Here is a 72,089-nt window from a genome sequence, read left to right as displayed (position 1 = left end):
GCCCGACCCGTTGAGTTACTCCAGCGCTTTGTGTCTATTTTGTGGAGATCCCCTGGTGGTTTAGCAAAATTATTCAATGGGCAAATGCCTTCAGTCTCACTGAGATTCATTGATCGTGGCTGAGGCAGACACAAAGGGCTGTATATCTGGTTTTTGTGTTCCCATATTAGGCAATGAGAGGTCAGTCCTGTTTCCTAACCATGCTGGAAGCATTTACACCCCAGTCAATCCTTCTTCACTCCTCTCCCATCGGGCAGAAACTTGTAAGCACATATCATCAGATTTATGAACAGCTTATTCCCCACTTTGATCAGAATACTGAACAGTCCTCCCATAAGAGAGGGGTGCATTCCAATCTTCCAACCTACCTAATTGCAACCCCTGCACTTTTTTTGTAATCTGCACTTTCTTTTTTACTGTAACGCTGTATCACAGTAATTCTGCACTTTGGTATTTTTCTCTTTGCACTATCTGTTGCACTTGTGTGTGGCTTGATTGTACTCATGTATAGTATGATTTGACTGGATAGCACGCAAACAAAGCTTTTCACTGTATCTCAGTCCATGCGACAATAATAAACCGAAACAAATACCCAATTCAAGGGTGATAATGGACAGATTAGGTCCAGCCTCAGGGCAAGAGATGGGATCAGGATTGGGCTTTGGGATAAAGTCAGAGTCAGAATGCTGATAGGCTCAGTCTCAACTTGAGGATTGAAAGGCACAAGGAACTGCAGGTGCTGGAATCTTGCATAGAACGCAAAGTGCTGGAGTAACTCAGTAGATCAGGTGGCATCTCTGGTGGACATGGATAGGTGGCATTTAGGGTTGGGACTTCTTCAGATCGATTGATTGCTGTAAGGGAGAAAGCTGAAATAGAGATGGGGGCAGGACAAAGCCTGACAAGCGGTAAGTGGATGAGGACTGATGTTGGGCTAAAGATACATAGACATACAAAAGGTGGCACAGTGGTGCAGTGGTAGAGTTGCTGCCTTACAGCGCCAGACACCCAGGTTCGATCCTGACCTTGAATGCTGTCTGTACAGAGTTTGTACGTTCTCCCTGTGGCAGTGTGGGTTATCTCTGGGTGCTCTGGTTTCCTCCCACATTCCTAAGATGTACAGGTTTGTAGGAAAATTGGCTTCTGTAAAAATGACACATTGTCCCCAGTGCTAGTGTACGGGGTGATCACTGGTCAGTGCAGACTTGGTGGGCCAAAGGGCCTGTTTCCACGATGAATCTCTTAAGTTTAAATGCTGGAGTAAGTCAGAGGGTCAGGCAGCATCTCTGGAGAAAGGGAATAGGTGATGTTTCGGGTCGAGACCGTCTTCGGACTCTGATGTCCGAATCAGACGTTGGGCCTACAGATGGACCTGGCCCTAGAAGGGGTTAAAGTTCACAAGTTATAGGAGTAGAATTAGGCCATTCGGCCCATCGAGTCTACTCTGCCAATCAATCATGGCTGATCTCTGCCTCCTAATCCCATTTTCCTGTCTTCTCCCCCAAACCGTTGACATCCATTCTAATCAATAACTTGTCTATCTCTGCCTTAAAAATATCCACTGACTTGGCCTCCACAGCCCTCTATGGCAATGAGTTCCACAGATTAAATGAATCTGTGACTAAAGAAGTTCCTCCTCACCTCCTTCCTAAAAGAGCGCCCTTTAATTCTGAGACTATGACCTCTGGTCCTAGATGCACAGTGGGGATGGGTTGGGCTCAGAGTGACACACACACACACACACACTTGGGGACAATATCAGTCTCAACATCACGAGGTGCATTGTCACATTCCAGAATGGGCTTGGATTTCATTCAGGCGGTAATTGCACCATTCTATCAGGATGCATCACAGCTTGGTTTGGCAACAGCTCTGCCCAAGAGCACAAGAAATTGCATAGTTGTGGATGTGGCCCCATCCATCACATAGACCAGACTTCCTACCATCCACTCCATTTACATTTCACACTGCCTCAGGAAAGCTGCCAACATAATCAAGGACCATGCAAACTCCTGCATCCTTGCATTCTATTCTGCGCCTTCAGCCTTTCACTAGCTTTTCTTTTCCTTGCAACAAAGGAGGCTGAGAGGTGAACGTATAGAAGGCAAATAACATCATAAGAGGCAAAGGTAGGGGAGAGAGGGGGGGGGGAGAGGGGTATAAAGGAGAGAGGGAGACAGGAGAGATAGGGGAGAGAGAGGAGAGGGGGAGAGAGAGGAGAGGGGGAGAGCGGAGAGAGGAAGAGGGAGAGAGGGCAGGAGGGGGAGAGAGAGAAAACTGTTTTACCAAGATAGTAGTACAAAACCAAGGGAGAAACATAGAAACATAGACATAGAAAATAGGTGCAGGAGTAGGCCATTCGGCCCTTCGAGCCTGCACCGCCATTCAATATGATCATGGCTGATCATCCAACTCAGCATCCTGTACCTGCCTTCTCTCCATACCCCCTGATCCCTTTAGCCACAAGTTTAACGTGGAGCACAGGTTTAATGTGGAAAGGAGTTTTAAACGACATTGGAGAATAATCGTTTTAATATACAAAGAGTGGTTGATATCTGCAAGGAGCTGCCAGAAGAGGTGGTGGAACCAGTTCTAATGACTATATGCAAGGTACATTTAGGCAGACACTTCACTAGGCAAGGCATACAAGGATATGTTCCCTTCGCAGTTAAATAGGATGGATGTAGATGAGCAAAAAGATTAGCATGAACATGTTTGGCTGAAGAGCCTGTTTCTGTATTAAACATCTCAATAACACTGAGTAACATAACACTATATCAGTAATCAATACTGCTCAGCTATATTAATCTCTCATGCCCATTCTCTTGATCAGAACTAGCAGTAATTTGGTAAAATACTTGTATCTAAGGTTATAACACAAAAGGCCAACCAAAATGAAAGTACATCAAATATAAGATCAATTGCTGTCAAAAAGTTCAAAATAATTTTTGGATGTTCAACATTACCTGTGTGTTCACCTTGAAATAATGCAGAACATAGAATATGGGCAGTGGTAGAATTGCTGCCTTACATCACCAGAGTCCCGGGTTTGATCCTGACTACGAGTGCTGTCTATACCGAGTTTGTACGTTCTCCCTGTGACCTCCTGGGTTTTCTCTAGGTGCTCCAATTTCCTCCTACACTCCAAAGATGTGCAGGTTTGTAGGTTAATTGGCTTTGGTCAAAATTGTAAATTGTCCCTAGTGAGTAGTATAGTGCTAGTGTACGGGGGGTGATCGCTGGTTGGTGTGGACTCGGTGGGCTGAAGGACTTGTTTCCACGCTTCTTCTTCTTGCGTATGGCGTGCACGGCCTAAAGTTGTAGGACAACTTGTTCTATTTGATCTTGTTTGATTGTGCACGCCAGGTTGATTGCATTCGTTGAAACAGGGCGGACCACGTGAAGGTTGCAATCTCCCACCCCGTGTCCACTCTGTATCTCTAAAACTAAAACTAAAACTAAAATTAACCAATACAGCACAGGAACGGGCACTTCGGCGCACAATGTCCATGCCCAACATGATGCCAAGTTAAACTAATCTCCCCTGCGTGCACGTGATCCATATCCCTCCATTCCCTGCATATCCATGTCACAATTGCCTAATGCTGATGCTGGAAAGTGTTCCAGCTTCTTTTCATTAGTTACAATGACTAACATCTGTCTGTGCTAAAGAGCGAAGTCAGCTGGCTGCATCTCTGCCTCTAAAGTGTTGCCAGAAGCTGACCAAAACAAGGACTCAAACGTGAAATGAACAAGCTATGCAAGAGTCGAGTGACTGTCCGAATGTCCTGCCGCACAACATGTCAATGAAAGCATCCTTCACACCTTGAGCTGAGTCTCTCAAAACTGGGAATGACCCAGACAGAATCCAGATTTCATGCTAATCAGCGTTTGAAGCAGAGTTGGCACAGGTACAGCTAATGCTCTTTTAACACACCCAAAGTCTGAGGAAATATTAATTCCCATTTTCCACGTAGCAATAAAAGATGGGAAGTACTAAGGCAGTGAGGACATTAAAACCAGAACATTTCCTAACTGGGATAAACGTTAAATACAGTCAAAGTGTTATAAATTCTGGGAGACTTCAAGGGTTCGTCAATATAGTTTTCCAGTTTGAACGTTTTTAGTGTTTGGAGTTTAGAGATACAGCGTAGAAACAGGCCCTTCGGCCCACTGGGTCCAGGCCGGCCATTCGATTATCTTTTCACACTCGTTCTATGTTATCCCACTTTCCCATCCACACCTTACACACTAGGGGCAACTTACAGAAGCCAATTATCCGACAAACCCAAACATCTTTGGGATGTGGGAGGAAACCGGAGCACCCGGAGAAACCCCACATGGTCATGGGGACCGCGTGCAAACACCGTACACACAGCAGCCGAGGTCAGGATCGAACCTATGTCCCTGGCCCTGAGAGAAGCCACTCTGCCACTGTGCCACTGTGCCATATTTATTACATTTCACTCCTTGCTCCTTTTCCCAATGCAACTGGTCTTTGATGAATACTTTGTGCCTTAACTACTTCCCTCTGCTTTATTATGCCTGTCATAGAGATATTATAAACATAATAATACTGTAACACAATATTCTGCCCTCTGGTAATTTTATTTTTGCACTACCTGTTGTATAAGTGTGTGGTCTGATTGTACTCAGGTAGACTTTGAATTGACTGAATAGCACACGGACAAAGTTATTCACTAGATCTTACTACACATGTCACTAATAAGCCAATACCAGCAGCAATAAAAAGATGTCATGGGAGGAATATGGATGCTTTGTGTTCTGCTGACATATAAAACCACAAGGGAAATCAGAGGAGAGACACTGTGGAAGAGGAGGGGAGGGGAGAGGAGAGGAGAGGAGCAGTGGAGAGGGGAGGGGACTAGAGGGGTGAGGTGGGGTGGGGAGTGGAGAGGAGGGGTAGGATGGAAGGGGAGTGGGGAAGGGAGGAGAGGGGAGGGAAGATTCAAACGGGAGGACATGATTTGAGAATTAAGGGGCAGAAGTTTAGGGGTAACATGAGGGGGAACTTCTTTACTCAGAGAGTGGTAGCTGTGTGGAATGAGCTTCCAGTGGAAGTGGTGGAGGCAGGTTCCATTTTATCATTTAAAAATAAATTGGATAGGTATATGGACGGGAAAGGGAAATGGAGGGGTTATGGTCTGAGTGCAGGTAGATGGGAATGGGTGGAGAATAAGTGTTCAGGCAAGGACTTGTAATGGGTCCGAGATGTGCCTGTTTCCGTGCTGTAATTGTTATATTGTTATATGGTTATTGGAGGGGAGGGGAGGGGAGGGAAGAGAAGGGAAGGGATGGTTAGCGGAGGTGGGGAGGGGCAGGAAGGTGGATTGAGGGGGGGGGGGGAGGTGTGGTGGTAGGGTGTAGTTGTTTTGGAAGGTAAGTTGATGGGGAATGTTGGTGGTCTCGTTGACGTTGACATTGTTTTGGAATGGAGTGTTTTGTATGTTTGATTCTTCTGTGATCTTGTGGTTTCTTTTATGTTTCTTTTTTTGTTTTTCTTTTATGTTGGTTGGCGCCATTTTACTGCACTACATGGATTGAGAAGTCGCACTCACTTTAGATACATTCACACTGAGATTTAACATCAGATTAAAACATAATTTATGGAAGGGAGGAAACAGGTGCTAATTCTCTGCACAGTTTAGATCTTTATACTAAGGAAAGGAACTCTCGTTTACAGGTGCCTCTGCAACCTAAGCTAATGTGGTCTCAATAAAGTTAATGGATTTTCAGATGTTTGCTCAAGGTTCTCATAGGTTAAAGTACAGGCAAGATTGGTTCAAGGAATATTGTTGCTGTGTTTTGGAAAATATTATTTCCCCATGCCATTCACTCATTAGTAAGATTTGTTACAACAATTTGGAGCAGTATTACAATAGCTCAGACAGGCAAGTCAGATCATGCACTAATTGACATAAGGTCATAAGAAATTGGAGTAGAATTAGGCCATTCAGCCCATCAAGTCTACTCCGCCATTCAATCATGGCTGATCTTTCTCTCCCTCATAACTCCATACTCCTGCCTTCTCTCCATAACCTCTGACACCTGTACTAATCAAGAATCTATCTATCTCTGCCTTAAAAATATTCACTAACTTGGCTTCCGCAGCCTTCTGTGGCAAAGAATTCCACAGATTCACCACCCTCTGACTAAATACATTTCTCCTCATCTCTTTCCTAAACGAACTGGTGGAAACATTCTCTCCACATCCACTCTATCCAAGTCTTTCACTATTTAGTACGTTTCAATGATGTCCCCCTCTCATTTTTCTAAACTCCAGCAAGTACAGGCCCAGTGCTGACAAACAACCATTATAGGTTAACCCACTCATTCCTGGGATCATTCTTGTAAATCTCCTCTGGACCCTCTCCAGAGCCAGCGCATCCTTGCTCAGATATGGGACCCAAAATAGCTCACAATATTCCAAATGCGGCCTTACCAGCGCCTGATAGAACCTCATCATTACATCCCTGTTTTTGTATACATGCCCTTTTGAAATAAATGCTAGCATTAAGTTTGCTTTCTTTACTACTGATTCAACTTACAGATTAACGTTTTGGGAATCCTGCTCCAGCATTCCCAAGTCCCTTTGCACCTCCAATTTTTGGATTCTCCCCCCATTTAGAAAATAATCCACGCCTTTCATCCTACTACCAAAATGCATGACTCCACACTTTGCTACACTATATTCCATCTGCCACTTCCTTGCCCACTCTCCCAATCTGTCCAAGTCCTTCTGCAGACTCCCTGCCTTCTCCACGCTACCTGCCCCTCCACGTGAACCGTCACTTCAGGTTACCATGCACCAGTACCTTGTCCCACATCACTCTCCAGGGCTCTACCATTCACTATGTAAGTCCTGTCCATGTTTGACACATCAAGGTGCAACACCTCACATGAGTTAAATTCCATCTGCCATTCCTTGACCCACCTTCCCAACTGACCTAGATCCTGTTGTAAACTTGTATCCTTCCTCACTGTCCAAAATATCACCAATCCTGGCGTCGATTGTAAATTTACTAACAATGTCAACCACACTGTCATTCAAATTATTAATGTCAAGTAACAAACAATGGTGGACCCAGTACTGATCCACAGTAGAGCTGTCACCTTACAGGGCCATATTCCTTTATTTCACATTAACTATAGAACAGTACAGCACTGAAACAGGCCCTTCAGCCCACCATGATTGTGCCGAACACCATGCCAAGGCCTTCTCTTATCTGCCTGCACATAATCCATATCACTCCATTCCCTACATATCTATGTGCCCATCCAAAAGCCTCTTAAACACTACTATTGTATCTGCCTCCACCACCAACTCCCCCCCCCCCCCCCCCCCCCCCCCCCCCACAAAGAAAACAATCCAAGTCTGTCCAACCTCTCCCTGTGGCTAATATGAAGGGCTGTAGGTAATCGGGGAGCTTCACCTTATATCCTTATGCCTTCCACCAATACTCCCCATTCATAACTGAATTTGAATGAAAATCATTGCAGTTCAAACAAGAAGCAGCAAAAGTGCCAATAATTATGTGGTGAGGAATATTCCAGCATATTAATCAATAATATGCCCATTAGCAAGTAGGTTTAAAGGTGTGTGCATGACTCAAGCACGAATGATAATTGGATTCTACAATTCAAAACTGGCTAGATTATAATTAAATTGGTATTAGTTTCTTACGTCACATGTACCGGGATACAGTGAAAAGCTTAAATATATTCACAGTAAAACTATCTGTTACAAAAGGTTGGTGAAAATATATTTTAGTCGCCTGGATTTTACTGTCTATTCATAGCCTTCAGACTTTCACACACTCAGCCTCAGCACGCGGCTATTATCAACAATATAATGAGCAAGAGAGAGAACATCATCATTTGGAATTTTTCAGATCAAGGCCGATAATTACGTGGACTTTAATGAATCATGTGTAAAGTCTGGAAAACAGAGTAAAGAAAAAGATCTCTTTCATTGCCAACGTAGTATTTCACATGTACATCATGGTGACAACACTAAAATGTAATCAACGTTGCAGTGGACAGCGGTAGAGTTGCTGCCTCACAGCGTCAGAGACCCCGGTTCGATCCTGACTACGGAGTTTGTACGTTCTCTCCATGACCTCCGTGGGTTTTCTCCGGGTGCTCCGGTTTCATCCCACACTCCAAAGACGTACAGGTTTGTAGGCTATTTGGCTTGGTAAAAAAGTACATTGTCCCTAGTGTGTAGGATAGGATAGGGTGATTGCTGGCTGGCGCAGACTCAGTGGGCCAAAGGGCCTATTTCCACGCTATATCTCTAAAGTAAACTAAACTAAACTACACATGGATTAAACATGCAAGCCTTCGATTGGAACAATACCTTCTGATCCAGCTCACTGTCAAATGATACTGTGTTCCAGTTTTATTCTAGTGTATTTCCTTTCTTAAATATATATTTCCTATCTTTATAGACCCTATCAAATCCAAGTTTTTCCCTTTAAAATTTTTTTTAAATATCCATGTTCTGATTCTAGATCAAACTGAATCACTAACTCTGTTTCTCTCGAATGCTGCCTGACCTCAAGAATATCTCCAGAGTTTGTAGATTTTGTTTTTATTTCAGACTTCCAATATCAGCAGTATTATTCAGACACAAGGAACTGCAGATGCTGGTTTACAAAACAAGACACAAAGTACTAGGGTATCCAACAGGTCAAGCAGCACCTCTGGAGAACATGGAGAAGTGACGTTTCACAAAGTGCTGGAGTAACTCAGCAGGTCAGGCAGCTAATGTTCTCCTCCTCTCTCCGATGAGAGTTCTGCAACACCCTCTCTCACTGCTCTCCCTCTGTGATTCCTCCTGCTCTCCGATTCTACGATCACGCTTTAACCAGACTCGCTACCACAGCCACATGTGTTTTCCCAGTGCTTGCCTGAGCCTCCATCGTCTCATCTAACACACAGCTAACAATGGCCCGTTTCCTTTATCATTGTTTCGTTTTTGCATATCTTTCATTCATTTGTTCTACATCTCTCTACGTCCCCGTCTACATCTCTCATTTCCCTTTCACCCGACTCTCAGTCTGAAGAAGGGTCTCGAACCGAAACATCACCTATTCCTTTACTCCAGAGATGCTGTCTGACCCGCTGAGTTACTCCAGCATTTTGTGTCTATCTCTGGAAGACTTCCTGGTTCTGCTTGACCCGCTGAGTTACTCCAGCACTTTGTGCTTTTGTTTTTAAACAAAAATGCTTTTAAAACCAGCATCTGCAGTTCCTCATGTCTGCATGGAAATCAGCAAAGTGGTTCAGCACCTGAAGCAACCTTATGCACCATGCTACAGAGGGTTAGATGAACATGTAACCTGATGGAAACTACCCAACCTCGGTGATGAGAGTTAGGTTTGGCCTGGTGCCAAATTCTGCTAAAATCATTAGCCATTTGTTGCTATAACAGGCATGGTTTTCTAAGATGGAATAAGAAATTGCTTGGGAGCTACAGTTTAAAGCTACAAAGACCTTTCAGGGCACATTTAGTTTACTGCATTCAAGGTAAATAAAATTATTGTAGAGACTCACTCTGGTTGTCTACAATAACAGCAGCCCAGCAAAGATTAGTTTAGCTTGGCATCATGTTCGTGTGAACATTATGGGCTGAAGGGGCTGTTCCTGTGCTGTCCTCTTCTACGTTCTATGTACAGGATCCTGGATGGAGGCAAAGGACGACTTGCAATTGGCACAAATCGGGCAAATGGAACCAGCTCAGCTAGGTCAAGAAGGGCAGCATGGGCAAGTTGGGCCGAAGGGCTCGTTTCTCTGCTGTACAACTCTATTCATTGTTCAATTCCCTGCCATTTTGAAATGCTGAACTAAACGCTCAATACAACAATCTCTACCTTGGCTCAACTAGAGACCTGAAACTATTCTTCAAACTTCTACTGCCTCTCAAGGGCAAAAAGAATCAAGGGATATGGGGAAAAGGTGGGAACGGGGTACTGATTTTAGATGATCAGCCATGATCATATTGAATGGCGGTGCTGGCTGGAAGGGTGGAATGGCCTACTCCTGCACCTATTTTTCTATGTGTCTATGTTTCTATGACCCAGTCACACATCTGTCTCCCAGTACAACCTGAGTCTTGGCCCAGCTCTCACCTTTCTCATTGTGTCGGAAGGAACTGCAGATGCTGTTTTTTTCCAAAGAAATACACAAAATGCTGGAGTAACTCAGCTGGTCAGGCAGCATCTCTGGAGAGAAGGAATTGGTGACGTTTCGGGTGGAGACCCTTCTGCAGGTTGGATAACTGGACTGGACTGGACTGGAGGTTTCTTATTTTCAGTTCTCTCCCACATTTACTACTGACATTCCACGATTCTTAAATATCTCTTATCATATTGTGCACTCTCCCTCATGGATCACTCCTCCCGCTACCTGCCCACCCCCCCCCCCTCCCCCTTCCTGGCACCCCTCCCCCTTCCTGGCACCCCTCCATTGCAGGGCCAATGGTTCAGGCGAACCTCCAAATCCAGAGCAACTATTGAACAAAACTGAACACATCGATTGATCTCAAATCTATTGTATTATGTACATTCAGACAATGACAAGATCAGCCATCAACATCAGTGCATACCTGATCGTATATTGCAAAAAAATTAATGTAAAACAGATTTTTGGAATGGTCAGAATTCATACAAACTCACGTAACTTACATTTGGTACAAAATAAATTCCATTCCTGTTACTGTTTTATAGATGAACTACCATCATTGTTTAGGATATTTGAATATAATCCTAGCACTGCTACACTTTATTAATATATTATAGTCTACAACATGGAAACAGGCCCTTTGGCCCATCACATCCATGCCAACCAAGATGCCCCATCCTTGCTGGTCTCATCTGCCCGCCTTTGATCCATATCCCTCTAGCCATTGTGCAGGAAGGAACTACGGATGCTGGCTTATACCGAAGGTAGAGACAAAGTGCTGGAGTAATTCAGCGGGTCAGGCAGCATCTCTGGAGAAAATGGATGGGTGACATTTGAGGTCGGGTCTGACGAAGGGTTCCGACCCGAAACGTCACACATCGTCATTCAACCTTTTTCTCCAGAGGCGCTGCCTGACTTGCTGAGTTACTCCAGCACTTTGAGCTTATCTCCCTCTAAACCTTCCCTATCCATGTAACTGTTGTTTAAATGTTGTTTAAATGCCTCAACTACCTCCTCTGGCAGCTTGTTCCATACACCCACCTCACACTGTGTGAGATTACAGCTTGCTGCAGTGTGGGGCTGTACCATTTGGCTCTTCAAACCAAAGTGAGTATCAAACTGCAGTAAACCATTTTGAGCTTCAAACGCAACATTCAATTCAACATGATTGATCGTGCAGTATATTCAGAGTTCCCTTTCGTTGGTCCGGATACATTGAAGTTGGCGATGAACATTTTATTGCAACTTATTCATGTTTATTGAGAACTGTGAGACATTAAAAACTGGCAGAAATCAGGCACCAGTTTATCTTTATCCTATACATCATCGTGAATGATCCCAGAGGAAAACTGTGAATCCGCTGCACGCTGTATTATAATTTTACTTTCCGAAGTGGCATTTTGCTTTGTTTTATGAGCATAATAATAGTCAACACATTATGAATAAAATCAGGCAGCTTATAAATATGTCTGCGTCAGACCAATTGCAAGTTCATAGATACGTCTCCCGAACCAGTGGGAACAATGAATTAGACTTTGTGCAAGTGATTTGCATCAGATATCTTCGCAAAAACCAGCGCTCGGTAAATCAAGTTCATTGCTCCACCATTTCGTAGAGCAAAAACTCTGATAGATTCATAGAGTCATACAGCACAAAGTAGACCCTTCGGTCCATCTCATCCGTGCCAGCCAAGATCTAAGCTGAAGGACGGTCTCAACTCGAAACGTCACCTATGCATGTTCTCAAGAAACATAGAAACATAGAAAATAGGTGCAGGAGGAGGCCATTCGGCCCTTCGAGCCAGCACCACCATTCATTGTGATCATGGCTGATTGTCCCCTATCAATAACCCGTGCCTGCCTTCTCCCCATATCCCTTGACTCCACTAGCCCCTAGAGCTCTATCTAACTCTCTCTTAAATCCATCCAGCCTCCACCTGTGGCAGGAAATTCCACAAACTCACAACTCTCTGGGTGAAATGGTTTTTTCTCACCTCAGTCTTAAATGATTCTAAGACTGTGGCCCCTGGTTCTGGACTCGCCCAACATTGGGAACATTCCTCCAGCATCTAGCTTGTCCAGTCCTTTTATAATTTTATATGTTTCTATAAGATATCCCCTCATCCTTCTAAACTCCGGTGAATACAACCCTAGTCTTTTCAATCTTTCCTCATATGACAGTCCCGCCATCCCAGGGATCAATCTCGTGAACCTACGCTGCACTGCCTCAATCACAAGGATGTCCTTCCTCAAATTAGGAGACCAAAACTGTACACAATACTCCAGATGTGGTCTCACCAGAGCCCTATACAACTGGAGAAGAACCTCTTTACTCCTATACTGAAATCTTCTTGTTATGAAGGCCAACATTCCATTAGCTTTCTTCACTGCCTGCTGTACCTGTAAGCCAACTTTCAGTGACTGGTGTACAAGGATGCCCAGGTCTCGCTGCACCTCCCCCTTACCTAACCTAACCCCATTGAGATAGTAGAGATTAAGATTTCCATTAAGAAATGCTGAGTTACTCCTACACTGAGTGTTCTCGTGTGTATTAACCAGCACCTGCAGTTCCTTGTTTCTCCAAGATCTAAGTTGGTCCTAATTGCCTGCATTTGGCCCATATCCCTCTAAATCTTTCCTATCGATGTACCTGTCCAATGGTCTTTTAAATGGTGTTATAGTACCTGCCTCAGCAACCTCCTCCGGTAGCTCGTTCCATACACCCACCACCATGTAAAAATGTTCCCCCACAGGTTCCTATTAAATCTTTCCCCTCTCACCTTAAACTTATGCCCTCTGGTTCATTATTCCCCTAATCTGGGTAACAGACGATGTATTCACCATATCTATTCCCCTCCCCTTCCCCTGCCCCTTCCCTGCCCCATTCACCCAATCTAACCTGTCCTCCCCTTCTCCGTCCTCGTATACACATCCCAACACTGGGCTGGGATATAAGCATGCATGTGCACGGGAACAGGTCATGTAGCGAACATGTAACTGTAACCTGCGAACATGAAACTGTAACCTGCATCACACTTTTAAAGCAAAGATATAACTTGGAATTGTTTGTAACTTGTAACTTGAAGGGCACAAGATGGCGCCGTTAACGCGGCGAGTCTTTTGTACAGTCTTAATGTAATCTACTGACCATGTACTGTTATCATGTATTGTCTTTCCGCTGACTGGTTAGCACGCAACAACAGATTTTCATTGTACCTCGGTACACGTGACAATAAACTCAACTCAAAATTCAATCAGGACACACTTGGATTTTATTTAATCAGACTTCACTGGATTTTATCTTTTACTACACGTTATTCCCTTTATCGTGTATCCATACACTGTGGATGGCATTATTGTATTCATGTGTAGACTTTATAGACTGGATAGTGCACAACAAAACAAGTTTTCCACTGTACTTCGGTACATGTGACAATAACAAAATAAAAACGAAACTTGGAGATGAACACAAAAAGCTGGAGTAACTCAACGGGTCAGGCAGCATCTCCGGAGAAAAAGAATAGGTGATGTTTCGGGTCGAGACCCTTCTTCAGACTGAGAGTCGGGAGAGAGAGAAACAAGAGATATGAAAAGGTACTTCGAAGAAATGAATGAAAGATATGCAATAGGACAACTGAAACAATGATCAAGGAAAAGTGGAGCCTTTCATCAATAATATGAAACAGTAGTCCATTGTTGGCTGTGGTGACGGTGATAATGAGTGATACCAACAGTGAAACTCAGTAGGACTCCAGTGAAACTAGTGCAAAGGCTAGGGTGGGGGTGGGGCGGAGAGAGGTGGGATGCAAAGGTTACTTGAAGTTAGAGTAATCAAGAATCATACCACTGGGTTGTAAGCTGCCCAAGTGAAATATGAGATGCTGTTCCTCCAATTTGTGTTTGGCCCCACTCTGACATGGAGGAGGCCCAGGACAGAAAGGTCAGTGTGGGAATGGGAGGGGGAGCTAAAGTGTTTGGCAACCTGGAGATCGCATAAGCCAAGGCGGACTGTGTAGGAAGGAATAGAATAGAACTAAAGGTGTAGGTGGGAACTGCAGATGCTGGTTTAAACCAAAGATAGACACAAAATGGTGGAGTGACTCAGCAGAACAGGCAGCATCTCTGGAGAGAAGGAATGGGTGACGTTTTGGGTCTGGACCATATTTACTTGAGTATGGTTGTGTAGAATGATTTTACTGGATTGACTGCAAAACAAAGAATTTGACTGTACCTAGGTACATGTGACATTAAAGTACTATTGAACCATGGAACCATTGAATCTATTCTGGAGGTGCCTTTGGTTGCTTGTGCACTTCATTTGAGGTCACATGCCCTGGTTCTAAAATCCGCTAAAGCATTTGGCCACCTATCTTAATAACGTCTGTTTGATCGCAGAACTGCAGATCTCCTCAGAGTCCCCCCATCCCCACATGTTGGGATGAGGGGAATAGATAAAGTGAATGAGCAGACTTTTACCCGGGGAGGGGAAACAAGAACCATACGTTGAAGGTGAGAGGGGAAAGAATTAGTAGGAACCTGAGGGGCAACTTTTTCACTCAGAGGGTGGTGGGTGTATGGAATAAGTTGCCAGAGGAGGTAGTTGTGGCAGGTACTATAACAACATTTAAAAGAGATATGGACAGGTACATGGACAGGAAAGGTTTAGAGGGATATGGGTCAAACAAGGGCAGGTGCGACTAGCATAGATGGGGCATCTTGGTCGGCCTGGGCAAGTTGGGCCGAAGGGCCTGTTTCTGTGCTGCATGACTCTATCATTCTATGAATAAAGAAGCAGTATATTGTTGCACACTTTGGAGAGTGACTCACTTGTGAATGCTATAATTCATTAGTGGATATGGATTAGAGTATTCCTCATGCTGCCTTTCGGCAAGGCCAGCAGCATAATCAAAGATGAGTCGCACCCTGGTCACTCCCTCTTCTCCCCACTCCCATCGGGCAAAAGGTATAGAAGTGTGAAAACACACACCTCCAGATTCAGGGACAGTTTCTTCCCAGCTGTTATCAGGCAACTGAATCATCCTACTACTACTACTACTACCAGAGAGCAGTGCTGAACTACTATCACCTTCTCCAGGGCAGCTCCCAGGCTCTGGAACTCCCTCCCCCAACTGATCCGCAATTCCGTGTCCCTCACCATCTTCCAGTCCCGCCTCAAGACCCATCTCTTCACCACTGCCTATCCTTAGCCCCACGTCCCCGTCCCTTTTCATCTGTGCATTAATTGCCTCATACTGTGTTTTGTATTGAATTCTGTCTTTACTTTGTGTACTAGTCATGTCTCTACTATTTATTTCATTCCCCTTACATGTTTTTCCTCTACATGCTCAATTTTTGTAAGGTGTCCTTGAGACTCTTGAAAGGCGCCCATAAATAAAATGTATTATTATTATTATTATTATCTACCTCCTTCGGACAATCCTTGATCGGACTTTTCTGGCAGTACCTTGCACAAAGCGTTATTCCCTTATCATTGTATCCATACACAGTAAGTGGCTTGACTGTAATCATGTATCGTCTTTCTGCTGACTTGATAGCACTCAACAGAAGCTTTTCACTGTACCTCGGTACACGTGACAATAAACTGAACTGTAAACTGGATATTCTATGTAGAGGCATCAGATGTTCCCCTCTGCCTTTGCACAGGATAATCATGCACGGCGTGTTGCTCTGTGTAAATGAACAGCCACCACACCTGCCACATGTTGACAAATTATCCGTGCAGCCGGAAGCTAATGACACCTCTCTCCTAATCCCTGTGGGCAGAGCCTCACTCTTTTCCCAGCAGGTTTGAGTGCAACCTTGCTCACAGCTGGAGGTCCTGCAGTGAGTTGAACATTGCAAGGAGTCTTTCACTGTTCGTGATCTTTCTTTCTTTGAAACAAAAAGCATGCTCGCATTATCGATGTCTACCAGTGGCGCAGCCGCACAGCGTCAGAGACCCGGGCTCGATCCTGATTTCGGGTCTTCCTGTCCTTTTGGAGTTTGCACGTTCTCCCTGTGACCGCGTGGGTTTCTCCCGGGTGCTCCGGTTTCCTCCCACATCACAAAGACGTGCGGGTTTGTTGATTAATTGGCACTCTTTGAATTGCCCTGAGTGAGTGGGGAGTGGATGAGACATTGGGATAACTGGTTTGAATGGGTGATCGATGGTCAGCATGATGGGCTGAATGGCCTGTTTCAATGCTGCATCTCTAAACTCTAAACTTTCCTTCAGAAACTTCAAAGCCTCCCAGAGTTTTAGCACTTTTATTCCAATGCGGAATTATTCCAAAGTTTATTCCAATGAGGAAATATCCACTTTGTATTTCCCATCTTTTGTAGCTATTGTACGTGGAAATATGGGAATTAATCTTTCCACAGACTTTGAGTGTGTTAAGAGAGCATTGGCTGTACCTGTGCAAACTCTGCTTCAAGCTCCCAGAAGCAGGTTCGGTGAGATATAATAACCATATAACCATATAACAATTACAGCACGGAAACAGGCCATCTCGACCCCTCTAGTCCGTGCCGAACACATAATCTCCCCTAGTCCCATATACCTGCGCTCAGACCATAACCCTCCATTCCTTTCCCATCCATATAACTATCCAATTTATTTTTAAATGATAAAAACGAACCTGCCTCCACCACCTTCACTGGAAGCTCATTCCACACAGCTACCACTCTCTGAGTAAAGAAGTTCCCCCTCATGTTACCCCTAAACTTCAGTCCCTTAATTCTCAAGTCATTATTTAAATATCATCCTTGAGATAACACAGAACTTGTGTGAACAGGTGATGGATGGTCTGCGTGGACTCGATGGGCTGAAGGGCCTGTTTCCATGTTGTGCTTTTCAATCAATCAATCAATCAATCAGGGACAGTGAGTGGAACTGGTGGATGGGGAAAGTGTTCTACGTAGGAAGGAGCTGCAGATGCTGGTTTAAACCAAAGATAGACACAAATAGCTGGAGTAACTCAGCGGGACAGGCAGCATCTCTAGATAGAAGGAATGGGTGGTGTTTTGGGTCGAGACCCTTCTCAGAAAGTGTTCTACCTGGTCAGACATGTCTGTCCCACCAGGTGTGTGGGGAGTGTAGAAAACATCGTTCCATTGTTTACATCCGTTGCTATTTCCAGCTGGGATTTAATCTCTTGCGATCTTGTAAATGTATGCACAAACCTCCAGAATAAATCCCGCGACTCTTTGGGCCACACGTTGGCAGCTATTGTAACATTCATCAGCGTTTTGCTTGCCAAACTAGAAATGGCGTTATTCACTCAATACCATCACATCGTGAACTTTAGGCCTGGGAGCTGTTGGAAATTCCTTCCCGAGCTGCAAGAGTGCTTTCAATTCCGCAGAAATTAAAGAATGCGTTAAATCTAATAGTTCCCAAACTGGCAAAACAATACTGTAATATGTACATTTTTAAAAATTAACAAGTCTCAAAATCTTTTTAAGATGCAAGAAAGATTATAATGTTGTCGGCCCAGGTGGGTTTCCGAATGATTTAGTTTTATTACCACGTTCAAGCTAAATTGGGTTATATTTCAAAGTGAACAAACTGGACATAAATCAGTGAATTACACTAATGGGTTGGATCGGTTTGGACAGAGGCATGCTCGGCACTGGGAGAGACACATTTCGGAAGTGTGGTTTCCTGAATAGTAATCAATGCCACTTGTTGCTGCCTCACCCTCCACTTACACTCTGCAGCCGAGAGGGAGACTGCCAGGGAAATGGGCTTCAATCCCACTTTAAGCCCAAAGTGTGAAGAATCTTCAAATGTAGAACGGTGACACGATGTGCCCTTTACCATCACGTATGCAGTGAGAGGGAATCAATCTTGGTTAACATTCTCTTCCCTGTGTCGTTAAGACCAAAACGTTAAAGGAAACGGAAATGCTTCAGTTCTGTGTTTTATGTCTGAATTGGGCCGGGGGGGGGGAGATCCAGCCAGAAATCCCTCACTGACAATCACCTTGTGCAACTGATATATCCACAAACTGGAGGGTTAACGCTGGAAGCTAAGTATGCTTATGTTGCTCAACGATGCAAGTCGTCTTGAGCACCACTGTGTACTGTAATGTGAGTTTTGGATGGTTTACACAAACATGGCCTTAGAACATCTCTGCAGTGAAAAGCATTTCAAGGAACTGTCCCCAGTATACCATGAGTCATAATCATAGATTAACACAGCACAGAAACAGGCCCTTCGACCCAAGGTCCATGTTGACCAGGATCCCCCATCTTTAAGAAGAGTCTCGACCCGAAATGTCGCCAATTCCTTCTCTCCAGAGATGCTGCCTGTCCCGCTAAGTTACTCCAGCATTTTGTGTCTACCTTCGATGTAAACCAGCATCTGCAGTTCTTTCCTATATATTTTGTCCCCCATCTTTACTGTGTTTAAGAAGCCTGAACATGAGCTCGTTGATGGCTATTGAATGGTAATGGAGCAAGGATAGTCATGACATGAGGAGACTATTGAACTTTTCCTTGAGACACTATGTTCACAGATAGACACAAAGTGCTGGAGTAACTCAGTGGGTCAGGCAGCATCTCTGGAGAAAAAGGATGACTGAAGAAGGGTCCCGACCCAAAATGTCACCCATCCTTTTTTGCCAGAGATGCTGCCTGATCCACTGAGTTACTCCAGCACTCTGTGTCTACCATTGGTATAAACCAGCAACTTCAGTTCCTTGTTCTCCAGTCTCTGTAAATTGTCCCTCGTGTGTAGGATAGAATTAGTGCACGGGCGATCGCTGGGCGACGCGTTCTCAGTGGGCTGAAGGGAATGTTTCCATGCTGTATCCCTAAAACAAACTAAAATTAAATGAGTGCATCGAAGAGAGACCAGTCTGAAGAATGATCCCAGCCCGAAACGTTACCTCTCCAGTCTCCAGTTCCTCACAGATGCTGCCTGACCTGCTGAGTTCCTCTCGGATGCTCAATATTCCAGCATCTGCAGTTTCTCCAAGAACCCACCTTGCACGGAAGACCTCCCGGCATCCACTGGGAGTGCATGGGTTTCCATTGCCCATTGGTGAATACTGCATGACTCTTGCCCATTGGTGAATACTGCATGACTCATCAGTGTGCCACGTCAGTGATTCTTTGTTTTAATTTCCCTCTCTAAGAATGGGGTAGTTTAATAAGAGCTCCCCAAACTACTGGGTTAACTAAATCAGGGCTGACAACATTGGGTGAGGGTTAAGAGTAATTTGAAATTTTCAGCTTGAAATTGTGCAATCAAGCGCGTATTGAAGTGAATCTTTTAACTTACACTTGAATGCAACATTTATGCTTTAAATTGGATTAGGTATGAATAAGGTTAGGCTAAATTACATTCCTAATTACATTCCACAGTAGAGCCAGGCTCTGATAAACAGGTGCTGCACATGAATGACTACATTCATGTATGGACATCAGATTATAATTAATGCTGTTATGCATATATATAGAGAAAAAAAACAAGGCAAGAGTCGGACTTCCATCACTGTTCTGCACAAATAAATCAATCAACCTTACCCTTAGACTGTAAAAACAAGATGAAAATAATGCCACATATTCAATCGTATTTGGTTCAATAAAATGAAGATATACTAGACCAAGTGCAGACCCGTTGGGTCTGCTCCCCCAACGCAGCCGTTCCCTACCCGTAGCCCCCACGGGAGACGTGGTCCTCCAACTCAAGCCGTTCCCGAACATAAGATTCCAGCACTCAGCAGTGCGGCTGTTTTTAAATGGCGTCTTTGAGGCGAGAGGCGGGCGCCAGCAGCTGTTATGGTCGCTGGCCAGCAGGAGGCGACAAAATGAGTGAGTGGGGGGGGGGAGAAGGATTTTATTAAAAATGTGTACATAAACACAACGAAATTTAATGAGGAGTGGATACTTGGAATGAAAAGTGAAATCTCTACCGAAATGGAAAGAATCTCGGCGTTTCTGGGTCTGGTGTTGGCGTAGCAACGAATCAAAGGCTGGCACCCACAAGTCAGGCAGAAACACACACACACACACACAGCCAGCCAGCCACAGAGTTTTAATATTATATAGAAGATAGATATGTTAAACATATATATGGAAACAGGACCTTCAGCCCACCAAGTCCACACTGACCAGCAATCTATCCTACACCAGTTCCATCCTACACGCTAGGGACAATTTACAGAAGCCAATTAACCTACAAACCTGCACTTCGTTTGGATATGGGAGAAACCGGTATATCCAGAGACAACCCATGTGGTAGTAAGGCAGCAACTCTACCGCTGCGCCACCGTGCCACCCCATTATTTTGTTTTTTCTGTAATATATTTATTATGTTGTCACGTCAATAAAGACGAACACATGATTCTGATTTCTGCCCTTAGTTGGATAACATATATCTCCAGTCATTGTATTTTATGGCTGGTTTTCAACCTCTTCAGTCTGAAGGTCTCAACCCGAAACATCACCTATTCTTTCTCTCCAGAGATGCTGCCTGTTCCTAGTTTTTAGTGTCTATCTTCAGTTTAAACCAGCATCTGCAGTTCCTTCCTACACTCTTTGTTAAGCGAAACAGGTCCTATTCTCATAATATTATTCACTTCAACTAAGTGTTTTCACCTCCGTTGCTGCAGAGAATACAATCCCAGTTACAGGGACCACCTATCACCTATCACACCTATCACACCATATGCACGGGAGAAACAAAACTACTTTTTTTCCCCCCAAATCATCATGCGAGCCGGTAGTTTGACAGCCCTGCTTTAAACCAATGCCCTCTAGTTCTTGAATCACATATCCCAGGGAAAAGACTATACATTCACCTGATATATTCCCCTCGTGGTTTTTACTCACATCTAAAACAATTTTTGCTTTATTTTGAACTTCCAGCTCCTGCAGATTTCTTAGCGTGAGAAATTTGTGATCAGCGTGAGAGCGTGATAATTTTGTGAAATGCGTGACTCTCACGCTCAATGCGTGAGGGTTGGCAGCCCTGACTAAATAGTTTATCAACTTAATAAAATGTTGGTGCAACTCCTGATTATTGCCATCCATCTCTTCTGTTGAAGCCTTCTAATTGAGTATCAGTTGTGGCTCTTGCAAACATTATTCCCTTTATCCCTTTCTCTGTACCCTGCGGATGGCTTGATTGTAAACATGTATAATCTTTACGCTGACTGGATAGCACGCAACAAAAAACATTTCACTGTACCTCAGTACACGTGACAACAATAAACCAAACTAAACTAATTCAGCTCCAGTGATCAATTTCAGAATTGATAAAAAGCACATAGGTACATTGAGAGACTCTACACTTTCACCAAAATAAACGTACAATGGCAGGTACACAGTGTGAATAAAGACAATGATTCGGTAAGATTGGAGGCTGCGGTCCCACAGTGCGGTGGCTGGTGTCTGATTACCAGGGGGTTGACGAGCTGCCGCTTGTTTCCTGCTTTGGAGACTGTGCACAGCTGAGAGGTCAGCTGGGGTCTTGCATTCTCGATGAATCCTCAGTCTCAGTAATAAAGGGGCTGTCCCACTGCGGCGAACTAATCCGCGAGTTAAGAAGTGTGTCTTCGACCTTCAAGCTCTAGGGCACTCGCCTGGAAAACCTCGAGCTGGATCGACTGTCAGCGATAAAACCGCGAACTGGATCGACCGACTGCACACACACACACACACACACACACACACACACACACACACACACACACACACACACACACACACACACACACACACACACACACACACACACACACACACACACACACACACACACACACACACAGGGGAGAGAAGGGGAGAGAAGGGGAGAGAAGGGGGAAGAAGGGGAGAGAAGGGGAGAGAAGGGGGAAGAAGGGGAGAGAAGGGGAGAGAAGGGGGAAGAAGGGGAGAGAAGGGGAGAGAAGGGGAGAGAAGGGGAGCGAAGGACAGAGAAGGGGGGGGAGAAGGACAGAGAAGGGGGGGAGAAGGACAGAGAAGGGGGGGGAGAAGGACAGAGAAGGGGGGGGAGAAGGAGTGGAGATACTTTTAAGATGGATAATAAAGTTTAGTGGTCGGTTTTCCTTGGTCCTGAAAACTCCAATGAGCCAATCAAAATGCCCAGTCAGCGAAGGAGATTGCCCATGGCTGCCCTCGACTGCCTGTAACTAAATAGCAACCCCACTCCATTGCACTACGAGTAAAAAAGAACCATGCCGACCAAATTTTACTCACGGAAAATTTTTCAACATGCTGAAAATGTTTCCGCGACCTAGCAGAGGCTGTGAGTATTCGGGAACTTCCCTCGAGCATGAAGGAGAGTTCCAGTGACCTCATAGGACCTCCTAGGACCACGTGTCGACCATGCTGCGAGTTTGAGTCGAGGGCAAACTCGTCTAAACTCGCAGATTAGGTCGCCGCAGTGGGACAGCCCCTTTACTGTGCCGAACACAACGCCAAGTTAAACTCAACTCCTCTGCCTGCATGTGATCCATATCCTTGCATGCCTGTCTAAAAGCCTCTTAAACACCACTATCGTATCTGTCCCCAACACCTCCCCTGGCAGCATGTTCCAGGCACCCACCACCCTCTGTATACAAAACTTGGCACGCACATCTCCTTTCAACTTTGCCCCTCTCATCTCAAACCTGTGGATGTCATCTGCAGAATCGTCTCAAGAAACTGGCGTAATGATGAAAATTTAAGGGATTTAGGAATCACTCCTTTTCTGAAATATCCTGAAATTGTTACACCCACTTGCATAATATGTTAGTGAGTTTTTAATGATGGGCTGCTTATTAACTCTGGTTCCAAAAGACTCATTTTCTCTTTGCAGAACATAATTTCCTCAGATAAATATTTGAAAATGTTGGACAAAAATTAAATATTGGTATGATTATCATAAGCTCATGTGTACGGCCTAGTAATTATTTTACAGTCTTAATAATGAATGTTTAAAATTTCAGTTAATAATGGTTCATTTTACTTTGTGGCTTATAATCCAGGAGGAATTTTCAATGTGCACGGTTGAATTTCATCACAATAGCTGAACACTTGGGATCCCGGTCTTCTTATTGAGTCCACATCACAAGATTAGAAATTGTTCAGCCAGAACTGAACACACTTCTCGGCATCTGCATACAATGGCATCTTGCGCTTCTTGTGCTTCTTGTGCATAGTGGTGGAAAGATTGGTGGGAACTGGGCCAGGATGTGAACGTTCTTTCCTAGTCTCCGGGATCCCGGTAATCTAGTGCGGGAGAAGCAAGATCTTGCTACAGAGATCTCTGGATAAATGTCGGCAGCTTTTCATTTGGGGGCGCAGTGGTAGAGTTGCTGCCTTACAACACTAGAAACCCAGGTTCGATTCTGACTAAGGGTGTTGTCTGTGCAGAGTTTGTATCATGACCATGTGGGTTTTCTCCGGGTACTCCAGTTTCCTCCCACACTCTAAAGACAAACGGGTTTGTAGGTTAATTGGCTTCGGTAAAATTGTAAATTGTCCCTAGTGTGTAGGATAGTGCTAGTGTATGGGGATCAGTGGTCAGCACAGACTCGGTGGGCCGAAGGGCCCGTTTCCGTGTTGTATCTCAAATGTCTTCTCCAATGTCTGAAGCTGCCATCACTATCGGGTGATAGGCGGTGGGGAAACTTGAGAATGTATGACTGAGATTTTCTTGGTATCCTGTCAACATACAGAGTTCCTAACCAGGAAAAGAGGGCGTAAAGAAGCTGTTCCTGAACTTGGATGTTACTTACAGTTTTCACACTCTTGTACCTTCTTAAATTGAGAGCATGGCCAGGGCAGTGTCGGACTTTGATGATGCTTGTGAAGATTTAAGATTTATTGGGCAGATATTCAGTACGCCCACTGAATACCTGTTCAAGGCCAGAGGTACGAAGCCTGAAATTCCACACTGTCAGGTTGACTTTCCTACAACCATCAGGTTCTTGAACCGACCTGCACAACCTTAATCTTCCCTCGATAACAGAACCCCATCAACTACCTCTTGCATCATTATGAACTTGTTTTTTTATTCTAATTGTATTTTTATTCTAACATTGCCTTTCTTTCAGGAATTATATGTGTAATTGATGTATAATTTATGTTTTGTGTGTGTGTGTGTGTGTGTGTGTGTGTGTGTGTGTGTGTGTGTGTGTGTGTGTGTGTGTGTGTGTGTGTGTGTGTGTGTGTGTGTCTATGTGCCTCTGATACTGCTGCAAACAAGATTTTCATTGTATCTGTACCTCACCGTATGCATGCTTATGACATGAAACTCGATAAATTAGTTTTGATGACAATCGAGTTGTTCCACCATTACTGAGAGCAGCTATCTTTAATTAAGTTTCAGATTTATTTAATTAGCTGAATTTAAACCCCCTTATCTGTCAAGGTGGGAATTGAGTTTGTCTTCTGATGTTTAGTACTGGCCTCTGGGTTCTTCATTTAGTGATATAATAATAGTTAATGGGCTGTGTACAAATATATATATATATATATATATATATACTAGACTAACTGGGACCCGTTGGGTCCCAGCATCACATGGGAGGGCTGATCCCCCAATTCAATATTCCACCTCTCCACCAATTCCAATATTAGTGGCCAGTGGGCGAGGGTGGAGACTTTCTGGAGCGCTAGTATGGGTGTTGTGGGCTGAAGGAACTGGTTTCCAGAGGGCTAGCATGGACATTGTGGGCCGAATAGATTCTTGGGCTGCCGGCTTAGTCACTCAAGCCTGTTGTGCAGGCAGGTCACGGCTGTTGGGCTGGCAGTTGACTCACGGCTATTCCTTGAAATTCCATTTCAAGCAGGGTGCAAGGCCACCAAATTTAATGTGCAGTTACTTACCACTTCAAGCAGGGTGCAAGGCCACCGAATTCAAGTGCAGTTTCATACCATTTCAAGCAGGGTGCAAGACAGCGAGTCGTGACCTCTCCCTCCTCCATCTTGCAGAGACTGATCCACACCCACACTTCTGGGTTTTATAGTCCCCCCCCCCCCCCCCCCCCCACCACCAGAAGGGGCGTGGCCTTCATGGCCTGATTGACAGGAGAGAGAATCTCAACATTTTTTAAACACTAATAACTCTTTTATTTTTCATCGATGGGAAAAATCCTCTTGTCCTGCACAGCGGAGGGGGACTCCGAGTAAGATGGCTAAAAATCATAGCCATAAGTGGCAGCGTTTTTTCTAAAATCAACATACAGAACAACAGGAAGCGGTCAAGATCAGACTTTTAGTAATATAGATATATATATATATATATATAAGTATGTTTACCATGCTGAGATATAGAAAGCACGAGAGATATTTTATGAGCAAATAAATTAATATTAGCAGTTAGCAAAATGATTACAAATCAATAAAGACTCGAACTAAAGTAAGGACCATTTCAGCTCATATTTGGAATTGGATTCTTCCTTTCATTTAAATCTGACTTCATTTTCATGCATCACCTCTCCCTAACCTGGCATAACTTCTAACAACTGCATTCTATATTCTAACCTTACGCCAATTTCTTTTCCACTGCCAATTTTCACTCTTAATCTTCATAAGTGTGAGATTTAACTGCTTGCCTTTCATGAGGAACTTTGTCAGTTCACAAGTTATAGGAGTAGAATTTGGCCATTCGGCCCATCGAGCCTACTCCGCCATTCAATCATGGCTGCTTCCCAATCCCATTTTCCTGCCTTCTCCCCATAACCTTTGACACGTTCTAACCAAGAATTTGTCTATCTCTGCCTTAAAAATATCCACTGACTTGGCCTCCACATCCCTCTGTGGCAACGAGTTCCACAGATTAACTACCCTCTGACTAAAGAAGTTCCTCCTCACCTCCTCCTTTGTAAAAGATTTGATTTCCAGGCGCCCTATTTTAGAAGTTCCCTCAGTTCTTTTACTATGCCACTAAACCGGCATCTTCAGCTGCCCAATAGGATTGACTCTGAAATGACCCCTGAATCTAATATTGCCTTCGAAGGGGAGGGCAATCAACGGCTTTACCGGAGATTCCAACGACAGATCCCATTTGAAAAAAAGATACAGATAACACACTTGCAACTCTCTGCTTTTATTGAGACAGCATAGAAACAGGCCCTTCAACCCATTGAGTCCATAGTCACAATCGATCACCCGTTCACACTAGTTCTTTGGAGAAACAAGGAACTGCAGATAGACACAAAAATGCTGGAGCAACTCAGCGAGTCAGGCAGCATCTATGGAGAAAAAGGATGGGTGACATTTTGGATTGGGATTTCAGACTGCAGGTGCTAATGTATAAAGGACACAAAGTGCTGAAGTAACTCAACAGGTCAGGTAGCATCTCTGGAGAACATGAATAGGGGACGTTTCAGGTAGAGACTCTTTTTAGGATCCGAAACGTCATCTATCCACGTTCTCCAGAGATGCTGCCTGACCGCTGAGTTACTTGAGCATTTGATGTCTTTTTTTTTACACTAGTTCTATGTTATCCCACGTTCACATCCACTCCCTACACAAGGGTCAATTCAGAGAGACCAATTAACCCACAAACCCGCACGTCTTTGGGACGTTGGCTGAAACCGGAGTGTCCGGTGGAAGGCCACGCGGTCACAGGTAGAACGTGCAAACTCCGTACATATAGCACCCGAGGTCAGGATCGAACCCGGGTCTCTGGCGTTGTGAGGTAGCAGCTCTACCAGCTGTCCCACCGAGTCACCCTATTAAAGTTAAAATTATTCTACTTTAGAATTCAATACGCGGAGTAAATGCTATTGCTTTTTGCATCAATGAAGTACAACGAATAGGTGCGATGTTCAACCTTTAAAAAATGCCATCACCTTAACTTGTTTCTGAGCCACTGAATTCTCCCCAGTATCCATCAACTTACTCATAAACTGCCGAGGCTTTCTAAATCTCTAGATAGCAGTATCTGGAGATGCACACACGAGATTCATTGTCGTTAGTTCATAAAGAACATCATTAACGAGGCATTATGATCGACATTAGCAATATGGATGATCTTAGCATTTGTTGAATTGTGAGTTTGGGATTAAAGGAATAAGGAACAAGCACAGCAAGGTTGTCCTACCCGTTGCCCGGATATCAATATTAATCTTAGCTTTAAGTGATCTTAAAATAACACCGCCTAATAAATAATGTATGCAGAAAAAGTTGCTCCCTGCTGTGTCTTGGGGAGGATTTCATAAAGAGTAGAGATGATGAAGACAGAGCAACCAAATGCCTTCTGCAGTTGAGCGCTCCTCATTTCTACAGTCTGCGTTTGTGCAGCACCTTTGACCCAATGGAATATTACAACATGTTCGCAGGAAACCTAGAAACCCAAATTTGTCTGGAAGCCACAAAACTTGCACAGAGAGGAGTGGGTCTTTAGGGAGTGTCGTCACAGAGGGGAGGAAAGTGGAGAGATGAGGAGGTTCAGGCAGGAATTTCTCGAGCTTCGGACAATGGCGGCCACCAACAGCACCACCTATTGTAGTCATTAAATTCAGGAAGGGTAATTATGGAGCCATCATTAGAAAGAGCAAAAAAAAACAACGTCCTGGAGGAACTCAGCAGGTCAGAGGGCATCGGTGGAGGGAGTGGACAGATGGCATTTCAACCCAGGTCCCTTCTTCAGAATGATCGGAGAAGGGAGAGAAAGCTGGAAAAGAGAGATGGGGATAGTCCAAGATGCTGATGCAACTCAGCGAGACAGGCAGCATCTTTGGAGAGAAGGAATGGGTGACGTTTCGGTTCAAGACCCTCTTCAGACTCGATCTGAAACATCACCCATTCCTTCTCTTCAGAGATGCTGCCTGACCCGCTGAGTTACTCCAACGTTTTGTGTCTATCATTGGTGTATAACCAGCATCTGCAAGTTCCTTCCAACTTAAGAGAGATGTGGGCAGGACAAAACAAAGTTGGATTCCGAGAGGAGAGTTCAGTGGATTAGAAAGCTAGGATTTTCAAGTTAACCTATCTCTGGATTGGAGCTTTTGTCAACCATTAAACAATGGATGGATTATGGGTGCCTGATGCAAGTTGAGCTACACAGAGCAAGCATTTAGAAGAACACATTTCTTCAGGTGGGCCATGGATGCTTTGTCAGTAGAACATTTGAAAATTAAAATCTAAAGTTACAAAGGCATGCGTCAGTAGTTTAGTAGCACTTGGGCTGAGGCCATGGTGGAGTTGGTTCATGTTAAAGATATTGGAAATGGGTGACCTCAGTAAGGAGATGATATGTGCCTGGAAGATAAATAAATGCCCAAGGCTTGGTGATCTGCTCCAGCCCAGAATATTGCCGGGGAGCGTAATGCCCCTGTCCCACTTAGGAAACCTGAACGCAAACCTCTGGAGACTTTGCGCCCCACCCAAGGTTTCCGTGCGGTTCCCGGAGGTTCCTGGAGGTTTTTGTCAGTCTCCTTACCTGCTCCCACTACCTGCAACCTCCGGCAACCACCTGCAACCTCCGGGAACCGCACAGAAACCTTGGGTGGGGCGCAAAGTCTCCGGAGGTTTCCGTTCAGGTTTCCTAAGTGGGACAGGGGCATAATGGAACCTGTCATCAGCTAATGGAGAAACAGGAAACAGCAGATGCTGGTTTACAAAGTTAAGACACACTGTGGTGTTCCGGTACAATTGCTGCCTTACAGCGCCAGAGACCCGGGTTCGATCCAGACCACGGCTGCTATCTGTACACAGTTTGTTTGTTCTCCCTGTGCTCTGCTTTCCTCCCACATTCCAAAGATGTGCAGGTTTGTACGTTAATTGGCTCCTGTAAATTGTCCCTAGTATGTATGATTGAACTAGTGTACTGGTGATCAGTGGGCTGAAGGACCTGTTTCTACGCTGTATCTCTAAATGAAACTAAACTAAACTAAATGTCGGAGTAATTCAACGGGTCAGGCAGCATCTCCGGAGAACATGGATAGGTGATGTTTCAGGTCGAGACCCTTCTTCACACTTCTTCAGGCAATGGAGTTTGCATTAATTCATTCTGGAGTTCAGATAAGTAACTTTAGTATTCTCAATATTGAGTCGCACACATTATTAGAAATTAGACCAGCAGTCTGAGAAATTGGAGACAGTAAATAAAAAACTGAAGGTGAGGTGGAGACACAATGAACTACAGATGCTGGAATCTTGAGCAAATCAGAAAGTGCTGGAGGAACTCAGTGGGTCAGCCAGCATCTGTGGCGGGAATGGGCAGATGATGTTTTGGGTCAGAACCCTTCTCCAGACTGAGCTGGTAGTGAGGTAGCGCTGAGTGTCATCAACGTACATATAGTATCGTTGATTATGAAGGACAGCTTTAGATGTGGAGGATAATATAAAGCATAGACCCTTGGTGGTATCGGAAATGTTCTAGTCAGTAAGCAGGAGACAAGGCCATTTATTTCCTCAATTTCCAGAAGGTGGTACCGCCTTTTACAAAGCATCTTGCAAACTGCTAAAGGAACGAAGTGGGTCAGCTGGCATCAGTGGAGGGAATGGACAGGTGTGCTTTCAGGTCGGGAACCTTCTTAAGTCTGAGTTTTGCGCAAGATTCCTGCATCTGCAATTTCATGTGTCACCACCCTTTATAAACCTTCTCTTTGTCACATTGAGTTTGCATTGCTCCAACTTAATAATAATGTTTGATTGTGCTAGATTGCAGACTGAAGAACATTTGGCATGTCAGTCTAGGTGACATCATTAAAGGGATCAATAGGAAGCGCTGTCTCCAAATGGCAGCCAATATCATCAAAGATCCACCACGCCACGCTCCCATCTCACTGTTGCCATTGGGATGAAGGTACAGGAGCCTGAGTAACGTGACCACCAGGTTCATGAACAGCTTCTTCCCAACAACCATCAGGCTCTTGAACACTGTACAACACTAACCTCAGCAAGTGTGTTGTTGTGTTAATGGGCCTGCTAAGCTGCAGCAAGTAAGAATTTCATTGTTCCATTGGTGATACTTATGACAATTAAATACTCTTATCTCGTGCATTGGAAATGTCATTGTTCTGGCGAATCTGTCACACCAAGAAGTGCTTAAAATTCAACTGATGTCATAGAAGCAAAAACATAGGCAGCAGGATACTAGAAGCACAATTACCAATTTACACTACATATATAAATTGATTTAACATTAGTATTCATTGTTCTTCCATCTTCTTGCCAAATTCATGTGAAGCCATAGGCACAATGGTGCAAAGAATGAGAAGTGGTGAAAATTAAAATGTCTGGCATTGAGAATTCACTTTGATGTCGATGCAACTTCTTTGAAGAATGTCTTCAACAAACAGAAACGAAGTAGATTAACATTTTTGCAAAAGATGGGATGACGCTTTTGGTATTGTGTCTCTTCTCAGTGTTGTTCACACATTTTAAATCAGTTGCTTTCGATACACTACAACAGTTGGCAGTTGCATTTTAAACTGTAATTACCGGAATGAATTAATGCAAAATCCCCCTGCATCATGCATTCAATGAAAATAATGGACTAGGTTTTGTACACAAAGCACAGCTATGGATCAACAACAAAACCATTTTAGACAACATCCATATTACGTAAGTTGGCAAGATGAGTTCCACTCTCTCCATTCCATGAATCAGTTGTTTTTACGTGGCTTCCCCGCTGCTGTCATAGATTACATAGATGTCATCGTGTCCCGTGGTTCTGCATTCTCTCCTCCTTCCTCCAGACAGAACAAGGAAGGAGTTCCCCTGGTCCTCACCTTTCGCCCCACCAGGCTTCCCATCCAACACATCATCCACCGACATTTCCTTCGCCTCCAACATGATCCCACCACCAGTCACATCGTCCCATCCCCAACCCTCTCCACCTTCCATGGAGACCACTCCCTCCGCAACTCCCTGGGTCACTCATCCCTTCCCACCCAAACCTTTTGGGTACTTTCCCATGCAACCGCAGGAGATATAACATTTGCCCCTATACCTCCTCCATCCAGGGACCCCAGCAGTCCTTCCAGGTGATATGTAGATGTTCACGTGAACCTCCTCCAACCTCATATTTTGCATCCAGTGTTCCCGATGTGGACTTCTGTACATTGGCAGGAGCAAGTGTAGAATCGGTGGCCATTTTACCGAACACTTGTGCTCAGTCCGCCAAGACCTACTGAATCGCCCAGTTGCAAATCATTTTAATTTATCTTCCCATCCCCAGACTGACCTTTCTGTCCTGGGCCTCCACCAGTGTCAGAGTGAGGTCACGTATAAATTGGAGAAACAACACCTTATATTCCCCTTAGGTAGCTGATAACCCAATGGTATGAACATTGAATTCTCCAATTTTAGGTAATGACCAAAACCACCCTCTCCACTTCTTTGCCTCCCCCTTTCTTTTTCCTCCCCTTTTCTCCTGTGCTTCACCTGAACTTGCGCCTATTTCTCCCTCCCCCTCCCCTTCCACCTTCATTCCTTCCTCTAGATTCACAATTTACAACTCTTCAATTCTTTTGTCTCACATCTCCGCATTCACAGGCTGGGCTCTGGCGGAGCCCCCATCTCCACACGCTGGCATTGAAACGCCCAACTCCAGTACCAAGTCTGTTGAGTTTCACCCATGCTCCTCTGGGGAGGTCAGACCCTGGACAGCTTTTTTTTGTATTGTATTGTATTCAAATTTATTGTCATTGTCTCAGTTAGAGACAACGAAATGAATTTCCCTTACAGGCAGTATCATAAAAATAAAAATAAAAATAAATAAATAATAATAAATAATAAAACATATTAAAAATAAAATAGAATTTAAAAATTTATCTGGTGAAGAGATGTAGCTGTGTAATGTAGATGAGGTTGCCTTCCACTCCTGTGGCCACGTGGTGGCTATCCAGTGTGCTTTTGTCTCAGTTGGCTGGATAGATGCTAGGAGTTGTTTTCCATGTGGAGCAATGGGGTGACGGGACTTCAGTCGGGGTGGCATCTGCTCTCTGCTGATAGCCTGATGGAGGAGGTGATTTGGGTCCATGGCACGATGTAATAGTGCCAGAGTTGCTGCTTGCCTTCGGATCCCTGCAGGCGGAATGTTGCAGGTATAGGGACCTGCTCGACTGGAGTAGGTTGAAGGCACCCAGTGATGGTTCACAAGGTGCTGTTCAGGCTCGTGTCTACCAGGCTAGTATGTTTGCGTCTACTCCATACTGGTGCGCAGTACTCAGCTGGAGCATAAACAAGGGCCAAGGCATAGGTGCAAAGAGTTGATGGGCTGGCTCTCCAACTTGTTCCTGTCGGGCGTCGGATGAGGCCGCTGCCTTGTCGCGGAGACCAGCCAGGTGTTGATGAAATTTTACTGATTACATGCCTCGTTGTCACCTTCCCTTCTGCTGACAAAGAACCATTCTACATATACCTTGATCACCGTCCACTTTGAGCTGTGTTTTCACACCTTACCCTTCCATAGCTCTGTGTCTCCCTCTCCCCTAACTTTCAGTCTGAAGAAGGGTCTCGACCTGATATGTCACCCATTCCTTCTCTCCAGAGATGCTGCCTGTCCCATTGAGTTACTCCAGCATTTTGTATGTATCCACGTGTAATTACAGCCTTCTGCCAGTGGTGGGGCTGCAGTGCGTCCTCTGGTAGCCAGTTGCAACTACAACAGGGACAGTTATGCATGAAGTCCACACTATGTTTCTTTTTTATTACTTGTACATCAAAGATTATTAGGCACATGTCTATTCCAGACCCTTCTCTGTATTTTCCCTTCAAAATGCACCTCTCCTGCACCCTCTCCAAAGCTTCCTCATCCTTCCTGTAATGGGGCAACCAGAACTGCCCGCAATACTCCAAATGCCTGTATAATTTTTACATAGAGGTTCAGTGTCTTGAAACAAAATCCTTTTCGAACACAGAATATAACTACGGGCGCTGTCTGTACAGAGCTCGTACGTTCTCCCTGTGATTGTGTGGGTTTTCTCCAGGTGCTCCAGTTTCCTCCCACACTCCAAAGACGCAGGTTTCTAGGCTAGTCAGTGATCACTGGTCAGCACCAACTTGGTGGGCCGAATGGCTTGTTTCCACGCTGTATTGCTAAAGTTTACAGAATTACATTTATATAGAACATAGAGCAGTAGAGCTCAGGAATAGGCCCTTCAGCCTGCAATGTCTGTGCCGAACAATGCCAATTTAAACTAATCTCCTCTGCCTGCAATGATCCATATCTCTCCATTCCCCGCATACCCATGTACCTATCTAAAAGCTTTTAAACGCCACCATCGTATCTGCCTCCACCACCACCCCCAGGAGTGTTGTAGGCTTTTGCCCCGGGTATCTCCTTTACACTTTTCCCCTCTCACCTTATGCCCACACCCTCTATTCTTTGACACTTCCATGCTGGGAAAAAGGTTCTGATTGTCTACCCTGTCTATGTATCTCATCATTTTATATACACCTTTCAGATCTCCCCTCAAGCTCTGGCATTCCAGAGAAAACAATCCAAATCTGTCCAACCTTTCCCTGTAGCTAATACACCCTAATCTAGACATTATTCTGGTAAACCTCCTCTACACCCTCTCCAAAGGTTTATTGTCATGTGTACCGAGGTGCAGTGAAAAGCTTTTTTGTTGCGTGCTATCCAGTCAGTGGAAAGACAATACATGATTACAATCAAGTCGTCCACAGTGCACGATACAGGATGATGGGAATAACATATAGTGCAAATTAAAGTCCAGGAAAGTCCAATTAAAGATTCTCCGATGGTCTCCAATGAGGTAGATGGTAGCTCAGGACCACTCTCTAGTTGTTGATAGGATGGATAATATTGGAATAATATAGGTTTAGGCTTATTATTGTGAAAAGCTCTGTTTTGCAAACTATCCAAAATCAAATCAGATAATACTGCACATAGTCAAGCCAAACTGAAGTACAATAGGTAGAGCAAAGGGGAAGATACAGAGTGCAGAATATAGTTCTCTGCATTGTAGTGCACCAGTTCCATAGACAAAGTCCAATGTCCGCATTGAGGTAGAGGTGAATCGGACAGTACTCTACCTTATGGAAGGACTGTTCAGAAGTCAGACAACAGAGATGCGGATGTATGTTCGTTTTGAGAATGCAATACACTGTGTTTGTGCCCGTAGGCTGGACAGTCAAGGAAGTGATGAAGGAGAAAGGACAGAAAGTGCTGGTGGATAATATTGAAAGTTACACGATGCCAGGGAGCCTTGGTGTGAAGATGGTACGTGGCTTCACAAGGACCATGTGATCCTCACTCCCACCATTGTCGCCATGGACCAATGCATCCTCCACTCCGAGGTTGGAGTTGACTAGGTGTCTCCTACATGTGTTCTCAGGAAGGTTCATCAACTTGGTCAAGAACAGTAAAGGTCAATGTTCTGTCAGTGAATAAATGATTAAAAAAAACATGAATGTACGTATTTGCAACTCAAAACATGGATAAAAGTAGACATGACTTTACTGCAGAACATGAAAAATGTAAATATTAATAGCGTGTTCATGATATCTTGGGCAAAACAAGAAACACAATTGATTTGTTAATTGTGTCTTCGAGATCTTAATTACCTGGCAATTTTCAGATCCCAAGATTAAATTTGAGAGATTAATACAGATTGGAAACATGCTCTGTGGCCCATCAGGTCCACACCAAATTTACATTGATTCTACACTCATCTCTCTCTCCGCCAAGCCACATCATTATTCCCCCAGATTTTATCACGACCCTAAGCAGTTTACAAAGGCCAGCTAATCTACTAAATCCACCTGTCTTTGTGACTGAGAAGGAAATTGGATATCGCAAAGGAAATGTGTAGGAAGGAACTGCAGATGTTGGTTTATACGGAAGATAACACAAAATGCTGGTTACACAGCAGGTCAGGCAGCATCTCTGGGGGACAGGAATACATGATGTTTTGAGTCAGAACCATTCCTCCCACCCTTCTTAAATAAGGTTCTGAGCCCAAATGTCACCTATTCATTTTCTCCAGAGATGCTGCCTGACCGCTGAGTTACTCCAGCATTTTGTGTCTATCCCAGAGGTAACCCACACAATAACAGGGAGAACGTGCATACTCCAGACATTACCCAAGGTCATGATTGAACCTATGATGGCCAGTGCCATCATCTTCGCTGTCGTGTGCTGGGGCAGACCAATTTCGCAGTTTTTATCTTGTGTTTTATGACTGTTGGCAGACCAATTTCGCTCCTGGGGTAAATAAAGTTCTATTGTATCGTATTGTATTGTATCGTATCATATCGTGTCTCTGGGATCACCATGAATTTTGCTCTCAATCCTCAAATGGAACAATTCGTACCTTTCATTACATGATGATAGCAGGTGCGTTGTAAAGTTCACCAACGAACAACTTGTCAACAGTGGGAAATGTTATTTTGCGTCACGATTTTCAAGTCAGTCAGAGAGCAAGCTTGCCCCAGGGTTTAATATTTAAAACTGAATGGAAATACAACTTTGTGGGATTATTTAATTTTACAGAAATCTTAAAAACGACCATGTTGTTTAGAGAATGCAGTTTAATTAATAATTAGAAATGAACATGAGTGTAAGTTATTGTATGTGTCAGTCTTCATCAGTAGGGGGTCTTTTCCTTACAAATCAACCCTGAACTGTCAAATGTTTAGACTGACATTTCATTGAATTATATTTTGAAGCTGCTTTGGATGAAAAATTAAACTGAATCTGTGTCCGTTTATTCTGCATGGCACATCTCACCTGATTATTGGAGTCTTCACTGATATTTACCCCCAAAATTCAAATATGACTAAAGGCCCTGGTGATGATCATTTACTTGCAGGGGGACCTTCTTATGTACAAAGTGACCGCTCCATTTACATACAACGATCAGTGATCGCAATTTTCAAAGTGACTGCTTGGTGATTTGAAACTGCATGAGATCATTAAAGGCATTCCAAACATTTCTTCCATTTTGACTGACTTTGGGAAAAATTTAATTAATCATTTTTAAAAAATAACTTAATCTCAGCTCGTGAGTATAATCTTCCTTAATGTACTGTTCTTGCTTGCAAAAAAAAATTATTTCATCCCTGTGAAATTGGCATATATGCACCATAGAGATGAGGGAAAGCATGCTAATTTAAAGCTTAAATCAATGTTCACATTAATTTCTGTATCCCTTCAAATTGTGAAGCATGTTCTTGGTGTTCCAATATAAGATTTAACCACCAATGGTCCAAGTCATATCCAACCCCCATAATGTTCAAACAATCTCACAAATCAGCTTCGCATAGTAATGGAAGCTGACTTGCCTGAGATTTAATTATAGACGCATTGGTTTCTGTTGGGAAAATTGATTCCTTGACTTTCTGTATCTACACAAAATATTATTTTTTCTGCCCTACAGTAGTGGATCTGGCAGAACTCCTGCCTCGCAGCGCCAGATACCTGGGTTCGATCCTGACCTCATGTGCTGTCTGTGTGTGGAGTTTGTACATTCTCCCTGTGACCACTCCAAAGAGGTACAGGTTTGTAGGTTAATTGGCTGGGGTTCATATACTTGGTAAAAGTATAAATTGTCCCTAGTATGTGTAGGATATTGATAATGTGCTGGCGTTGCTGGTCGGCGCAGACTCGGTGGGCCGAAGGGCCTTTTTCCACGTTGTATCTCTATACTAAACTACAACTAAAATCTCGTGAATTTTCTTCGGATACTCTAGGTTCCTCCCACAACGCAAAGACGTGCAGGTTTGTAGGTCATTCGGCCTCTGTAAATTGCCCCCTGGTGTGTAGGGAGTGGGTGAGAACGTAGAACTAGTGTGATCAGCCATGATCATATTGAATGGCGGTGCAGGCTCGAAGGGCCGAATGGCCTACTCCTGCACCTAATTTCTATGTTTCTATGTTTCTATGAAAGGGTGATGAATGGGCAGAGGGGACTCGGTGTGCCGAAGAGCTTCTTGTCCATGGCGTATCTCTAAACAAGTGCAAACATCTTCGATCCTTGCCAATTCTTTCTGTTACATTCACTGATATGTTTAACTACCAATCTCTGATTGTATTCACCTCTGTCTGTACATCTGCCTCCCTTACATATTGCATTAATTCCAGCAAATTATTTAGGTGTCTGCATCCTTCGTCCTTGTTCATAGTAACCACAGGATCACATGGAGAAACAAATAACTGCAGGTACTGCTTAGCACCAAAGATAGACACAAAGTGCTGGAGTAACACAGTGGCCCGGCAGCATCTCTGGAGTAAAAGGATCACCAAAGGATTATGTTTTCTCCACAGATGCTGCATGACCCACTGAGTTACTCCAGCACTTGGTGTGTATGTATGGATCTCATGTTCCTTTACTCTCTAGTAACGTTGAAATCTTTATTTTTTAAGTAATACACCACGCAATGAACACCATCCACTTGCCTTTGGATGTCGGGCTTAAACCTTGATTGGAGCTCAGCTGTGGGGAAGTGCAGGAATATGTGAGGGGGTATATATCTCAGTGCAAGTACTATTGCAACATTTAAGAAACATTTAGACAGATACATGGATGGGACAGGTTTAGAGATATGGGACAAACACAGGCTGGTGGGACGTGGAGCTGGGGCATGTTGATCGGTGAATTTGGGTCGAAGGGCCTGCTTCTACTCTGTGTGACTCCATAACTCTATATTCTGGCAAGGGGTGTTTCTGAGGTGCGATGAATATGGTTGGGGGGGTGGGGGGGGGGGGGGTGGATAGAAATATCCTGGACTAGATGAGAATAAGTGGTGGTTGTTGAGTTCAGAAGGATTCACATGCGCCATGTTCTCAGAGAGACCACATCGGGCAGGAAAGACCACATTGAGACGCCGGGATTCAGACCCAGGGCGTTATCCACGTCTCAACGTTGTATCCACAACCCTTCACCAGGAGACGGTTGATTTTTAGAAAATGGATCAAGAGGCAAGCCAGTCAAGTGTTTAATATCCCAGTCTGAAGAGTGGTCCCGACCTGAAACGTCACCTCTCCATGCTATCCAGAGATGCTGCTTGACCCGCTGAGTTACTCCAGCACTTTATGCCCATCTTCGGTTTAGACCAGCACCTGCAGTTCCTTCCTATACAAGTGTTAAATGTTTAATACAGCGAAATTTAACAACAAAATTCTTGCTGTTATCGTGCTTCCGCACGGTCCTTCCATAAGCTAGGGTACTGTCCGATTCACATCTACCCAGTTGTCAACATTGGACTTTGTCTCTGGAACTGGTGCGCTACAATGTGGAAAGGGCCGCGGTGTCAATCAATCAATGAACGTGACCGAGTAATGACATTGCAATGGACCCGTGCTACCCAGCTATCGCTGTCATTATTTAATGGATATAATCACCAATTTATTTATGTCATTCCAAAAGTTTTTAACTTTGAAGATGTTTTTTGTTGCAGATGCAGCAAGCAATCTTGAAACAGGAAGATATCGCGCTGCTTTAGCTGGGGGGGGGGGGGGGGGGGGGGGTAGAAAGTTGCTCAAAACTCAGCTTCCAGGGAAGGCTGTAGTTACACTTGGATTGTTGTTCACCGGGTCGCTGCCCGCTTTACTGTAATCCACAACTCATCGGTTCTTATCAATGACAGTTTAATGACAAGGCCCAAAAATAAGTTAAACTCCCATCTAAGTGCGATGCCACTTTCTCAGTGGATCAGACAGCATCTCCAGAGAGAAGGAATAGGTGACATTTCGGGTCGAGACCATTCCATCAGACCCAGTTCCGTCCTAACAATGACCTTTCAACATTTCCTTTACAGCATCTGTAAAGGAAATGTACTAACCACCAGAGATCATGAACTAACCACCAGAGAGCATGCTGACCGGTTGCATCGTGGCTTGGTTCGGCAATTTGAGCGCCCTGGAGAGGAAAAGACTACAAAAAGTAGTAAACACTGCCCAGTCCATCATCGGCTCTGACATTCCTTCTATCGAGGGGATTTATCGCAGTCGCTGCCTCAAAAAGGCTGGCAGTATCATCAAAGACCCACACCATCCTGGCCACACACTCATCTCCCTGCTACCTTCAGGTAGAAGGTACAGGAGCCTGAAGACTGCAACAACCAGGTTCAGGAATAGCTACTTCCCCACAGCCATCAGGTTATTAAACCTGGCTCGGACAAAACTCTGATTATTAATAACCACTTTCTGCTATTTGCACTTTATCAGTTTATTTATTCATGTGTGTATATATTTATATCATGTTATATGGACACATTTATCTGTTTTGTAGTAAATGCCTACTATTTTCTGAGTGCTTAAGCAAAGTAAGAATTTCATTGTCCTAGGGACACATGACAATAAACTCACTTGAACTTGAACTTGAGCATCTCCTTCGAAGAAGAGTTTCGGCCCGAAACATTGCCTATTTCCTTCGCTCCATAGATTGCTGCCGCACCCGCTGAGTTTCTCCAGCACTTTTGTCGACGTTCGATTTTCCAGCATCTGCAGTTCCTTCTTGAACATCTCATTTGATCTGTCTTTTCACATCTTACCCTTCCATATGCCGCCTGTCCCGCTGAGTTACTCCAGCACTTTGTGGGGTTTTTTTTGCAATCCAGCATCTGCAGTTCCTTGTATCTCCTGTATTGTATTCTGTGTTGCAAACAACGTCAGGACGGACAAATAAATATTCGTATCAGAGGACAATTTCCTGTTAACGTTTAATGGAGATGTGCGGGGCTGGTTTTTAATACAAAGGGTGGTGGTGGAGGCAGACACAATAGTGGCGTTTAAGAGGCTTTGGACGAGCACATGGATATGCAGGGAATGGAGGGAAATGGATCACATGCAGGTAGAGAAGATTAGATTAATTTGACATCATGTTCAGTACAGACCGTGGGCCGAATGGCCTGTCCCTGTCCTGTACTGTTCTATGCTCTATGTTATGTGTATACCTTAGGTTTCGTTTATTCCTGGAAGGTAGGTATATATGCCTTTAGAAAATATTTTGTTATTCGTTGTAATAGACGGCCTTGCATCGCCTCTGTCTATTAATCAATCTTTTAAAAATCTCGTTCAAGTCACTGTTTGTACCTTTATACGACGGGTGCCCAAACTCAGACTTCTAGATCATACTCTATGTTCAGTTCACATGGCATTGTTTACACGGCGAATTGTTTGGCGATTGGATCACAATAGACAGGTCGATACTTCTGGCCAAAACGGTTGCAGAGGGCTTCGTATGAGAATATAGACACCGGTAATTGCAGATAGATGCTGGTCTACAAACAAAAAGACACAAAGTGTTGGAGTAACTCAGCGGGTCAGGCAACATCTCTGGATAACGTGGATAAGTGACGTTTCATATCTGAACAGGGGTCCCGACCCGAAACGTCACCTATTCTCCAGAGATGCTGCCCAACCCGCGGAGTTACTCCAGCATTTTCTGTTTTTTATCATATGATAATATGCAGATGCAGTGTGGCAGATATTCATAAGTTCTAGGAACAGAATTGGGCCGTTCGGCCCATCAGGTCTACTCCGGCATTCAATCATGGCTGTTCTATCTTTCCCTCTCAACCCATTCTCCTGCCTTCGCCCCATAGCCCGTGACACCCGTGCTAATCAAGAATCTGTCAATCTCGGTCTTAAAAATATCTATTGACGGCTCCACAGCGGTCTGTGGCAATGAATTCCACAGATTCTCCACCCTCTGACTGAAGAAATTCCTCTCCTTTCTAAATGTACGTCCTTTTATTCTGAGGCTATGACCTCTGGTCCTAGACTCTCCTTCTAGTGGAAACAACCTCCCCACGTCCACTCTATCCATGCCTCTCACTGTTCGGTAAGTCTCAATGAGGTACCCCCTCGTCGTTCTAAACTCTTGCGAGTACAGGCCCAGTGCCGTCAAACACCATTGGACCAAATGGTGATAATTTGGTCTACAGCCTTCGGACAGTTTTGTGAGGACGTTGCTTTGATGGGCATTGCCATCCCAACGCCGATAGACACTGTTATACATACAATCGTGTGATTGCAGTCGTGTGATTCCACCTACAATTAGTCGTTCAAGTTCGTAGTCCTATATATAAGATGCACAGGTTTTCCATGTACCGTAGCCTGGGTGGCGTGTATACATGTCTTATAAATAATAACTTAAACTTCTTAAAATGTCACTTTAATAGACAACACTTTAATACCACACACTATACCAATCAATCTTGAAAAATATATATTCTAGAGCCTTAGTCATACAGCACGGAAACGGGCCCTTCGGCCCAACTTGCCCATGCAGATCAAGTTGCCTCATCTACACTAGTTCCACCTGCCCGTCTTTGGCTCATATGCCTCGAAACCTTTCCTATCCATGTACCTGTTCAAGTATATTTTATATATTGTTATAGCATCCGCCTCGACTATCTCCTCTGGCAACTGGTTCCTTATACCCACCACTCTCTGGGTGAACATTGTTCAAGTCACTCTTTGTATCCGATCAATAGTTTAATCTAAGACATCTGGGTCAGTCACCAGCCCAACGTGCCAATACCAAAGCGAGTATTGATCCAACACAGTCTATAGCGAATCAAGAATTCGCACGTAAAATGGATCCTTTCCGTTGTCTGAAACGTTTTATGTTGCTCGTGGCTAATGCAATAAGAACAATGAACACGACGTTGGCCAGCACTACTTCCGAATACGTCTCCTAACCAGACCATCCCGGTGGGGTGACCTGTTCACGTCGCGGTAAGTTCAGCAATATATCATCATGGTGTTGGCGAGGGAGCAGGAACAGTCGTTATTAGCGCCAGCGACAACCCTAAACTGCTTTCACTTGTTTACAGATAAATATTAAATCTGGCTCATTGAGAGCGAACGAGCACACGCTTTCAAAGTATATTTTTAAAAGGACTTCGGGGATGGATATTGGGGGTGAGACACGACATTTGAGTCTCCACTGGTCTATGTGATTAGCCAACGAGTGTACAAGTCCAAACAACTTCAATAGATGCAAAAAAGACCTTACAAGCTCCAAATTATTGGGTGGGATGTTGTTACTGGCCAGAGTGCAAGTACGGTGGCCAATAGAACAACTTTGACAAGAACCGAATTAGATGGATGTTACTGAAGATAGACACCAAGTGCTGGAGTAACTCAGCGGGTCAGGCAGCATGTGTGGAATAGGTGACATTTCGGATCGGAACCCTTCTTCAGTGTTCCTCCTTCCTTACAAAATAAAGGCAAGGTAGAAAGATAAACTTTGAGACACAAGCAACTGCAGATGCTGGTTTGCAAGAGAGAGAAAAACAAAGTGCTGGAGTAACTCAGATTGCAAATATACACTTCATGTGGAAACGGTGATATTTAGAAAGAAGATAAGGCCATTCTTTGCTGAAAACTCTGTTTGCTTTGTGTTGCGGGCCGGGTACAGATCAATAAATAACAAGAATAAAGACCCGGTGGTTTGCCGGAGGCGGGTCAAGGCACCTTCACGTCAGTTATATAGTGAGGCCGGCGTTCGACTGCGGGCACAATGCGGGAACACTCTACACACGCCGCTCTTTCATTGTAATTAGCAGGGGCAAGCCAGCTCGCCAGCCACTTGCCCAAACCCGAGCCGCCGGAGGATCATTGCCACCACTCTCCGCCCTCAACACCCGCTTCCCTGCTGGAACCGAACCCATCTATGCAACGGGTGAGTTGCACTTTTGTCAAACGTCCTATTTATTGCCGGGACGGGATTGTAAGGTCGGGAGCAACGCGCGCAAGCAATACTTGCTGCTTTCTTGACAAAAGGCATGAATATTTACCCCTTCGGACTTGGCTGGCAACGCCATTCCGACCCTCCGGGTTGCAGACGCTGAAATCTATGGGGACCACGATGAACAAACAGCCAGGTAGTATTGCATGCACCCGGCCGGGTCACCTGCATATCACACATTGTGTAACTGCTCGGTTTCTACAAACCTACAACTCTGTTGACTATCATTCCACGGCAGTGCGTGTGTGCTTACACATCAATAGGTCGAGTTTTAAAAATCGTTAATTTCACCAAGAGCGCTGGAGTACAATATTAATCTCAACAAATAACACCCAAAACGAGTAAATAAGAATCAGCACAAATAGTGTAATCTCCAGCAACCCGAGTCGGATGCGATTTCCAAGCACCTATTATTCGTGTATGGAGTTGAATTACGATCAATAATTTGGCCATTGAAGGGAAACGGTGAGCGGGCTAAATATGGTTGAATATTGCTGATATAACGACCCATTGACGCCGCGAAAAGCCGGAATCCCATGCCACCTGAATTCTGGCCAATGGGCAAACAAAAACCGTTTCCCGGTATTTGGAGGGGGTTTTTTTTGTGGTAAATGCTGTCGTGAAAAACAAACGCTACGGATATTTGCGTCTCAAAATGTTCTTCGAGTTACCCATTTCGGCAATTAGTTGGCCCCGTCGTGTCCCAGTGTTGGTCGTTTGATTAATGAATAGCAGAGGTTTTATAGTTGGGGACTAGCGAGGCAGCGTGAGTTAAAGAGGGTTTAGATGAATGAAACTGGCACTGGGAACAAATATTCAGCGTGATCGGTTCATCGCCCAGATGGGAGGGTTTTTCCAATGGGAAAAGGAGCGGGGCTGGGATGGGGGCTGATTTTGTGGGGTGATGGAAACATCACCACCAACCACTCCTTGAATCTTCTCTGCCCATCCTCTCTCTCCCCGTCCATATTGCACAATTAAACCACAAAACACGCTCTTTAAAAGCACACGGCCAGGAAGTGTGGAACATTGTGGCTTCTCAAAGATCTGCGAGAATCGTGTTCATTAAAATATATGATGTCCACGCCAGGCCTCTGGCTAAACATGGCACCGCATTTAGCCTTTGTGTTTGGACATAGTTCTTCCATGTCGGCCTTGCTTTTTTGGCTCGAGTGTTTAACACACACAGAAACACTCTGCTCTTGCAAAGAAATCAATTCCATGAAGATTAAGCACCATTTCAAAGTATACTGTCCGCGGCTGATCTCTGTGGCTAATATGCATGTCATTTTGTCCTATTTACAAACCTGAGCCGATTTTTCATAGATAAGGCGTAAAGATCAATTCAAACTTTTTTTTGTCGCCGTTTCGTATGAGCTTCTGGTCCATTTGCTAAAAAAAAATCGCATCTAGTGTTTGCCCCGTTCACCTGTTACTTAATGAGTTTCCTCTCACACTTTGGACAACAGAGATTGCTTCCGGAACTAAGATTTTGATTAATTTCCAGTAAAACGCTTTCCGAATTGCTATTCCTATCTCTGCGATAAACTTGCACATTTCTTTAGGGGAATATTACATTCGAAACATATCTTAACCCATTTATGATATATTTACGCTGCCAATCGTGTACAATTAAATGTTATATGTAAATATATGAGCTGTTCTAGTCTCTGTACTTGACATGCGTTCACGTCTGATTGTTATTCTTCAATGTCAAAGTTGCCATACTGGTGAATATCACATTAAAATGTTAGTATAGGACCACGGTACTGAATTAAAAAAAACAATACTTCTTCTGAAAACACTAAACGTACTAAAAATCGTTCAGGTTGTAATTGGGATATTCGGCAGTCTACCTCCCCTGAATAATGCATGCCCCAAAATAATTTCGCGATAGGAAATTCCAAAGTTAAGCAATCAGTATTTCAGTTGTATTTTTAACTTTAATACTTTTGGAGAAACGTTTTGTTCAAACTGTGCATGCAAGCTAGCATTCAGATCCTGCTAAAGCGCGCATTCGCGGTGTTAATGATCGAGATGCAACTTTAACGGTGTTTGCATTCTATGCAAGACATCTGATGAGTCCAGACATCGTTCAGCTTTCAGCCTTTCCCCGCTTTGCAACGCTGTGTTAATTGGAATAAAGCGCGGATATACCTCGTCCAATTCACCTTTCTCAATCATCCTTGGGGGATCATTAATTAACGAGCAGCCAAAGGAAGTATTTCATCTGGACAAAGGCCGGCGTTGTATTGCTGCGATCTAAATTGAAGTAAGAAAACGTCAAATAGGAAACATTACAACCTCCGTGTGTTGAGGGACATTTGCAACAGCCGTGCGATAGTAACTATATATTTTAAATAAAACATGTGAATGCTATTATTTTAAATGCAATGAGTTTATTCTCCTAAGTATTGCTAAATTGTTGCTATGCCGGTATAAAAAGTATAATCCAGTCTTGCGCAGTTATCCTTCCGCCCCCGTTATATAGTACAAAACAACATCCAGAATCTGAACAGCAAACATAATCAGCCCACGTGTTGTGACCACGTCCTGCATTGAGGCAGGGAAGTTAATTTGTATTTCTGTGTCGTACACTATGAACCTGCGAGGGTAAACGGCAAATTAAATAGAGGATTTGGATAAATGGAGCTGGGATGAATCGCGGTTTTTTTTTCAAGTTATAATTTTGAAATGTCCGGATAGCTGGGTTACAAAACCGACAATCGCCTCGGCTTGTCAACAGCCCATCGCCCCGTGTACCTGACTGCGCTTGATGGAGCGAACCAGGAGATCAGAGAATTAATTAAATGAATACAGATGTATGGGTTTCGCCATATTTGAGTTATGTTATTGTACCCGGCCAATTACTGGTAATAGTGCTATTGAGCAGAGACAGATATGTAAATTTAAAAACGTTTTTCTCTTGCCCGAAATGGAAAAATAGCTCCTCGTCTCTAATGCACCTGCAGTTTTGCATAGAAGTAGAGGAAGTGTATTGTACAACAAATGGGAAAGAAAGTACTCGGACTTCACAGCATGTTAATTGAATTCATTCAATCAAGCCCGGGTTATGATTGAGCTTTTATCCGTCATATTGGGATGGAGGGAGAGAATTCTTTGGCTTGATTCTTTCAGCAGCGGTTTGAAAGCGCTCGTCGCTTCTGTTTGTGGGAACCTTAGATCCGAGAATAGTACATTAAGAAATCTAAAATGTGTTATTGTGTGTTACACAGCCATACGGATAACTCGCCTTCAGGCGCACGGGGGATCCTCATATTTAATGTTTGTTTGAATTTACATAAAGTCCTCATTAGATAGTCGTTAATTAGAGTTAAATACGTATTCATTAGTGGAATTTAACGGCCTCCCATTGGTTGGGGTTATTATCTTAGAATAATATTTGCATGTACCTTCTTTATTTGTGCATTAATGTCCACGTGAAATCGCCGAGAATGGATGTAAAACATTAAAATCCTCCCCTTCCCCCCACAGCCGGCACCATTAAACGGTTGCGTACAGATCTAATGTTGCAAAAGGTGAGATTCAGATTGGGTATATCATAATGTATTTGGATAGATTGACTTCGAACTCAGAACTGTGCCGTGTGTCAAAGAGCCATGGACTTCAGCAGAATGAAGAAGGTTGCCTGTCGCCCGATACAATCGTTCAATTCTGGAATAAAACTCCTCCACAGTATATTAGGTGTGATGCGATCGGATAACATTGCATGCGATTAGATCACATAACAACATGCTAGGGGCGAGATCATGTAATGTATTCTGAACACCCAGACAATTTGTTATGACCATTAACAGATTTACAGATATTCTTCTTAAATATAGCTCAAGATGTAATGTCCTCATTTTCTATTTTGGTTCAATCGCCGTGTTTTACATTAATCTAGCCTACGATATACTTGTGACTTTCGCTTTCCCTATTCACTAGTGGCTGATGTAAGATTAAAAAAATTATAGCGATGAAAATAATTGTGGATATTAACACGTGACAGCACCATGAGAAACATCCTCGATAATGGGTATTTCCTCTCGAGTATGTCTGCACACATGTACAACTATCGCTGGTCTATTTATATAAACCACTGATTTCTGTACAAACGGCTAATTGCATTACTTACAGCAAATAACAGCCCTGCTGCACATCCTAGGACGTGCCAGCAACAAACAAATCACTGCTTATTTCACTTGATTGACTTCATTTTCACATGAAATTGTGCCTTATGAGCTAAACCCTGGCAATCTGGCCGATGCGTCTACCCGCTAAGCAGTGCGCACTGCTAATTGAATCTGTTCAACACAAAAATTAAACGCTCCTCCAGTTAATAAATGTTCAGCATTATAGTTGTACTGAGGGACAAAAGGGCGCGCTATCAGTTAATTTGCAGGTAGGATGCTGGCTAGAAGATTGCATCTCGCTGGGACATTTATTCTATATGTTCTGCACACGCTCTAACGGCCGTATATGGGGTCCCAGAGGAGCGGGAAAGAGAGGCTCCGTAGACAGGAACCCCCGTACAGTCTGGGATGAAGGTGTGATCAAACAGGCAGCAGCTGGCACAGCAGAGACTGGGGCTAAAACAGCCAGTCAGAGGATTTATTCTAAACCAATTAGTTTAAACTGTATATCAGGACAGGCATATGGGGTGTGAGGGAGAGACAGAGGGAGGCAAAGACAGAAAAAGAAACAAAGACGATGACGGAACGCCGCGAGAGGCAGAAATGACAAAAGTGTTGGAGACAAAAGTGTGTTCATCATATTAACAAAGTGCCTAGCGGTAACCGAGCGCCGGCTTTTGACAACGAGTAAACATTTGCGAATGGGGCGCGGGGTAATTTTTAGTTACATGCTCAGTCATTTTGAGGCACAGTTAGTAATTACACGGAGCGGGATTAAGTGTTGTCAGTGGGCAGAAGAGGTCCCAGTGTAACTAGGATATTTGCCCCATTTCGCAGCGCTGCATATCCCTCTGTCAATTGCACCTCGAAACTCTTAAAGTTCACGGTGTTTTTGTAAAAAAAGGGCGTCATTGACCACGGATAAAATAGTTTCGATTTCGGGAAATGGGAAGCACACCCGTGAATCCCTCCAATCCAATTGCGGAGTTGTGTGTGTTAAGGTGCATTTTAAAACAGGGTTACCTGGCCAGGTTAACCCGTTTAAAATCAAAGAACGATAATGGTTTAAATGGTGTAAAGTAAACATCTCAGCCGTGGTTAATATTTAGATTGGTCTTCCTGTTGTGTAAAGTTTAGAATTACAAACTGCAAGTCTGAAAAGGCCACTGTGAATTTGCAAGAGTTACATTGTCCTATCTGGGACACATAATAATAAACTCTCTTGACTTGACTTGTACATTTGGCTGCGGCGGGTTTAAGTCGCATTTACAGAGTAACCGCTTTAGTATCTTTACATCTTCCGGGGAGTGTACGTACTTCTGGTCCGCGGGGTCAGTACACAGGGGAACGGGTCGGTATCTTTGAGTGTCGGAGTCGCGCTTCTCATAGGCGACTGGTAATTTCTCCTGAAGAAGAATTCCCACCACAAACATCCATCACCTATTCCTTTTCTCCAGAGATGCCATCCTAGCCGACCTGCCAGTTCCATTGTTCGCATCCATATATCCGTTCGTTGTCACCTCTCCCACAGCCAACAGTGGACCATTGTGGGCTCCAACATTCCTAGGTCATCGGTGCCCCGTCTGATTTGTTCTAAACCTTGTATTACCTCTAGTTTCCCTCTCCCACCGACTCTCAGTCTGAAGAAGGGTTTCGACCCTATTCCTTTCCCCTAGAGATGTTGCCTGACCAGCTGAGTTACTCCAACACTCTGTGTCTTTCTTCGGTATAACCCTGCAACTGCGGTTCCTCCCTACACTAAACTTCTCAGTTACAGGCGCGACCTGAACACCCAGCAGGGTTGGAGATTGAATTATTTTGCCAATGATTTTTGGAACTTGAGAGATAATAAGAAGGAACGGGTGCCGATCTCGGGCTTTGAGCTGTAGGCTACGATGCAGATGCGTGCACCATGCGCCGGCCTGTAGCTCGGCGGGGAGCCCCCTTGCCGCACTTCTGGGCTGCGTTGTATCCACACGCTCTCGCAGCTTGGGCTGGTGTCATCGAAATTCATAGATCGGGCTCATGTTGAATGGATGGAGACCCTTGGCCAAGGCCACGAGAGAGAGGCTCACCACAGAGTCATAGATTCTGCACGGAAACAGGCCCTTCGGCCCGGTCCCCATGTCGACCAAGATGCCCCATCTACACTTGTCCCAATTGCCCGTGATTGGTCCATATTCCTCTAAACCTTCCCCATCCATGTATCTATCTACGTGTATTTTATTAGCTGTTAAAATACCTGCCTCAACTACCTCCTCTGGCAGCTCGTTCCGTACACCCACCAAATCTTTCTCTTCTCACCTCAAATCTATGTCCTTGCATCTTGATTCCCCTTCCCTGGAGAAATTATTTTGTGAATTCAACCTATCTCTTCGAAATGTTGCGTGATGGTCGGATTTATCTCGACCAAGTCAAGAGTCAAGAGTATTTTATTGTCATATGTCCCAAAACAGAACAACGACATTCTTACTCGCAGCAGCACAACAGATGTGTAAACACAGTACTATGTAAAACCCTTAATAAACAACGAACACGTTTAGTATATATATATATATTAAACAGACTAATAAATATGCAGTATTAGTGCAAAAATAATGTCCCCCAGTCTACATAGGCGTGCCATGGGCAGAATCTCTTTGGGCTAAAGGAATCAAGGGATATGGGGGGAAAGCGGGAACGGGGTACTGATTTTAGATGATCAGCCACGATCATATTGAATGGCGGTGGAATGGCTTGAAGGGTCGAATGGCCTACTCCTGTACCCATTTTTCTATGTTTCTATGATTCTAAGCCACAAAAGTCCTTCACTCTCCACCCATCAGAGCGTGCGGGAGTAATTATTTAAACGGATTGAATAATTACCAACATACTAATGTTGAGGTGACTAAAACCATCGCTGGGTATGAAATCCCTAACTTTATGTCGACTTTGAACACACGTGTAACCTCACGCAGGCGCGCAACGTCCCCGAGAATTCAGCTGAGTAATCTGTTACAAACAACACACATACTTTTATCAGGAGATCCCTAGTAACAGAAACCCCATCCTCTCACAATCGGAGCTGTAGAGCAGGGCAACGGGCCTCTAGGCCCGCCTTGTCCATGCCAACCAAATTGGCGTATTGGGATAGTCCTATTTGCTTATAGCATCCTAATCCTTTCCCAACCATGTGAAGAGTTTGATTTCAGCATGGGGGGATGTCAAGCAAGCTTGGATGGGAACTTGAGAGAACCGTTGACTCGTTTTAAACTTCCAGCCATTTCAGTGATTGTGGTGGAAGAGAGACTTTTCACGTGCCATCACAAGTCCCAATGCTTTGAATGCCTGGATCTGAATATCACACATTCACAACCGGCAGCGCGCAGCCCAGCATTAAACAAATAGGACAGCTTTATGACAATAAATTGAATTGTATTGTAATTGTTGTATTGTATTGTATTTAAACGAGCGAGCGACTCCCTCTTGTGAGATGCTACGATATGAGGCCGGTCCAGATTGGATGTTCCTGTCCAAAGGCAGAGGGGCTAAACCCGGACCGGACCCGGACATTTTGCAAGCTCTGCCAGTCGGGTGCAGGCAATGGCCACGGGTTTTCGCAGTGGCGTTGAACTTCGGCACACTGACCGGAGAAGCGCCACACGGTTGTTCACACTTGTTTTACAGACACAAATTCCCGTCCTTTACTTGGGGAGGGGAGATGAGACAAGTTGCCGCGGTCTGTTTCGTTTGTGCCACACAATCAAAATTGAATTGAATATTTAATATATACTATCAGCAAGCAACGTTAATATATCTCAAGCTTTGTCGAAAGTGTATGAAGTCATCTAACTAGGGTCACAGATTCATACAGCAAGGAAACAGGCCTTTGGTCCAACTCGGCCAAGATGCCCCATCAGACTGAAGAAGGGTTTCGACCCGAAATGTCACACATTGCTTCTCTCCAGAGATGCTGCCTGTCCCGCTGAGTTACTCCAGCATCTTGTGTCTATCTTCGGTTTAACACAGTATCTGCAGTTCCTTCATACACATCTTGCCCCATCTACACTACTCTCGATTACCCGCGATTGCCCCATATCCCTCTAAACCTTGCTTATCCATGTACCTGTTCAAATGTCGTTAAAATGTTGTGATAGTACCTGCCTCAACTACCTCGTCTGGCAGCTCGTTCCAAATGCCCACCACCCTCTGAATGAAAAAAAAAGCTGCCCCTCGTTAAATCTCTCCCCTCTCGGCTTCCTCTCAGCTCGGCCCAACTAAATTATTGTTGAAGGTGATGCTTTGTTTTCACTGACATTGTATGGCTCTTGAGTGCTGTCACATTCTTCTTAAAATGAACCATTTTCGTTTCTCGTCGAAAACAAAAGACAATTCTCCTAGACCGACTTTTTGTTGTTGCTGTTTACACAAAGCTAAGGAACTATTTATTGTAAAATAAATCCTTTTTCAAAGAATACCTGTTGCTCTGAAACTAATAATGGAAAAGGGACCTCCGATTACTCGCGTTACCCATTCGGGAAGCGGCGGTAAGTGATCACATTGGAAAATCAAACGCGCTCCGAGTTGTCACGGACCGTCCGTCAATAGCCAATGAAAAGACTATGACAGGGCTCTGTAATGAAACGGATTAGGTAGCAGTCTATAGAACTCCTCCTACCAAATTATCCGACTGTGCCCTGGCAAGAGGCAGCGACAAATAGGCAAAACTGGGGGATCGCAGCCAGTCAGGTGCGACAGCATCAGCGAGGACTTGAACAGGGTCAGTGAGATGCCGCTCAAACCGCCCTAACTTCCTTGTTTAACCGTCGCTTCAACCCGGTCTGCAGAGAGCGGCCTCTCTCGGAAACGTTGGCTCCGCACCAGCCAGTAATGACCATTTCCCCCGCCCGCCCGCCTGTCCGCCCGGGAGTTTGACCTGTTGAATTCCCTCCCCCCCCCCCCCCCCCCCCCCCCCCCCCCCCCCCCACTCGCGTTCGAGAACTGCGGCTGACGTTATTGTTGTTGTTTTAATTGTCTAGCGGCGAGCTTGCTCCATGGTTTGAGCCGGGTCTGTATGGAAGTACTCAGAGCAAGGTCCGCGGAAGACACGTGCACTTTCCGTCAATCAGCAATGCTTTTCCACGGCATCTCTGGGGGCGAGATCCAGGGGATTATGGAGGAGATGGAACGGAGGTCCAAGACGGATGGGCGTATCGCGAAAGGGGTTCAGATGAACGGAAGGGAAACGGTAAGAACGAAAACAACGGAGAGACATGTTCATTTTTGAAACGCGGACAATTCTTTGACTACCTTTACCTTTCCAAACGGCGGCTTGGTGAGAGACCCCGCTAAGCGGAATTTTTCTCTTAAAAAAAAATCTGTGACATTCAATGTAAGAACAGTTTTAAAAAATGGTAACAAATGGCAGCGACAAAACCAAGCTGCGCGTCCCTTTGGCCGGTTGGCTTTGGTGAATAAAGTTATAAATACAAACTCAAATTATAGCATGAAAAATACACAGAGCGCCTTGTGAATTTACACAGCCCATTACCCTGTGGGATAATTGCCCCGCACAGATCCAATAACAAGTACTTTGCAACCAATGAATTAAGTATCAATAAATTTGCCAATTTACCTTTTTTAGTAATCCCGAATGGGAAATTGTATTTACAATCGGACTGCAATTCGCCAGAGGAAATGACACTTTATTCAAATGTCTGCCAGTAAGATTTGTTTGAATAATTGCGAATAATATTTAGTTTGTATAATCCTGTGTTGCAATATGTAAAATACACCTAACGGCTACAGCGAATGAAGCATAAATGCCGCTGCATACATAAATCTTGTAATGGCCGGACTTTGGCTGTTCGCTTCGTGTTTATTAGCCCTGTGTTCACATTTGTTCAGGGTGACGTTTCGACTTGACATTAACCGCCTTTTGAAATTTCTGCTTGCAGGCGATGCCTTCTATTAATTCTGATAAACCCGCCCTGTGCGCCGGCTGCGGCGGTAAAATCGCCGACCGCTATTACTTACTGGCAGTGGACAAACAGTGGCACCTCAGATGTCTCAAGTGCTGCGAATGCAAGCTGGCCCTGGAGTCCGAACTCACTTGCTTCGCCAAGGACGGCAGCATTTACTGCAAGGATGATTACTACAGGTACGGCTGCTGAAAGTAAACGGGGTGAAATTATCCTGCACGTCAAGATGACCATCTCCCCGCTTAGCCCGGCCTCAGGAGTGTGCGGCCTTTCTCTGCTGCATTTTACACTTTCCATTGCAGCCAATTGCCCATCAGTTCAGATCTGCATCCCGCCAACTGGTTGTTATTTCTTTACATTTAACCAGATTGGGCGAGTTAGCGCGGTCACCGACAGAACAACCGCGTCAATGAGGCTTTGCCGTTGAAAGCAGAGGTGAAATGCTCGCGGGCCGTTTGACGGGGAGAGCTGTGCTTTTCACTCTCTTTGTTGTAGGCCTCTTATTGGCCCTGATGGAGGGGGCAGCTATGTATAACCCCCAACCCTGCTCTTTGTTTGCTAATTGTACACCAAAATTGTGCGTCAGTTGTGCTGTTCAGAGTTGGCCTTTGCTGTAATGAAACGAACTCAGTGGAATTCCAGGGTGCGATCGAGCATCTTGGAACACGAATGAGTTTACTACACTCCTTTAATTGTGGGATTGAGACACCATCGCATTTACAAGGGAACGCATTTGGGCTCATTTTGGCCTAAAGTTCATATGATATGATTGTCAATAAGATTGAACTGAATCTAGCCTCATAATCTGACGTGGTTTTCCTGATTGGACCTGTCGGATTTTTAAGAGCGACTGTGAAAAATGTGGGCAATACAATTAGAGAGAGGAAAGATCCTACCTTGTCCCCATAGCTAAACTTACACACTAACTGGTTATTTCGCTATTCAACCCGTTCTCTAACACACGCGCACGAACAAGGGACTATTTATGCAGAAAATAACATGGAACAAAATTATCAGCGTTTATAAAACCGGCTCGAGTCTATAGACCATGTGGCGACGTTCCTTAAATGAGCAGGAATAGTTGAAATCAGTAGTTAAAATATTGTGAGATCAATATACAACAACACACAATTTATTGTGGTTCTTCTGAGTTGTGAGGTTGGTGATGCGTTTTAATCCAATGCACCTATTTCTAAAGTTTGTGCCTTTTGTTTTTTTTTCACAGGAGATTTTCTGTGCAACGCTGCTCCCGCTGCCACCTCGGGATCTCTGCTTCTGAAATGGTTATGCGTGCCAGGGACTCGGTCTATCATTTGAGTTGTTTCACGTGTATGACTTGCAACAAAACATTAACCACGGGCGATCACTTTGGCATGAAAGATAACCTGGTCTACTGCAGAGTTCACTTCGAGTCGCTGGTGCAGAGTGATTATCACACGCAACTGAACTACACGGAGCTCGCTGCAAAGAGCGGGGGCCTCGGATTACCTTATTTCAACGGGACAGGCACCGTGCAGAAAGGCCGGCCCCGGAAAAGAAAAAGCCCTGCCCTAGGAGTTGACATCCCAACTTACAACCAAGGTGGGCTAAGGCAACGTTCTTAAAGAAAACCATGCGTTAGAAATATTAGAGTAACGAAGGAAGTGTTAAAGATGGTAGGATATCCCGGGCGCCAGGTAATACAGTACATCTACAAATCAAACATTTCATTCGACTTTTAAAATCGCCCTGGTTTATAACGACCAAGGTCAAGAGAGAGGGGGAAAGTCGTGTGTATTGACAACGGAACAATGATTTTTTTAAAACTTGCAGCATCTTAACCAGCTTGTAAACACAGTACTCGTAGATAACATGTAATAAACAAAAAAATAACAATACTAGTGCTTATTTCCAAATGAGTTCGCAAATCACCATATAACATTTCAAAGATACTAAGTTCGAATGTGTTACTGAAAAAAAGTGCAAAGATTTAGAAACGCCTGTTTTGTTTTTAAAATACCTGGCATCATAGAAATGCCTCGTGAAACACAAATATTCCTACAAGTGGAGCCCTTGTTAACCGTATCAGTTTCTCGTTGGCAAACCTCCCAAGGTATTTGCTTTCTTTATGTGATAGAATCTTACACGTTAATTCTCTACACTTTGTTGTCTCGGAAACTCTCTGCGCGATTCTATTTTTCGTTAGCACGAGTGAACATGATTTTATATATTCCGCCCAAAAAATGAAATAAGGGCTTTGTAGTCTTTCCACACACTGGACCCAATTATACAGTCGCCCATTGTGATCCTTTCTAGGTATTTCTTAATTGCGATTCTTCTTCAAAGCCGTTTGGCGCGCACACTAGAATTTGATGTTCAAATGAATGGAAGGAGAATCACGTAATGTGGAGGTTAATTGTTTCGTGTTAATTAGACGTGACATCGGAATCCCTGGTTTCCCAGTCACGCATAAATCACCCTGCCAGCTCAAAATGTACCGTAATTTAAAGGACCACAATTGTAGATACTCATTGGTCTACCCCTTTGGAGTTATCATTCATTTTCGCCTAATGCCAATTAATACGTCTTTAAATGTTCATTCATTTCGTATTAGAATGTATTTGACAGCAAGAAAAGCGTTTTTGTTCATACCGTGTAAAACCACTTTGCATAGCTGGTATTTCAGTACTTTGTGTAGGTAGACGGTTGGTTTTGCACAGAATGGACAAATAAACAATGTAAAAACACAATTTCTTTGTGGGCAGTTAGACATTTTATAAATAGGCAGTTTTTTTTTAATAGTGACTTTGTTGGAGATTCTTAATACTTTCATAATGGATTTGCAAATATAGCATTAGATTATTAATGCTAACCTTTGCGTATGTAATTGCAAATTCCAACCATTTACCATGCATGTCCAATTAAAATTAAAATGGGCTAAAATGAAACTCAGGAAAGCCGTTTAATGAAACATAAATTAATCGTAGAAGTCAGGGAGCACTCGGTCCACTCGTTGCCCGTAGTATCTGACTTGGTTTAGATATAAGGCCACACTTTTTTTAAAACTCAAAACGGGGAAGTTGGTTGCTTAAGTTTTTTTTTAATGAAACTGCGCCCGGTGCCTCTGTAGCTAGAAAGGTCCCTTAACTGCGCCAGTTATCTGTGCCTTTTACAAGAGATCGAGCTAGAATTGGAAGATTAGACTTGCTTTGAAATTACTCTGATGCGGAGTGAGACGAACAGTTAATGTCACTGTAAAATTATATGTGACCGCAAGTGTCATAAAATCTCACTAAGCTTGCAATAACTCAAACCATTTTATTAAAACGTGATACGCTATTTTTTGGAAGTGTGGTATCCACTTTAAAAAAAAATTAATGTGTAGTTTGATGTGTAATTTTAAGAAAGTCCTTTCATTGAATGCATTAACATTATGGGAAGCAAACGATTTGTCCAAATATGGCATCATCTTGCATTTGCTAGTAAGGCCACTGAATTAAAAAGTGTAGCTGCACGTAATACCAAATAGCGATCAACAATTATTTAATGTGGTGATCAGATTGCGTTTCCGCCATCAGAACCTTAACCGGCGGTGATCGCACACAGTTAAATGAAATGCAGCAAATGTACTTAACGAAATTGATTCCTCCCATGGGTTTAGTACCAAAACATGTCACTCCGCACAAAGCACAAGGCCATCTTTGCATGTTATTTGTAATGTAATATTTTGAGGAGAGATTGCCAAAATATCAAAATTCCTGAGAGCTTGGTTGATCTGGGACCATTAGGAAGAGTAGAAAGGGGGGTTTAACCAATATCCCAGGCATTATGTGGCAAACACAATCTCTACCATAATTTATATGGATTACAACTATCTCATGATATGGAACCCCAGTGGTGAAGGATGGGGAGTTAGCGCCACCTAGTGCAGGCAGCAACTGATAGAGCGGCGAGCGGGAGCTCAGTGGGAGCGGCAATTAACACACAGCGCGCTTCTGTTTCTGCGTCCTAGGCTGCAATGAGAACGACGCTGACCACTTGGACAGGGAACAACAGTCCTACCCGCCGACCCAGAAAACCAAGCGAATGCGCACCTCCTTCAAGCACCACCAGCTCCGCACCATGAAGTCCTACTTCGCCATAAACCACAACCCAGACGCGAAAGACTTAAAGCAACTCGCTCAGAAAACTGGGCTCACCAAAAGAGTTTTGCAGGTAAGACGCGTTCCTATTTACAAAGGAGATTTTAACCCTAGTTTCCCCGCTCCCTTCCTTAATGTTCTGTAATCACCAAGAAGAGAACTTTTTAAATTGCAAAGTACTGACACATTAACAGAGTAACGTTCGGGAGTGCCAGATACATTAAAACAAGAACCCAAATGCTTAAGGAGGGGGTGGTATAGAGAGCATCTATGTTTCATCCGCTCTCAAATATATGTCCCATTAATAACATTAGTGTGTCGTAAGTCCCGGTTTGATCGGTCTTGTTCCACTGAGGGATGATGAACTGAACACCAAGATAGGATGTACACAAAAATGCTGGAGAAACTCAGCGGGTGCAGCAGCACCTCGCTCCATAGATGCTGCTGCACCCGCTGAGTTTCTCCAGCATTTTTGTGTACCTTCGATTTTCCAGCATCTGCAATTCCTTCTTAAACACCAAGATAGGATGAACACTTGCAGACTTAGGCGCTGAATACACAACCCAGAACTGAGAGTTAATCCAAGGATTTTAGACCTTACCCAAAATGACAATTCGCCCATCTTGCTAACCATTAGAACAAATTGCATTTCCAACCGGCTCACGCTTCTCATTCTTAATTAATTTCTCAATGTTAACTGATCGTAGATAGTCGGTAGGATCTCTACAACTTGCTGCATTTGGCTAAACGGGGGGTAGGCGTTGAGATTGGGATAGTTGGTAAATAAACTCCCGTGTGGCAGCCGCGCCGTGGAGTACTTTCTTGGGCTATGGAGTTGAGAGAGGCGGTGGGGAGGGGTGGAGGGAGGGGGGGGGGGGGGGGGGGGGGGGGGGGGGGGGGTTTATCGGGGTAAATAACTCACCCGAGAGCCTTCACCACTTCCTCCCACGCTAGAATACTGGTGGATGCAACATAGGGCTTGAATAAACTCATTTTAAGTTTTAAGAATTATAGTTCCTAACTCGTTAGGTAAAATAGTTTTATATGTGTGCCATTGTTATGAACTAGCATTGTGTAGGCGAGTCAATGGTATTAAGTGTTTTTTTTAATATCACAATGGCATCCCCAGACCATTTAATGCTGATCTATTTAATGAATAGTTTTAGCTGTTTAAATAATTTATCTATCTATATATCTATCTATAGCAATGATTTGTGGTTTGTGATTAGATGAAAGCATCAAAAGATCGGTAAAAAGATTACATGGGATTGGTTTGCAGGTTTGGTTTCAAAACGCAAGAGCCAAATTCAGAAGGAACCTTTTGCGACAAGAGAATGGGGGTGGTGATAAAGCTGACGGGACAGCACTGCCCGCCCCGCCCCCAGCAGAGAGGTCCGGCGCCGCACTCAGTCCGGGCAGCACCTCGACCACTTTAACAGACTTGACCAATCCCACTCTGTCAGTAGTATCGTCAGTGACCACTAACCTGGACGCGCACGAATCCGGGAGTCCTTCACAAACTACCTTAACGAACCTTTTCTAACATTTTTAGCAGATTCCTTTACAACAGAGAGAGAGAGAGAGAAAACAAATCCCTGGGAAGTTAAAAAAAAACAAATCCTGTTTGTTGTGTAGGATGATTTTGTTAAATAACTGATATGAATATATATATTTTTTGTTTATTGACGAATTCTAGTTTACAACAGTAGAGAACAAAACAGTTTACACAAATAGAAATCAATGTCAATGGATTGTGCAGTGGTGACTGCGCTTGGAATATAATCCCATTTCCAACTATATCTTCCTTCAGACTTTCACTTTCCTCTACACTGGTCATACAAACATACTCCTGTTTTCTTCACCTCTGCTCAAAGTGCTCACCTTTTGTTAACGAGGCCTCTGCATTGCAGGCTTGTGTTTTAGGGAGAGGGCTTTTTTAAACAGAGACAATTTCATGCGCACTCACCAGTTACCGCCTATCCAGCCTCTATTCCGCGTTTATTGTCATGTGTTCGGTACCGACATTAATACAATAAATCTGGCCAAGATTATTCAAACAAAAACACGCGTTCTTTGGAAGAACGGAACATGATACAGGATCTTTTTTAGCGAGTGAGGTCCATCGCAGCTTTATCACGTGCCTTACGATATTACTGAAGAAAATTTGTGACGTGTTTCCTTGTTTGGAGAGAGAGAGAGAAAATAAATCCCTTCTGACACCTCACAAGTTTTGTATTGTTACCTCTTTTTCTGAAAACTTTTTTTTTTGGGGGGAAAACTGTTTTTGAAAAGAAAAGAAACGGCATTTGCATTTGTCCTTCAAGGCAAATATGAACACTGTCTCACTAGGATAGTTGGTATTCCCGATGTTAAGTACTGCAAAGTACGTTCGAGGTCCTTCTGTTGATTTTCGTGTTTATGATTAGTACAGTAAGTGGTTTTGATGAGATTGTTGATGTTACTTTGTTTTTAACATGAATACACTGTACAGGCGCGTTGTCCCCTTAAATATTTATGGACCAAACGTTTGTGATATCTTATTAAAAGTGTGTGATTAAACCAGTTTGTTTGATCGTTTTCAGTTCAGCCTTATTTCATGCGGCGTTTATATTATAATGTCAAATAAGTTCCTCGAACTACGTCTATGTGAATTGTGTACGGGCGAGTGACCTTACGCGTGAAACTCGTTTGAAAACCAGAAAATGTCGGTAATAATACAAACAGGCGAATGTAGAGACATAACACCATTTAAAATGAATAAATCAGGAACTAAACATTTTATCAGTTCAAGCAGAAAAGCACTAATGTTATAAAAAGTGCCTGAAATGAATACACAACACATCGAGTTTATTTCAAAGGTTATAGATTGTATGTTTGTACCAACATTACTTTTCCACGATCTCTATTTTTTCAATTGTCTATTTTCGACTCTAGAATGGCCACTTAATTTAGAAATAAATGACATATGTTTCAGGGACATACACAGGTGAAACAAGCAACTGTGCTTTGACGCAGTAAATGAAACACGGCTGTAGATAATCAGGAAGCAAGCGTGCACATAAGTTCAGGTTGTTAGCGTAGATTGAGAGAGACCCAAAATGACTTCGAATTTAAAAAACCTGCTCCGGTGGGTTAGGGGCCCACAAGTTTTGTTTTAAAGGGGAGGGGGGACTAAATCAGTTGGAACTTTACAGATTCAGGGAAAAATAATGCCAAAAGTCCAAATAATGCAGATTTACCTTTTCAAAATAGTTTTTCACGAAATGGTGGAAATATTATCCTTGTTAAAAAACATAACAAAAAGACCCCGTAAGGACAGGTTGCTCTGTAGTTTAATAAACTGTTACTATGATTTCTTTCAGGGAGAACAAATCTTGGGGCATTACAGCCACACCTCCCGACGTTTGAAAATTCCCTAGGTATTTTAAGAAGGGGGAAGGTTGATCGGAATTCAACATCAGTGAAGACAAAGACTATATTAACACACAATTAAATATCCTAAAAATTTACTCAGATACATAACTACAATAAGACTCCAAAATGTCATTTGCTTGAATGTTTAAGCTAATGTAGGACGCAACGTGTTGTATATTTTTTACTTTTAAGCTATCAGTGGACATACATGTAGAGAGAAGATAAAGTGTGCGCTGGAATTGGAAAGAATTAGGATGCGGTTAGGACAGGTCATTGCACAGACAAGCTGAACGATAAATTAACAATTTTTCGGAGATCAAACGCAGCGCTTTTTCTGTATTATACGATTCTAAATGTGTAATCAATTTGATATCCATTTGTAATGTGGAGATTTGGTTATGATGACTATGAGCGACATTCTTATAACAGGGATTATCAATGTTAAGGTATTTTGAGTCTAAATTCGCAAGCCCTTCCAGCCCACAGGCGACACTTTGATATTGCTGGTTGAAAATCAAAACTGAGACACATTGTGCATGCCATTATAATACTTTCTCTAAATTCTTTTAATTATCAAAGGGTCGGATGTAATATTGTCAGTACTGTTCTTGGGTGATGTATACATTTTCATTGGTTGATGTTAATTGTAATAAACAGATTTCAGTATCGAACACACTCGACTGCTTAATGCAACACATGACTCCCTCTCTGAGGCAACGTGTCCTTGTTATGCAACACCCTGACTCAAAGCACTTACGCCGCTAATACATTGTTAGCTTCATCTATATTCAACTGATTCATTTGTTGGAACAACGCACACTCCCCCATCCTCTTCAAGACCGTATATATACCATGGATATGTATATATATATATGTATACACATATATATGTATGAACCATATATGAACCCATGAATACATAGGTTCATATATGTATCAAGATTCCAATATATAACTGAATTATGCACACACATACACACCTATATGTGTAAGTGTGTAGACAGACAGACAGACAGACAGACAGACAGACAGACAGACAGACAGACAGACAGACAGGCAGACAGACAGACAGACAGACAGACAGACAATCACCCACACAAATATATATATATACACACACACACACACACACACACACACACACACACATACACACACACTAGGATAAGCGCTCAACCAAGAAACCCAAGCCCAATGCCAAAGTAGTATCTAAACTCTATATATTGTAAGATACATATATATATATACATATATGGGTTTTTTTCTATATTCATTCCAATATTAAAACTAGACATGAGGACACCGACGCTAATGGTTGTGTTGTTGGGGTGATGTCCCAATGCAGATGTTTCTGGGAGTTTTCCCACCACGCAACCATTACCAACGGTCTCAGTTGACAGTGTCACCATGCGGTATATTATGACTCACGCCTGTTTCTGCTTTTAATAAGACAGTTATCTTAAGAAGCAGTTTTTTTTAAAAATTCCTACGGTAGAGACGATCGGAAATAAAAAAAATAGCAAAGGGAACACGAGGGGTTGTGTTCCTTTAAATGTTGGGGAACATTTGCCAGTATTTCTTTATTGCAAAGCCACGCACATCAAACGGCGCATTCCACGTTCATTAGTACAGTATAGCGATGACAGCTCACTAAACATTCACCACGACCATGTTGCAACCAAATGGCCAAATTAGTTGATGAAAAAATCCCAAACGAAACTATATTGTGGGATACAATGTGTCCATATCAAACGTCGTTATGGAGTGTCAAGACTCAATAGTGTGTTTATTGTGACATATCCCAGAGAGAACAATGTCATTCTAACTTGCAGCAGCACAACGTATCCCGTAGTTGATGCGACATGTAAACACATTGGAGATTGTTCAAGTTATAACCTTTGCAAACCTCGTGCAACACAAACAACAAATACTTAGTGGTATGAAATTGGGGACGAGTTGTTATTGTTTTACGCGTTCTGCACTACATTTTTTAAAGTTGTTCTTATTAAAAACATTCAGTCCCTGTTGGGATAGTTCTCCACACCGGTGACAGTTGGATATTCGGGGCCACTCTTCGTTGGAAACTAAAATATTTGGTACATTTTGATATCACGCAGAATTGAATCGGCCTGTGGTTCTAAGACCTAAAAAAAGGACCAGGTTTAAAAACATGAAAATCTTGAGAGCGAGCATCATTTCGCCATAATTTCAAAACAGGGTGTTTAAAAAGGAAAATCGGTCCTCAGACTGAAAAATAGTGCAGATATAATGAAGAATTCTTCTTTGCAAAAAGATGTCTTCAGGAGATGCAGCCCTTACGTGGATCTCGTCTAAAACAGCACTGCTTCGCTGTGTTGCCACTTTTGAACAGTAAAAACTGAAAGGACATTTATTTAATGCTCGCTTTTTATTAACGTACACATTTCGAACATTTCCGAGTCTCCGGCGTGTGAACATTTGATTTTCATGGTGTCAGGCAGGAGATCAAACGGCTGATTCCACTGTTTTATGTTATAGCAGAGGAATGCAAGAATAATAACTTTGGGGAATACGGCAGACCACAATACACATTATCTTCTATAACATCGTCATCCCGAAATAGAAGTAAATGGTAAAATGAAATCAAAGACGTGTCCGGTGTAATTGTCGCAGTCACAGACAACTATCACCACCTCCCTCCCTTTAGACGCTTTACAGAGCTAATAGTTTCTCTACTTTTTGTGTTCTGAACTCTTAAATGTGAAATCACACAGTGTTTACAGTGACTGTTGCTCATCACAGAGGAGACGGTAGTCTACTAAACAGAAAACGTTATCTTTTATACTGTTGCCGGATAATGGGAGGCAGCTATGACAAGGGCCGGACGTGTTGAAGGCTTTGCAAATCATTCGGACCCTGGATCCTGATAATCTCCCTGATCCACTCAGTCACAACGAAACAACACACGCACGCACAGACACATACACACATATACACACATATACACACATATATACACATATACACACATATACACGCATATACACACATATACACATATACACACATATACACACATATATACACATATACACACACACACTCTCTCTCGCCCTCTCTCACACACGCACGCACACACATATACACACATATACACGCACACACTCTCTCTCGCCCTCTCTCTCACACACGCACGCACAGACATATACACACACATACACACACACGCTCTCTCTCGCCCTCTCTCTCACACACGCACGCACAGACATATACACACACATACACACACACACTCTCTCTCGCCCTCTCTCTCACACACGCACGCACAGACGCACATACACCCGCGCACACAGGCACACGTACACACACACACACACACACACACAGGTACGCATGCACACACACGCATATACACACATACGCTCGCACACACACACACACACACACACACACACACCCGCGTACATGCGCACACACTCACACACACACACGCACACACACACGCATGCACACACACACACAGACATAAACACACACACGCACATATACACACGCACATATATACCCAGACACATACATACACACACACTCTCTCTTACAGAAACATACCGACACACGGAAACTACAGCTGTCTATTGTAACACCCCGAGCACCCTCGCCCATTGCCATTGCACATCTCCCCCGCCATTGGTTACATGAGAAAGTTTAGCCCTGGAATTAATCTTACATTATGGATAATATTCCTCCATATAAATCGGGAAATACTGGAGAAATGAGAGTTTGAATGACTACTAAAGCACAAATTACTTGTGCTATAAACAAGGATAAGCGCTCAACCAAGAAAGCCACTCCCAATGCTAAAGTAGTATCTAAAGTATACACACTTATGCTACCCCACCTATCACCAGGCACGATTAAATGCTGTTTTGTTTTTGGTCTTCATCCATGTAGCACCACAAGTGTGTGTTTCAGCTTCACTGCAAGAGTTGTTATACCGCTTACACACCGTAGCTCCGCGCCACTCAAAGCTTCCATTCGCCTTCCCAGAGTAGATTAATGGAGTTCTCCCTTACAAGAAAAATAAATAAATCAACTGAGAACGGATCAGCGGTAAACGAGCAGAGACGGGTTGTCATGGCGCCGGCTACAAACTGCCAACAAAATCTGGTCTCCGGAGTTCAGCATCGCTTTAGCGGGAAGTTGCGCGTTATTCCCACCCGTACACAGTGAGAGCGCTGCGCCCGACCCCATCACGGATATTTATTTGCGAGCCCTCTCCCACCAGCATCTCCCAGAGCGGAGGGGGTGTGTAACACTGCAGCTCCGAGGCCCGTGTCTCCCGTGTACGGGAATGAGAGCTCCTGTGTGACCCTATCAGAGCAATTCCTCTCGGCTCTTGGGCCAGGTAGACTCCACCTCGACGCCTTGTACACGCAGTGGATCTGCGATGGGAATTGATCCTGTCTATGTTCTCCAGAGATGCTGCCTGACCCGCTGAGTTACTCCAGCACTCTGTGAAATGTCCCCTACCCATGTTCTCCAGAGATGCTGCCTGACCCGCTGAGTACTCCAGTACTTTGTGAAATATCCCCTACCCATGTTCTCCAGAGATGCTGTCTGACCCACTGAGTCACTCCAGCACTTGTATCTTTTTTTTTGGTAAACCGGCATCTGCAGTTCCCGGTGTCTGCAGTCTGAACATTCTCCCGTTATTCACGGCTGGACCGGGAAGATGTAGGAGAAACTCAACCGTGTCGAAGCGACAGGACATGCAGGGATAACCAAGATAGTATTGCCCGTGTGCTTGGGGCAGTAGCACAGGAGCAAGTTGTACGGACAGTCATTCTGCCATGTCACAACCGGGCAGGGGGGGGGGGGGGGGGGGGCGTGTGGGCAACGCCATCACCCCGCCTAGGCCTCCCAACGTTATTGGTCCCGTAGTGTTGGGTGGACAGTGTAAATTATACCACTAAGAATTGTAAGCATCTCTGCATAAGGCCAGACACAAGAAACTGCAGATGCGGGATTCTTGACGAAAACGCAAAATGCTGCAGGAACCCAGATGCTGCCCGACCCGCTGAGTTCCTCGCACATTTGGCGTTATACACCCAGTTGGAATATTTCAAAGGTTGCAATCACGAGCCAATCCAATTTCACCCGAAAAGTAAATAAAAGGATCAAATGACATTTAATTTGTTAGTCGAGTGACTTTGACTCCTTCAAGTTCCTTGGTGTTATTGTGCAGCTTTTTCCAAACAGACCCTGGCACCATTCCCGGGATATTTCTCTGCCACGCCGCCCTCGCAGAACCCCTTCATGTAGTCATATTTACAGCTAACATCCAGTCTCTCAATATCTCTGACATCCCCTCCCCTTTCCCGATTTCTCTGCTCCCATCACAGGAGGTAGACTATGCACAGGCGGAGTCACTCGGACAAAAACATGTATGTCCATCGCCCCACACAGATGCTGCCTGACCCGCTGAGTTCGGCCAGCGCTTTGTGATCATAGCATCCGTACTTCCTCGCGTCGCATCTTTCTTGTGCAACGTGTTTTATACAGAGCGCACCAAACTGTGAAGTCATGTTGCCTAGTTCCTCGTCTCCCCCCCCCCCCCCCCCCCCTTGCAACCGGAATCCGGGCCGTCTCCAGAGAGGGAGAAGTCTTCGGAGTTAAGCAATGAGCCTTTCACTAGTCTCCCACCCCCTCCCACCGCCGTTGGTCGACCGGCCAAGGACTGTATCGAACCTATCCGGGACACGAGCCACAACGAATTGCAGACGCTGGGATCTTGAGCAAAACATGAAGTGCAAGGGGAAAAAAAACATCGGGTCAGGCAGCATCTGTGGAGGGAAATGGACAGATGACGCGTCGGGACAGGACCTTTCCTTCTTCAGATAGACACAAAATGCTGGAGGAACTCCGCAAATTAGTCAGCATCCTCGGAGAAAAAGGATGGGTCACGTTTCTGATGAGACTCGCTGACCCGCTGAGTTACTCCAATACTTTGTGTCTCTCTTTGGTATAAACCAGCATCTGCAGTTCCTTGGCTCTACCCTTCCTTCTCCAGACCAGTAGTAGCAGCAGGAATCACGGAGTGGGTGCAGTGAGAGAGGGTCTGGCCATTGGAGAGAAGAGGTGAACTTCTTCAAAGCTGGTATACAAATGGAGCAGTAAAATGGAGCCACGGGGAACTGCAGATGCTTGGATCTTGAGCAAAGCACAAAGTGCTGGAGGAACTCAGCGGGTCAGGCAGCATCTGCGGAGGGAATAGACAAACAACGAGTAGGGCCGGGACCCTTCCTCAGACTGGATAAGACTCTAGGATACTACTTCATCCATGCTTATGTCCAAACTTAAGGGATTGGACAGGCTAGATGCAGGAAAAATGTTCCCGATGTTGGGGGAGTCCAGAACCAGAGGTCACAGCTCAAGAATAAGTGGCAGGCCATTTAGGGCTGAGATGAGGAAAAACGTTTTTACCCAGAGAGTTGTGAATCTGTGGAATTCTCTGCCACTGAAGGCAGATTCACTGGATGTTTTTAAGAGAGTTAGATTTAGCTCTTCGGGCTAACGGAATCAAGGGATATGGGGAGAAAGCAGGAGCGGGGTACTGATTGTGGATGATCAGCCATGATCACATTGAATGGCAGTGCTGGCTCTAAGGGCTGAATGACCTACTGCACCTATTTTCTATCTAGCTATGTTTCTATGCTGATCAATGTTTGCGGTTGGTGTGGGGACAGGGATCGGGTTCAGTAAAGACCAGGAAGACGAGTGTCTCTGCTCTTACCAATTGGCCTTTGGGGACCAGGAAGGAGGCCGGGGTGTGAAGTTGGCGGGAGGACTAGTCTGGGAGTTGGCTCCAGGCACAGAGCACATCTGTAGGATATCTGTGTTCAGAGGTGTCTGAAGAAGGATCTCGATCCGAAACGTCACCCGATGCTGCCTGACTCGCTGAGTTACTCCAGTACTATGTATCGATCGGCATAACGCAGCGCTTGCAGTTCCTTATACACTGAGGACATCCTGCTTCTACTTCGAGGCCGAGCGGCTCACGTGGAAATATTGGGCTGTGGGGCGAGGCGGTGGGGTGGCGCCGGGCACCAGCAGCTCCTGTACTTTGTGCATCGCCCAGACCGCAGTGGTGCTGAAATATTGAGTGCAGATCTGGCCCACAGCGTTACCTGCTCCAGCCCGCCAGATGGGCGACTCCGTTAGCACATTACCCAACCTGGTGAACAATCCTGGCGCTGGTTGGAAGCTGCCTCACAGCACCAGAGACCCGGGGTCCACCCTGACCTCGGGTGCTGTCCTTGTGGAGTTTGGCCCTGTGACCGCGTGGGTTTCTCCCGGGTACTCCGGTTTTCTCCCACATCATAAAGACGTGCGGGTTTGTTGGTTAATTTACCCTCTATGAATTGCCCCGAGTGTGTGGGGAGTGGATGAGAAATTGGGATAACTGGTTTGAACGGGTGATAGAGGGTCAGTATGATCTCGGTGGGCCGAATGGCCTGTTTCCATGCTATATCTCCAAACTCTAAACATTAAAAAAGTTCAAATTTGAAAACGTTGCTTCAGAAACTTTAAAGTCTCTCAGAGTTTTTATCACTTTTATTCCAATGAGGAATTATTCCAGTTTATTCCAATTAGGAACTATCCACTTTGTATTTCCCATCTTTTATAGCTACGTGGAAATATGGGAATTGATCTTTCCTCAGACTGTGAGTGTGTTAAGAGAGCATTGGCATCGGTACATGTGCCAACTCTGCTTCAAGCTCCCAGAAGCTGGTTAAGGTGAACTAGGGGTGAACGCAGACTCGGTGGGCTGAAGGGCCTGTTTCCACGCTGTATCATTAAACAAAACCATTTTATTTGACGCACAGTCCTTGTGTGGCATTGAATAACTCGACGTAACTATTTTTGGTTCCATTTTTGGCGCGTAATTCGGACGCGGCGCATTTATAAATCCGTTGCGATCTATATCTCCCATGTCTCTCGAGTTTATTCATTTCACTTGCACTTTATGTGCAATGTGACAAATAAACCGTATTGTATTGTATTGTATTGTGGTATCCATTTCCAGAGTGTTGCTGTTGTATTTACACCGCGGTGGACAACCTCAGTTCCTGCAGATAGACACAAGATGCTGGAGTAACTCAGCGGGACAGGCAGCATCTCTGGAGGGAAGGGATGGGTGACGCTTCGGGTCGAGACATTTCTTCAGGCTGAGAGTCAGGGGAGTGAGAAGTTAGATGTGTGAAGAAGGGGTTCCTGCAGAACTCGCGTGCGTTGCTGTTTGTAACCAGTCGCTGTATGTATCCTTCTATCATTTTGCCGGAGCCTGGCGCTGGTTAACAAACACTGGCCTGCCGCTAACGGGGATGGGACTGGCGTATATATTTGACTCTGGCACTGTGTACATCTCCAGGCGTTTAACTCTGCCACAGCGCGTAAACCACCCAGGGTTTAAATATACTATCTTCTTAATTTAGGTACATCATTAAACGATATGCATTGTGGAATCCTGCCCCCCACCTTGTTTATTTAACACAGCCGCCGTGTGTAACTCTGTTCAAGTGCTGAACTTTTGGCAAGGTGCTTTTGGCGGGCATGGTCTTTAACGCATGATCTCTAAGAGTGGTGGCACTAAAGTAAACTAAACACAGACATGGTCCTTAATGCATGGTCTCTAACAGAGTGGTGGCACTAAACTAAACAGACACTGGTATGGTCTGCAATGCGGCACTAAACTAAACTAAACCAGATTAAGCAAAACTAAACACTGACATTGTGACCAACTGTGGCAGACTGTATAACACTGGCATTGTGACTACTATCAAGAGATACAGCGTGGAAACAAGCCCATCAGCCGTTCTATGTTATCTCACTTTCTCATCCACTCCCTACACACTATTACCCTACAAACCTGCACGTCTTTGGGATGTGGGAGGAAACCGGAGCACCCGAGGGAAACCCACGCGGTCACGGGGAGAACGTGCAAACATCACACAGGCAGCAGCTGAGGTCAGGTTGGAAGCCGAGTGTGTAGCGCTGTGAAGCAGCAGCATAGAAACATAGAAAATAGGTGCAGGAGGAGGCCATTCGGCCCTTCGAGCCAGCACCGACATTCATTGTGATCATGGCTGATCGTCCCCTATCAATAACCCGTGCCTGCCTTCTCACCATATCCCTTGACTCCACTAGCCCCTAAAGCTCTATCTAACTCTCTTTTAAATCCATCCAGTGACTTGGCCTCCACTGCCCTCTGTGGCAGGGAATTCCATAAATTCACAACTCTGGGTGAAAACGTTTTTTCTCACCTCAGTCTTAAATGACCTCCCCTTTATTCTAAGACTGTGGCCCCTAGTTCTGGACTCGCCCAACATTGGGAACATTTTTCCTGCATCTAGCTTGTCCAGTCCTTTTATAATTTTATATGTTTCTATAAGATCCCCCTCATCCTTTTAAACTCCAGTGAATACAAGCCTAGTCTTTTCAATCTTTCCTCATATGACACTCCCGCCATCCCAGGGATCAATGTCGTGAACCTACGCTGCACTGCCTCAATCACAAGGATGTCCTTCCTCAAATTAGGAGACCAAAACAGTACACAATACTCTAGATGTGGTCTCACCAGAGCCCTATACAACTGCAGAACCTCTTTATTGAAATCCTCTTGTTATGAAGGCCAACAGTACATTAGCTTGAATTAGCACCAGCATGGTGACTAATTCAGGATGACTGGGTACCTCCGGTCTGATGCTGACCTATGGCAATGTGCATGCATGGGCAGAGTGTCTGGCCGTGGCACTGATTTTACCTCTGACTGGCTTTTTAACAGCGATGGCTTCTTTAAATCGGGAAAGGTGTTTAACTCTGGCTTGTTGCTAAACCCCGGCCTGTTATTTAGTTCTGGTATGGTGTACAAAGTGCAAAGATATATTTGCACTATCTTTGACTCTGTATGCTGTCTGAAGAAGGGTCCCGACCTGAAACGTCACCTATCCATGTTCTCCAGAGATGCTGCCTGAGCCGCTGAGTTACTCCAGCACACTGTGTCTTTCGTTGTAGAAATACATCTCTGTGTCTCTTTGCAGCTGTTTAACAGGCCAGGTGCTGAACTCTGAAGTATGGGGGTTTGACCCTGGCAGGCTGTAAATGGTCAGGATGTGTAAGCTCAACACAACGTTGAACTCTTGCCTTCGAAGCACTGACGTGGAGATCAATTCAATCAGGATGTGAAACATAGGATTGGTCTTAGAGTCATACAGCGTGGGAACAGGCCCTTCGGCTCAACTTGCTCATTCCAACCAAGATGCCCAATCTATACTAGTCCCACCTGCTTGCGTTTAGCCCATATCCCTCTCAACCTTTCCTAACCGTGTACCTATCCAAATTACTTTAAAATGTTGTTATCGTACCTGCTTCAACTACTTCCCCCGTTCCATATATCCACCACGTTCTGTGTGAAAAAGCTGCCCCTCAAGTTCTTATTAAATCTTACCTCTCTCACCTTAAACATGACCTCAAGTTCTTGATTCCAATGAGTAAAAGATACTGTGCATCGACACTATCTATTTCCCTCATGATCTTATACATCTCTACAAGATCAGCCTCCTGCACTATAAGGAATAAAGTCCAAGCTGCCCAACCTCTCCCTATTGCTCAGGTCCTCAATTGCTGTCAATATCCTCATAAATTATCTCTGCACTCTCTCCAGCTTAACAACATCTTTCCTCTTAACAGGATTTTGAACAGAATATTCCAAATGTGGCCTCTTGTACAACTGTAACATAACCTCTCAATTTCTGTACTCAAAATGTAGGAAGGATGCTGGATTAAACCGAAGATAGACACAAAAAGCTGGAGTAACTCAGCTAGCTCGGTAACTCAGGCAGCATCTCTGAATGGGTGATGTTTTGGGACGAGACCCTGAAGCAGTGTCTCAACCAGAAACATCACCCATTCCTTCTCTCCAGAGATGCTGCCTGTCCCACTGAGTTACTCCAGCTTTTTTAATCTATCTTCTATACTCAATATCCTGATTGATGCCAATATGCCAAAAGCCTTCTTGACCACCCTTTCCTCCTGTGACACCATTTTCAGGGAATGGTGTTAACCATGACATTATCTTTGACTCGTGCTTGTTGTTTAGTTTGAGGATAGTGTGTATTTCATGGAGTCATACAGCATGGAAACAGGCCCTTCAGCCCACCTCGTCCATGCCGACAAAGATGCTCCATATAAGCTCATCCCATTTGGCATAAACCTCTCGTATCCAGGTAGCTTAGTGTTTAATACTGACACAGAGTCCATCTCTAGCTTGCTGTATGGTTGTGGGATGATATATATCTAATTCGTGAATCTAAAGAAGGGTCTCGACCCAAAACGGCATCTATTCCTTCTCTCCAGAAATGCTGCCTGATTTACTCCGGCAATTTGTGTCTATTTTCGGTGTAAACTTGCATCTGCAGTTCCTTCCTACACATAATTAGTTAGTTTGTTGTCACGTGTACAGAGATACAGTAAAAAGCTTATTCTGCATACTATCCGGTCAAATCTTACCATACATGACCCTTCTGGGACAGCACGCAGAGAGTCGCCATGTTCCGGTGCCATCTTGCAACTTACAATGTGTGATCTTGGCCTAAGG

General features: G+C 44.2%; 1 protein-coding gene and 1 long non-coding RNA gene across 9 annotated transcripts in view; both read left to right on the top strand.

The window, feature by feature from the left end:
* LOC116978130 overlaps positions 1–13,968 on the top strand; it is a 21,590-nt gene extending 7,622 nt beyond the window's left edge. The window contains exons 2-3 of the long non-coding RNA XR_004413377.1: positions 1,395–1,401; positions 13,892–13,968. This is a non-coding gene — a long non-coding RNA (uncharacterized LOC116978130). The remainder of the gene's footprint in view (positions 1–1,394; positions 1,402–13,891) is intronic.
* A 27,574-nt stretch (positions 13,969–41,542) lies between these two features.
* lhx9 (LIM homeobox 9) lies at positions 41,543–61,125 on the top strand. Of its 8 annotated transcripts, XM_033027976.1 has the most exons (7): positions 42,789–42,959; positions 51,978–52,186; positions 52,896–53,098; positions 54,145–54,500; positions 56,911–57,113; positions 58,320–58,625; positions 59,233–59,617. In XM_033027976.1, the coding sequence occupies exons 1-6, from the start codon at positions 42,932–42,934 to the stop codon at positions 58,581–58,583; spliced, it is 1,263 nt and encodes a 420-aa protein (XP_032883867.1). In that variant the 5' UTR covers positions 42,789–42,931; the 3' UTR covers positions 58,584–58,625; positions 59,233–59,617. The 8 variants fall into 8 exon arrangements, with proteins under 8 accessions (XP_032883872.1, XP_032883874.1, XP_032883868.1 ...); XM_033027981.1 differs by lacking the exon at positions 42,789–42,959 and adding an exon at positions 41,543–41,808 and having other exon boundaries at positions 58,320–59,613; XM_033027977.1 differs by lacking the exon at positions 42,789–42,959 and adding an exon at positions 42,238–42,757 and having other exon boundaries at positions 58,320–59,613.
* Positions 61,126–72,089: the final 10,964 nt, after the last annotated feature.

Source organism: Amblyraja radiata, chromosome 10 (genome assembly GCF_010909765.2).
Source record: "Amblyraja radiata isolate CabotCenter1 chromosome 10, sAmbRad1.1.pri, whole genome shotgun sequence".
In the NCBI taxonomy this organism is placed as follows: domain Eukaryota; kingdom Metazoa; phylum Chordata; class Chondrichthyes; order Rajiformes; family Rajidae; genus Amblyraja; species Amblyraja radiata.
This window is presented reverse-complemented; position numbering and strand designations above follow the sequence as displayed.

Coding starts and splice junctions, on each gene's coding strand:
- lhx9 (XM_033027976.1), top strand. CDS start 42,932: ATGGGGACCACGATGAACAAACAGCCAG. Junction 52,187..52,895: donor AGATGAACGGAAGGGAAACG/GTAAGAACGAAA, acceptor TTCTGCTTGCAG/GCGATGCCTTCTATTAATTC. Junction 54,501..56,910: donor CATCCCAACTTACAACCAAG/GTGGGCTAAGGC, acceptor TCTGCGTCCTAG/GCTGCAATGAGAACGACGCT.